This window comes from Salmo trutta, chromosome 4, assembly GCF_901001165.1.
Source record: "Salmo trutta chromosome 4, fSalTru1.1, whole genome shotgun sequence".
Classification (NCBI taxonomy): domain Eukaryota; kingdom Metazoa; phylum Chordata; class Actinopteri; order Salmoniformes; family Salmonidae; genus Salmo; species Salmo trutta.
The window spans coordinates 7,870,973-7,942,828 of NC_042960.1; the positions used below are offsets into that span (position 1 = coordinate 7,870,973).

The window sequence follows — 71,856 nt, forward strand, 5'->3', positions numbered from 1 at the left end:
GAGCTTGGTACGCACCAAGGTGACACTGGCTACGCCTGAATTGTTTGGCTTTAAAAAAAAAAAAAGTATATTTCTTTTGTTCTCTCAGCATGGTTGGGAAGGGCCCATCAGTCAACATTTCACTGTTAGCCTACACCTGTTGTTTACAAAGCATAAAATGTGATTTGATTTGAAATGGAAATCTTGGTGAGATTGTGGAGGGATCGGTTGGTTGGCCCTCCGGCCCCTGGTATAAAGTAGTACACTATACAGGGAATAGGGTGGGATTTCAGATGCAGTCACTGTCATTTTCCAGAAGGTGACCCCCTCCATGTCACTGTCCTATGGGGACTAACCGAGAGGATGGCTGAGAGATCGGTTATCTCTCAGCCATCCTCTCCAGCCTACTCAGAGGACTCATAAAGTGTAGTATATAGTAGACGAGAGGTTATAGGAGATCTGTAGACAGCAGACCTGGGTTCAAATATTATTTGAAATCTTTCAAATACTTAACTGTTGATTTGGCCTGCTTGTGGTTCTAGATGGACTGGGTTTACAGCTGTGCGACTATTAGCTCAATAACCCTCAAATAAAGAATTTGAAGTGATTTCAAATAGTATTTGAACCCAGGTCTGACTGTCACTGTGCTGTCCTGAGAGGGTTGCTGTGGTAATTGGCCATGATCGATGGGACGGGTCTCCCCCTTAGGCCTAGGCTGCACACTGAAGGAGGTGGGAGAGAGAGGGGGGGGGGGTGGAGATACTAGAGGAGAGAGATGGGGAGAATATATATGAGGGGGGAGATACTAGAGGAGAGAGAGGGTGGGAGAGAGGGGAAACATACTAGAGGAGAGAGAGGGTGGGAGATAGAGGAGGGGAGATACTAGAGGAGAGAGAGGGTGGGAGATAGAGGAGGGGAGATATTAGAGGGAGAGAGAGGGGGGAAGATAGAGGAGGGAAGATATTAGAGGGAGAGAGAGAGGGGGGGAAGATAGAGGAAGAGAGAGAGGGGGAAGATATTAGAGAGAGAGAGAGAGAGGGGGGAAGATAGAGGAAGAGAGAGAGGGGGAAGATATTACAGAGAGAGAGAGGGGGAGATAGAGGAAGAGAGAGAGGGGGAAGATATTAGAGAGAGAGAGAGAGAGAGAGAGAGAGGGGGGAAGATAGAGGAAGAGAGAGGGGGAAGATATTACAGAGAGAGGGGGGGGGAGATAGAGGAACAGAGAGAGGGGGAAGATATTAGAGAGAGAGAGAGAGAGGGGGGAAGATAGAGGAAGAGAGAGAGGGGGAAGATATTACAGAGAGAGAGAGGGGGGAGATAGAGGAAGAGAGAGAGGGGGAAGATATTAGAGAGAGAAAGGGGGGAAGATACTAGAGGAGAGAGAGGGGGAGGGGGAAGACAGAGGAAGAGTGAGAGAGATGGGAAGATATTAGAGAGAGAAAGGGGGAAGACACTAGAGAGAATGGGAGATAGGGGAAGATAGGGGGAGATACTACAGGAGGGAGAGAGGGGGTGAATAACTCGACTATTGGAGGGGTTAGCGAGGGAGGAAAGAGTGGTGGTCTGTCTGCCCTGGAGGGAGTAAAATGATGCAACAACCCGTAATCAAGAACGATTGGATTGGAGCAGTTAACTGAGCTTGTAACCACATTACCCCTGACCCTAACCCCACTACCGCCTCCCTCCTAAAGTCCCTCCACCCGCCTCCCTCGGGTGCAGGGCAGTGAGGACACAGCTACATGCAGCCCAGGGGGGCTAAGGTGTGGCGTTACAGAGATCAATCCACCACTGGTCTGGAGGTGGGTGGCATGACATCATCATTCAGTCTCTCTCTCTCCCCTAAAGGTCAACAAAGCAAGGGAGGGATGTCCCCAAGCTTCTGCTTCTTTAACAAGTGTTCAATTCAACAGCCCTGCTACAGCCACACATACTGACATTTTAACAGGCATTTAATGACGGATGAAACGTTATAATGTTCATTGAACCATTTGGTTGTATGCCTCTTAATTGCGTGCCGCGTCTCAAAGTTCTGGAAATCAGCGGCCCTTTTATTTGTTTGTCTTACCAGACCTGCTTTGAGATGGTGCTGTTATCACCTGATATTCTGTTCGACTGGACAGGGTGTCCTTACTCCATGACCGTCATTGTGTTGTAACAATAATACATTTTTCCTTCATTGAGCTAAATCTGTATCACGACCCATTTGAATAAGTCATTTCTATCTAATGAGGACCACAGCTGCCCCGCTCCTTGTCATACTCTGTACTCTGACGGTCGACCCCAAACGTACCCTAATGATCTAATTCCAACCACTGCCGGAGTGATTCTTACGTTTATTTATGTTAATCAGTCATCACCGCTTTGTTTGGGAACTGTGATCTATTTTTGCCCGCTGCTGTTACAGTACGTTCTGGTGTTTGGAGGCCAATCCAGGAAAAGAGGTGACGTCATGCTGCTATCGCTTACAATGCTCTCTCTCAACTCCCAGATGTACTCACGTGTGTGTGTGTGTGTGTGTGTGTGTGTGTGTGTGTGTGTGTGCGCGCGCGTGTCTCGTGAGAGATGACCTCATCACTGCACTCCATTAAAACAACATCTATGTAATCTAGCAGTTTTAGCTCGGGTTTTTTGCCCCATTGTGACCCCTACTACAACAGCAGATCCATATTTAGTATGACATACACTACTGTACTATATCAGTGTTGTGTTGTGTGTTTATATCAGAGATAGAATGGTGCTGGATGTACAGTAGGACATACACTACTGTACTATATCAGTGTTGTGTTGTGTGTTTATATCAGAGATAGAATGGTGCTGGATGTACAGTATGACATACACTACTGTACTATATCAGTGTTGTGTTGTGTGTTTATATCAGAGATAGAATGGTGCTGGATGTACAGTATGACATACACTACTGTACTATATCAGTGTTGTGTTGTGTGTTTATATCAGAGATAGAATGGTGCTGGATGTACAGTATGACATACACTACTGTACTATATCAGTGTTGTGTTGTGTGTTTATATCAGAGATAGAATGGTGCTGGATGTACAGTATGACATACACTACTGTACTATATCAGTGTTGTGTTGTGTGTTTATATCAGAGATAGTATGGTGCTGGATGTACAGTATGAGATGCTTTGCTTTAGGTTGTTCTGTCATCACCAGGCTATAGTTACGTCATCCATTTTCTCCACTTCCTCTATGAAAGATCCATTAACTGGTTGAGGAGAACCTTGCGCGGTACATCTTGTCACCCCTGACATCACCTCACAAGAATTTTGTGTTTAACCCTCCGTAAATGAAACCCATTACCCCATTCCCCTTATTAATGGAGCTTCTGAATGAGCGTTGTGTGCTTCCGCGTTGTGTCCTCTTCGAAGGCCTTGAAGGATGTTCTGGGGTCTTCTAATCACGTCCGTAACACCAAACGTGGATGGGTCATGAGATGTATGCCTGAAAGTGAAGGTCTATCTGAGAATTCACCGGCATGTGTCTAATAAAATACAACAACATCTCACAGTTAGGAGAGGCCCAGTGTGTCACCAACATTTATCTGTTGTAGCCCACAAACCCATGGCTTCAGGGTGGATCCTTCCCTTCTCTGTTGTAGCCCACAAACCCATGGCTTCAGGGTGGATCCTTCCCTTCTCTGTTGTAGCCCACAAACCCATCGCTTCAGGGTGGATCCTTGACTGACAGACGTGAGCTGCTGTCTGATGCTGACTATTCCATTCATCCACCAAGTGACCGTGGCAGCTGACGCTTCTCCCCAAAAGTCCCCCCCCCCCGCCAAACCCTGGGGACAGGGGCAGCCCAGACCACCCTCCATGGTGCCCTGCCTTGGGGACCTCTTCTGGGGGGGGTAGTTGGGTGGGGGTGGGGGGCAGGTGACCGGCCCCAACTGCGATTTTTAGACACAGCCGACAGTCTGCTATCTCAGTTTACATACGGCAGGTTCACAAATAGCACATTGTCCTCAGAGACAAACGGCAATCACCAGTGGACCTGTGATCAAATCAGATCAGAGGGGTGAGGAGAGAGGAGTGGCGTGTGTGTGTCCTTACAGGCTGGGGTTTGAGTCATACTGGAGAAGTGACATAGTAGGGTACTACTGATGCATTCTGTTGTTGCATACCGTGTGTGTGCACGTGTTAGCGCATGGGTGTGTGTGTCTGCCTTGTTATTTTGCAATTTAGAGAGTCATGATGACAATTGCCAATGATAGACACACAGCAATATGCTTGTTGTGGTCACTGACATGAGTGAGTGACACCTGAATGTTACAGTGTGCTACCGAGGAAGGCTTAGGGCATTGTGCTGTGCAGTGATTGGATGGAGAGAGTAATCCCTCAGCCCTTAGAGAGACAGTTTTAATATTATCACTCCCAACATTATTTCTAGAAGGACTAGTGGAAAGCCGCGTCAAGAGAGGCGCCCGTTTGAAATGCGAGCTGGCTGATACACTGCCTGCCAGAATGCCTGTCGTTACTGAAAAACCTACCAGGCCTGCCAAAGTCCTCCGGTGGGGAGGGGAGACAGCAACGTCCCCACTCGCACCGTCCGCCAGGTCTCTCTCACTCTCATCTAAACACGTCTGTCATCGTTCGTCGTAGAGCATTCCGATGCCCGTGCCAATTCATGGACGTCTATGGAACGCTGTGCTGCAATCCAACCTTCCAGTTATGCTCTTCCTCATGCCGTCTAGCCTAGAGACAGGCTGAGTTCCAATGCTTTTAAATGGGCCAATGGCACGCTGTCCTCATGACCTCTGATCTCAAACAACTAAGTGAAATCAAAGTGGCTGGCCATGCGCCCACAACATTAAGTGTATGATATTAAATGCCCACAGTCACTAACCATTGGTTCCACCTCTTATTGGTTCCCACCTATCGGGTCTAATTTTAGTCATTTTATATCAGTGGTCACTAAGGAGTGGACGGACAGGTTTAAGATGAAAACAGGTGTACCAGAATCATAAGTCTCACTATACCAGTGATGTCAATGACTTACACTACTAACCATTGGTTCCCCCCTTTGGTTACCCACCTATCATCTTATTTTAGATCAGTGGTCACTAAGGAGTGGACAGATAGGTTTAAGATTGAGTCGGGTGTAGTAGGTTATCTTAGGTCTGGGTCAGATATGCATTGAACCCTTTTTTATGGTTAGGGTTGGTCTCGGGAAGAGCTGATCCTGGATCTGTGCTTAGAAAGCAACGCCTTCCATTATTTAGTACACAGGCAGTGTGTGTTTGTGTGTGTGTGCGTGCATGCCTGTGTTTGTGTGGTAAAGAGAGATGGGAAGGTGACGACCTCTCCAATAGATCTTTTCTCTTCTCTGTCACTCCGAGGTATCCAGCTGTGTGATGACCTAACAATAGGACCTGTCATAGAACATCTCAGGAAAGACACACACACACACACACACACACACATCACTAGAAAGAATGGTGGTGAGACAGCGTATGGAAGATAAGGGGGTTGACTCTATTTCCCAGTTCTTCCCATAGTCCTGCTTTCATGAAATCTCTAATGACTAGTTTTACTATGATATTACAATGCAGATGCATTTTCCTTTTCTTGTGTCAACTGTTATTTGAAGAACAATATGATAAGGTATCTATTGACTATATGAGTAGACAAATTAGTTTAATCAAAATTAGGATGAGTCAAACATTCCATGAAAGGCCAGTGTCATACCGACTGCCATCCGCCATAATCTAGGAGTCTGTCATTCTATTCCACACCGATCTCAACAAACCATTTCTGTATGGACCTTGCTTCGTGCACAGGGGCATTGTCATGCTGAAACAGTAAAGGCCCTTCTTCAAACTGTTGCTACAAAGTTGGAAGCACAGCATGGTCTAGAATGTCATTGTATGCTGTAGCGTTAAGATTTCCCTTCACTGGATCTAAGGGGCCTAGCCAGAAGCATGAAAAACAGCCCAATACCATTATTCCTCCTCCACCAAACTTTACAGTTGGCACTATGCTTTGGGCAGGAAGCATTCTCCTTGCATCTGCCAAACCCAGATTTGTCCGTCAGACTGCCAGATGGTGAAGCGTGATTCATCACTCCAGAGAACACGTTTCCACTGCTCCAGAGTCCAATTGCGGCGAGCTTACCACTCCAGCCGACTCATTACGTGTGGTGATCTTAGGCTTGTATGTGGCTGCTCGGCCTTGGAAACCCATTTCATGAAGCTCCTGATGAAAAGTTATTGTGCTGAAGTTGCTTCCAGAGGCTGTTTGGAACTCAGTAGTGAGTGTTGCAACTGAGGACAGACGATTTTTACGTGCTACGTGCTTCAGCACTCAGTGGTCTCATTCTGTGAGCTGTGTGGCCTACCACTTCATGCTGAGTCTGTGTTGCTCCTAGATGTTTCCACTTCACAATAACAGCACTTAAAGGTTGACCGGGGCAGCTCTAGCAGAGCAGAATTTGACAAACTGACTTCCTGGAAAGGTGGCATCCTATGACGGTGCCACGTTGAAAGTCACTGAGCTCTTCAGTAAGGCCATTCTGCTGCCAGTGTTTGTCTATGGAGAGTGCATGGCTGTGTGCATGATTTTATACACCTGTCAGTAACAGGTGTGGCTGAAATAGACAAATCCACTAATTTGAAGGGGTGTCCACATACTTTTGTATATATAGTGTATATCAGCAAATGCACACATTCTTTTGCAATCAAGTAATCAAAATAACTTGTAAAGGTTCTGATTCAAATAGGTTTGATACATTGATTACTATTATCCTATGCTTACACTGATAGTCTGTCTGGCACAGAACATGTGCATTGTTTTATCTCTGTTTATCAGATATGATGGTGCCATAATGCAAATATTTGCATGAAGGGTAGCTGCCAGCTTTGCAAACAAATTAATTTACAGTATTTGGACAGTGAGTTGCAGTCTGTAAAAGTACAGCCAGAACAAGAGAGAGCAAACAGACATTGTTGCTGCTCTAAAACAGCAAAGTAATCAAATTTGCTGACAATTTTATTCTAATTCTGGGCTCCTCCGAGAGTCCTTGTCTTTCCTCCTCAACTGCTCCCAACACGCTCGCGCATCGCACTGTTTTCCCAGATTTCACTTCACATTCACGTGCAGCTTGCTCTCGCCTCACTCAGACATTCTGTCGCCAGCCCCGTGACGTAACCTGCGCTAGTAACTTCCACTTTCAGCGGTTTTCCTCCGCCGCTAGTAGTCCTGAGGAGAATCTAGTTCCACCCGCTTGTCTCTGTTTGCTGCCGGAGGCTATTCCCTCCAATTTGCCAAATAGCCATTTCAAACTTGACCGGTGAAAATTCTTGACCGGTAAAAATTCTACGAATTTAACATCATTCATCTCAAAAGGAAGATCTATTTAGCCTATTTCTCATCAATTATGCCAATGGTAATTTTACGATAATGACAGGTTCACTGTCATCATGGCATAGGCCTATTCTATTCTGTTCTATTCCAGTATGTTATATTCTATTGTAGTCTATCATGTCATATTGTAGTGTATTCTATTCTTCTTTTTGCTTCATTTTCTTACAGGCTTCCAGATGTAGGCTAGGCTATGGTGCACTATCCCACAATTGTAAACGATCAGTAATTATTATTAGCCTATGTATTGAGCCTATTTATCAATTCAGTCAATACATATAAAATGGGTTTATGTCTGCAGTCTAGTATCATCTCTTTCACACAAATCTGAGAGAGGAAATTAAACTTAATGTTCCTGTCGTCCAGCCTGCCTGCTGCCTGCCTGATACCCTAACGTCTATTTTCATGCATTAGCATGCAGTATTAATGAGATGGTTTGATGAATCGTTGCAGCTTCGTTCTCTCTGACAGTGCAACTATCAAAATGAGGGTTGATACAAACTAAGCCGTCTTTCCCCACATTTAACACAGGCCCATTGTTGTTAAGTTGTAACACAGCTGTCATTCTCCACTTTACTTTAAAACACTGTCATTAGGCCTAGGCCCTAGAGCAAGGTGTTCATTTGAGATGGGATCCTATATGAGGACATGACGGAACATGCTCTTTGTGCTTTGTGTTGTTGACACTTGCCTTAGACACTTTAGTTCTCTCGACTACATAAATAGTGCTTATCGCGCCACAATCAAAGGGGAACTAAGAACAAGCTTAGCACAGATCAGTTCAAGAGTTCAGATCAGTTCCATCAGATAACCACACCAGTGTTATCGCTCTTTCTCTCATATTTGCAAAAGATTACTGATCCAGTTCTGAGACAGAAGGTGTTTTTTTAACTTGCGATGATAATAGGCTTATATTAGGTCTACAGTAAATTGGCATATTCTGGTTATTGAATATATACTGAACAAAAATATAAACACAACATGTAAAGTGCTGATCCGATGTTTCATGAGCTAAAATAAAAGATTTCTGGGAAATGTTCCATATGCAGAAAAATATTATTTTTCTTAAATGTTGTGCACAAATTTGTTTACATCCCTGTTCGTGAGCATTTCTCATTTGCCAAGATAATTCGTCCACTTGACAGGTGTGGCATATGAATAAGTTGATTAAACAGCATGATCATTACACGACTCTAAAATGTGCAGTTTTGTCACACAACACAATGCCACAAATATCTCAAGTTTTGAGGGAGCGTGAAATTGGCATGCTGACTGCAGGAATGTCCACCAGAGCTGTTGGCAGAAAATTAAATGTTAATTTCTCTACCATAAGTCACCTCCAACGTCGTTTTAGAGAATTTGGCAGTATGTCCAACCGGCCTCACAACCGCAGACCACGTGTAACCACTCCAGCCCAGGACCTCCACATCCGGCTTCATCACCTGAGGGATCTTCTGAGACCATATATATTTCTGTCTATAATAAATCCCCTTTGTGGGGAAAAACTAATTCTGATTGCCTGGGCCTGGCTCCCAAGTGGGTGGGCCTGGGAGGGCGCCCTGCCCAGTCATGTAAAATCCATAGATTAGGGCCTAATTAATTTATTTCATTTGACTGATATCCTTATATGAACTGTAACACAGTAAAATATTTGAAATTGTTGCATGTTGTGTTTATATTTTTGTTCAGTATAATATAAGAATGTATATGTATACTGTAAGTAACTTTGAATAAAAGCGTCTTCTAAATGGCATATACTATTATACAGTATTACACCAGAATAACCTACGTTATATGCATTCATTTATAATTTATTCTATGCATTCCTTCGACAAGAAATTATCACAATCTGTATTTACAGTGTGTGAATGTGTGTGGCCATTTTGTTGAATCAGCAATACATCAATGGCAATAAATGTATCTTTAGAAAAAATGCAACTGTTCATCAAAAACAGCTGTGCCAATCCATCTGCAAGAATGTTCTGCTATCTAATCACAATGAATCAAACCCTCAAAAATGTTCACAGCTCCGTAAAATAAATATGATAACTGTACTTCTTTTCTCATTCATGCAATTTGCACATAAAAAATGCAGCACATAATTGTATCTTTTAACGACAAACATAGGATTCAGATGAGTATGTAGTCCTCTACAGGCAATCAATTTGGCGCTCCTCTAGAGTCTCCACTGCCAAAATAGCAAAAGAGCTATCCCTCTTTAAAAAAAAAAACTCCACGAAATAATACATTGTTTTATAGTTACATAATCCATTCCACAGTGCATGAAAATGTTAGATGTGTAAAAGTAGGTCTTGTTATTCATGGACCGCCCCAAACTGTATCCCGCGGCATGATACTGGCGCTCCGCGGAGGGTGCGCCGGCCCTGAGACTCCCTGACGCCAGCGCGAGTAGACCGAAGACAGGCAGCTGTATAGTATGGACGCGTTGAGAGCGAGCTTCGTAGCTGTTTATAAGGTACTGTAAACTTTATTTTTCACCCGTCAAAACATAAACAACCTTGGGGGAATGAGTATGTTCGGTTGGCTAGATCTATTGCATATAAGAAAATAGTATTTGCAACTTTTTAAAAGGGATAGAGATAGTGAAAGTGTATTTCTAGGCTTCAAACTTTTCTGTCTATCATATTTGGCAACAGAGATTGATTGACAATTAACGTTAGTAGAATGTGGGATTCATTTCATATTTGTAACATTGTATTTTCGTGTATTCTACAGTTGGAACACGTACTTGTGAACAATATGAATAGTGTGCACAATGTGTGTATTTCAATGTGTCGGTCTGCTTTGATGGTTAACCTTTGTGATGCATTGTGTTGGTATGATGTTTGATATCAGTCTGTCCATCTGTATTTGTTGTGATTAAATCTAATATGCTACTGATGTAGGCCTCTTGTACTCAGAAATAGTATCAACAATCAGATTTGTGACACACATGTTTACTTTCCATCTGTAAATGTCATGCAGATTATTTGATTTATGTTCATGCATCATGCATGTAGCAGCAAAACCAAGATGCAAAACCAAGATTTGCGATATTTAATTGGATATTAACAGTGATCTTCATCTCAACGTCAGTGTCCATTTGGAGGGAAGCTGTGTCTCATTGCTAAATGACTGGCTTTAAATAATCAACATAGGCTATCTATCTTTTCCATCGTGTGTTTGCGCGCGCGTGCACATGATTGTGTTAGTGTGCGTGTGTGTGTGTGCGTGCTGCGTGCACGTGTGTGTGTGTGTGTGTGTGTGTGTGTGTGTGTGTGTGTGTGTGTGTGTTCCATGGCTCATGGATGCAGAGCGAGCCTGTGTGTCTGTGAGACCCTGAGCAGCAGGGCCAGATCTCCTGACATCATTGAAGATGACATATCAGATTACTCAAAGGACTGGAATTTGTCCTTGTCCATGATTTAGTACAATTGTTGAATCCTGCTGCATTCTTGTCAAATTCAGGTTTGTGTTTTATTATAAAAGAACAATTTGTTTCTGTTTTTTTTTTTGCGGGGCACACTGTAGACTGACAGTTTGGCATTATTCAAACTTTTAAATAGATATTTCTATTGTGATGCAATGCCTGTGTTACATAGTTATAAAGATGTGATATTTCTGGAATGGTCTGATAACAGATAGATGTTGGGTTCGCTAAAGACAGGATAATAGAAGGAGTGAAAGGGACATGTCTACTGGATCTCTAAATCCTAGTGTTGATAGTGATATTGATCATTCATATGCAATATTATCTCAGAGAATGAGGTATTTTTCTGTGTAGTTAACACTGTAAAAATGAGTCCAGTCTTAGCGTAGACATTTAACCTAGATCTTATACAGAGGGAATGGCACATTTCTCAGTTCCTCTTCTGTTCATCTATAGGTGGACATCTCCTGTATTCAGTCTGGTACAGCACATGGTGGACTTGGAGAGACATTTTCCCCTTATAGGAATAAACAACTTAACCACATTCCAGTCTCCAGCCATAACATCATTCTCAGTTCAGACAGAGGCATCCTCAGAATAGCCCTTCTCTATATGACCGACCTATTCCATCCCAGACCCCTCATGATGTGTTGGCCTGAGGTGTCCTCCCGACCATCCCAACCACCACAAACAACGCTTACCCCAAATCCCTGGGATGGTTGGGATAGCTGATTGAAAGCCCATGTGTTGGTTACAGTGGGTGAGTTATGTCTGTGGCTAATGTGAGGTGTGGTGGATGTGTGTGTGTGCGCGCATGTGTGCGTGTGTGATAACTGACCCTAGATTTGTGTAGACCTCCTGGGTCAATGCTGTGTCTAGTCACCAAGGGCAACACCTCTCCGTCTTCCTGTCTGTCTGTCTGGTTATTTCTGTCTACTGTAGAGACTGGGGAGGTATGGTTGTTTGGGTGTTGTGGTGTCGTGGTGTTGTGGGTAGGCCTAGTTCGTGAGGGCTTGCTTGCCGAGACAAATTCTCCCGGCTGCTTTTTGGAGATTCATCGATACTCATTCATTGAATTTTGATGTCCAGTTTTGGCACTTGATGATTGTTATCTGTGTATTAATGAACACATAATACATGGAATAGATACACCTCCTCCATGGCAATGGCTCAGGCCACACAGAGTGAGAGGGAGACAGCACAACGAGGCCATACAGTCACTATTTGTGTTGGGCTACTGAGCTGACTGTTAGAGGGAACACTCTTGTGTGAAGTGGAAGGTTTACGCCGAGAGGCTAGACAGTGTGTGTATTAACGAGAATTTTCATCCCCCTTCGCTCTCCTCCCTCGTTCCTCTCTCTCTCTCTCTCTCTCTCTCTCTCTCTCTCTCCTCACTCTTTCCCCCCTCTCTCTCTTTCCCTCTCGCTCTCCCTCTTTCGTCTCTCGGTCTCTCTGTTCACTCTTTTTCTCTCTCTCAGACACACTTGCACATGCACGTACACACGAACGTACACACGAGCGAACGCACGCATACACACCCTCCTCTCCCATCCCTCTCTCCTCTATTCGTTATCTCTCTCCAGCTCTTCATCCCTCTCTCCTCTCCTCTTTACCTCTCTTCATCCCTCTCTCCTCTCCTCTTTATCTCTCTGCATCTCTTTATTCCTCTCTCCATCCACTCCTCTCTTCATAGCCAGCGACTCAATTGAGTGGGGGCTAATGGAAGCCCCGTCCAGGCCCTGCTGATAAATAATGTAACTTCTTTATAATGCCCCGTCTCTGGGGAGAGAGCAGAGAGCATCATTACTGGCTCCTCATCCTACAGCCCCGGCCCCTAAATTGATTAACAGCACTGACTGAAGCAGCTAGCGCAAAATGATCAATGGGATTGGTAGGGATTGGTGGCTAGCAGCTAACGCAGGCTTGGAATGGCACAGGTCAGGCTAACAGGCCTTGGCAATGACATGTGATCATGGGCTAACCTATTAGATCCCTCTGACTCCCATTAATTCTGCCTGGCTATGCTAACTACTCACCAACGGGTTAGCGTTAGCGGCAGTTAGCGCACTAACCCAATACAGGCTGAATGAATGGCAGGCAAGGAAGGGAGATAGATAGCTCTGCCTGGGCACTTTTATGGAGCTCTTGTGTAAATGGCGGCGTGTGTTTCAGCTTAAATGGGCAGAGGGCGGATAAGAGTGGGACCTGTCCTCTACAGATATTTGTGTGATGCTTCATTGGGCCCTACTTGTGTAAGTGAGAGGCGTAACACTGCATCCCAAATGGCATCCTATTCTCTATATATTACACAACCTATAGGGCCCATAGCACTATGTGCACTGTGTAGGGAATAGGGTGCCATTTGGGACACACACTGTGTTGGGTAAGAGAGGTTAGAGAAGGGGATGGCAGGGCTGGAAGATGTTTGGGAGGTTAATGTGATTTAGGGAAGAAAGAAAAGTGTAGGTCAGGCTTACCTTTAGGAGGGGGATCGGATATCAGATTATCACAGATCTACGGGGTCGCCTGTAGTAACCAACGACCAGTGATCAAATAATGACTTGTAGTAACCATTTATCAGATAATGTGTGATCTAGCTTGGTAGTTATTGTGTCTGATGACTAATAAGGTGATACTGAAACGTTACCCATCACATTACTTTTCGTTTCTCATTTACATTTTTACCACTCCTGTTCTCAGAACATTCTGTATAAAGCTAATATAAGTTTATCAGAGTAGCCCAAACCCTCCCCCATTCTATACAGTCCAGAGTAGGACACAACACAGGCCCCCATTCTATACAGTCCAGAGTAGGGCACAACACAGGCCCCCATTCTATACAGTCCAGAGTAGGGCACAACACCGGCCCCCATTCTATACAGTCCAGAGTAGGGCACAACACCGGCCCCCATTCTATACACTCCAGAGTAGGGCACAACACCGGCCCCCATTCTATACAGTCCAGAGTAGGGCACAACACCGGCCCCCATTCTATACAGTCCAGAGTAGGGCACAACACCGGCCCCATTCTATACAGTCCAGAGTAGGGCACAACACCGGCCCCCATTCTATTCAGTCCAGAGTAGGGCACAACACCGGCCCCATTCTATACAGTCCAGAGTAGGGCACAACACCCGCCCCCATTTTATACAGTCCAGAGTAGGGCACAACACCGGCCCCCATTCTATACAGTCCATGGTAGGGCACAACACCGGCCCCCATTTTATACAGTCCAGAGTAGGGCACAACACCGGCCCCCATTCTATACAGTCCAGAGTAGGGCACAACACCGGCACCCATTTTATACAGTCCAGAGTAGGGCACAACACCGGCCCCCATTCTATACACTCCAGAGTAGGGCACAACACCGGCCCCCATTCTATACAGTCCAGAGTAGGGCACAACACCGGCCCTCATTCTATACAGTCCAGAGTAGGGCACAACACCGGCCCCATTCTATACAGTCCAGAGTAGGGCACAACACCGGCCCCCATTCTATACAGTCCAGAGTAGGGCACAACACCGGCCCCATTCTATACAGTCCAGAGTAGGGCACAACACCGGCCCCCATTCTATACAGTCCAGAGTAGGGCACAACACCGGCCCCATTCTATACAGTCCAGAGTAGGGCACAACACCGGCCCCCATTCTATACAGTCCAGAGTAGGGCACAACACCGGCCCCATTCTATACAGTCCAGAGTAGGGCACAACACCGGCCCCCATTCTATACAGTCCAGAGTAGGGCACAACACCGTCCCCATTCTATACAGTCCAGAGTAGGGCACAACACCGTCCCCATTCTATACAGTCCAGAGTAGGGCACAACACCGGCCCCCATTCTATACAGTCCAGAGTAGGGCACAACACCGTCCCCATTCTATACAGTCCAGAGTAGGGCACAACACCGGCCCCCATTCTATACAGTCCAGAGTAGGGCACAACACCGGCCCCATTCTATACAGTCCAGAGTAGGGCACAACACCGGCCCCCATTCTATACACTCCAGAGTAGGGCACAACACCGGCCCCCATTTTATACAGTCCAGAGTAGGGCACAACACCGGCCCCCATTCTATACAGTCCATGGTAGGGCACAACACCGGCCCCCATTTTATACAGTCCAGAGTAGGGCACAACACCGGCCCCCATTCTATACAGTCCAGAGTAGGGCACAACACCGGCACCCATTTTATACAGTCCAGAGTAGGGCACAACACCGGCCCCCATTCTATACACTCCAGAGTAGGGCACAACACCGGCCCCCATTCTATACAGTCCAGAGTAGGGCACAACACCGGCCCTCATTCTATACAGTCCAGAGTAGGGCACAACACCGGCCCCATTCTATACAGTCCAGAGTAGGGCACAACACCGGCCCCCATTCTATACAGTCCAGAGTAGGGCACAACACCGGCCCCATTCTATACAGTCCAGAGTAGGGCACAACACCGGCCCCCATTCTATACAGTCCAGAGTAGGGCACAACACCGGCCCCATTCTATACAGTCCAGAGTAGGGCACAACACCGGCCCCCATTCTATACAGTCCAGAGTAGGGCACAACACCGGCCCCATTCTATACAGTCCAGAGTAGGGCACAACACCGGCCCCCATTCTATACAGTCCAGAGTAGGGCACAACACCGGCCCCATTCTATACAGTCCAGAGTAGGGCACAACACCGGCCCCCATTCTATACAGTCCAGAGTAGGGCACAACACCGGCCCCCATTCTATACAGTCCAGAGTAGGGCACAACACCGGCCCCATTCTATACAGTCCAGAGTAGGGCACAACACCGGCCCCCATTCTATTTTGACTGGTCTACAGACAACCAACCCCATATGAGCATTGTCTGTTTCAAGCGTCAATACAATCCCATTTTGACCTTTACGCTGGTCAAACTCTGATCATATATCGGTCATACATTATACATCCTCCTTGGAGATTAGTAGATTCTAATGATGGCAATTGACAGAAGAAACGTCCTGTTTTATTTTGACTGAAATAGCTAAATAAAAAGTACAGTTTTTAACTGTGAGCGAAAGTCACACCTATTCCCTTCAGATCCTCAGGTTTGGAAATACCCAAGTAAGGTCTGGACTGGAGAAATCCAGAAGATCTAATCCAAGTGTATGATGTTGTTGACAGTAGGTGATTGTGTAGAGAGGCCTGTCTGTCCAGATGTTCCTGTTGCAGTCTATCACTCTCTACTTTCCTGGAATCCTCCATCTGAATTGGATTACAAGTTGCAGCTGGTCTGGAGCATGTGGTGTGATGGGCTGTCGACTGACTGACTGTCTGACTGTCTGAGTGACTGACCAACTTACTGACTGACTAACTGTCTGACTGAGTGACTGTCTGACTATCTGACTGACTGTCTGACTGACTATCTGACTATCTGACTGACTGTCTGACAATCTGACCGATTGTCTGACTATCTGACTGACTGACTGTCTGAGTGACTGTCTGACCGACTGATTGACTGTCTGACTGTCTGACCGACTGTCTGATTGACTGTCTGACTATCTGACCGACTGTCAGACTATCTGACCGACTGTCAGACAATCTGACTGACTGTCTGACTATCTGACCGACTGACTGACTGTCTGTCTTAACGACTGTCTGACCAACTGTCTGACTGACTGTCTGACCAACTGTCTGACTATCTGACTGACTGACTGTCTGAGTGACTGACTGACTATCTGTCTGATTGTCTGACTAAATGTCTGACTGACTGTCTGTTTGACTGGCTGACTGGCTGACTGACCCATCAAAGCAGGGTTGTGTTTGAGATTGACAGACAAGAGCTGTCTTTGGTCTTGAGTTGTGTATCATTGCTTTTTCATTTTCTCTCCTTCTCCGTTCATGGAAGGGAATCTCATCCCAGAATGGCGGGAAAACCTGTAAGAGAGAGAATGGTTTATTTCAAATTCAATAAGGCCACATAGTATCAATGGCAGCTAATGCTGAATTATTTGACACAATTTACAAAAGTCATAAATATACAATAAAATCTACAACTTAAAATACATATTTTCTGGAAAAATGTGTTGGACCGCAGAGTGAAGGAAAAGTAGCCAACAAGTGCTCAGCATATGTGGGAACTCCTTCAAAACTGTTGGAAAAGCATTCCTGGTGAAGCTGGTTGAGAGAATGCCAAGAGTGTGCAAAGCTGTCATCGAGGCAAAGGGTGGCTACTTTGAAGAATCTCAAATATAACACTTTTTTGGTTGCTACATGATTCTATGTGTTATTTCATAGTTTTGATGTCTTCACTGTTATTCTACAATGTAGAAAAGAAAAACCCTTGAATGAGTAGGTGTGTCCAAACTTTTGACTGGTACTGTATATGTATACCGCACAGGAGGCTGGTAGTACCTTAATTTGGGACGACGGGCTGGTGGTAATGGAGTGAGTGGAATTAGTGGAATGGCACCATGTGTTTGATTCCATTCCACTTGCGCCGTTCCAGCTATTATTATGAGCTATTATTATGACAATGTTTTTACCATCCCTTTCCAATCATAACCCTTCCCATCCCCCTGTCCACCCATGGAGAGGTCGTCAACCCTATAGGAAATGTGCTGCTCACCATGAGAGAGAGAGAGCGAGAGAGAGAAGAAACATCTGTCCTCTCTTCTTCAGTCCTCTGAATGTTCTCCCTCTCCACCTGTGGAGAGACCTGCAGGCCTAAACTGGAAGTGATGTCGCTGCTATGCAGGCGGTGGTGATGACAGAGACAGAGAGAAAGATCCCATAGCTACAGTTGAAGCAGGAAGTTTACATACACTTAGGTTGGAGTCATTAAAACTCGTTTTTCAACCACTCCACAAATTTCTTGTTAACAAACTATAGTTTTGGCAAGTCGGTTAGGACATCTACTTTGTACATGACACAAGTAATTTTTCCAACAATTGTTTACAGACAGATTATTTCACATATAATTGTCACACCCTGACCATAGAGAGCCCTTGGTTCTCTATGGTGTTTAGGTCAGAGTGTGACTAGGGGGGTGTTCTAGTCATTCTATTTCTATGTTGGTGAGTTGTATGGTTCCCAATTAGAGGCAGCTGGTAATCGTTGCCTCTAATTGGGGATCATATTTAGGAAGCCCTTTCTCCCACCTGCTTTGTGGGATATTGTTTCAGTTAGTGCTTATGTGTACGTCACGTTCGTTGGATGTTTTGTTGTTTCACTGGGAATTAAAATGATGTGGAACTCAACTCACGCTGCGCCTTGGTCCGCTCTGTACGACGATCGTGACAGAATATCCCACCAAGCAAGGACCAAGCAGCGTGTGATGGAGGTAAAGGAGTTTTGGACCTGGGAAGAAATCATGGGAGGACACGAGACCCTTCCTTGGCGGGAGTCGCAGAGGACTCAGGAAGGACAGCGACGATGCCGGGGACCGCGGCCACAGAAACCCCAAGATTTTTTTGGGGGGGCACGAGGGGTGGTCGGCCGAGCCAAGGAGAGCCAGAGCCCGCCTGGGAGTCGATGGAGCAGTGTGAGGAGGGATATCGGAGAATGATGTTGGCGAGGAGTATGCTGCAGCGCAGGCGTGCTGAAGAGCGTGACACCAGTCCGGTGCCATCTGTGCCAGCTCCCCGCACTCGCCCTGAAGAGCCAGAGACCGTCAGGGAGGCGGTGGAGAAGTTGGGAGAGAGAGAGGAGAGAGATGTTGTGCAGGTGTGTTCTGCGCAACATTCGACCTAAAGAGCCTGTCAGCAGTCTGGTGAGTCCTGTGCCAACTCCCCGCACCCTCCCTGAAGTGCGTGTCACCAGTCCGGTGCCACCTGTGCCGGCTCCACGCACCAGGCCTCCAGTGCCCCTCCCCAGTACGGTACGTCCTGTGCCGGCTCCACGCACTCGAATCAGTCCGGTGCAGCCTGCGCCGATGCCCAGTCCAGGCACGGTGTCCAGTCCTGCTCCCTGGCAGGAGCCTTCCTCTGCGCTGGTGCCCAGGCACGGCATCCAGTCCTGCTCCATGGCAGGAGTCTTCCTCTGCGCCGGTGCCCAGTCCAGGCACGGCGTCCAGTCCCGCTCCAAGGCCGGAGTCTTCCTCTGCGCCGGTGCCCAGTCCAGGCACGGTGTCCAGTCCCGCTCCATGGCTGAAGCCTTCCTCTGCGCTGATGCCCAGTCCAGGCACGGTGTCCAGTCCTGCTCCCTGGCAGGAGCCTTCCTCTGCGCTGGTGCCCAGGTACGGCATCCAGTCCTGCTCCATGGCAGGAGTCTTCCTCTGCGCCGGTGCCCAGTCCAGGCACGGCGTCCAGTCCCGCTCCAAGGCCGGAGTCTTCCTCTGCGCCGGTGCCCAGTCCAGGCACGGTGTCCAGTCCCGCTCCATGGCTGAAGCCTTCCTCTGCGCTGATGTCCAGTCCAGGCACGGTGTCCTGTCCAGCTCCAAGGCCGGAGCCTTCCTCTGCGCCGGTGCCCAGTCCAGGCACGGCGTCCAACCCAGCTCCATGGCCGGAGCCCTCCTCTGCGCCGGTGCCTAGTCCAGGCACGGCATCCAGTCCCGCTCCAAGGCTGGAGCCTTCCTCTGCACCGGTGCCCAGTCCAGGCACGGCATCCAGTCCCACTCCAAGGCTGGAGCCTTCCTCTGCACCGATGCCCAGTCCAGGCACGGCGTTCAGCCCGGCGCCATGGCCGGATCCAGGGTCTGGGCGGGGGCTATGACCCGTACCGGAGCCGCCACCGACACTAGTCACCCCCCTACCCTCCCCATCTGGTTTCAGGTTTTGCGGCTGGAATCCGCACCTTTGGGGGGGTACTGTCACGCCCTGACCATAGAGAGCCCTTGGTTCTCTATGGTGTTTAGGTCAGAGCGTGACTAGGGGGGTGTTCTAGTCATTCTATTTCTATGTTGGTGAGTTGTATGGTTCCCAATTAGAGGCAGCTGGTAATCGTTGCCCCTAAAGCCCTTTCTCCCACCTGCATTGTGGGATATTGTTTCAGTTAGTGCCTATGTGCGCGCTTGTTACGTTCCCCAGTTTCTGTGTTGTAGTTTGTGTATTTGTGAGTGTGTTTCAGGAAAGGGCTTCCTGAAATTCTCCCCAAGCAGCTGATTGGTCAGCCCCCATTGATGATTGGAGAGATGACTCCTTCTGAAGCAATATATGCCAGTGTTCTGTTGCTCAGAAAAGAACCAGATGATTGCTGAGAGAGGAGGCTGATGACTGAGGGTTATATCATGTTGATTGTTGCTAACAGAGTTGGTATGTACTGTGTTAGATGATTGCTGAGAGAGAGAAGGCTGATGGCTATATTATATGTTGGTTGTTGCTTGTTGCTGAGAGTGAGACAGTACGTACCATAACTGCCTATGTTAGTTGTTGCTGGGAGCAGCTTAATGTTTAAGTTAATTCATTGAGCTGTATCTAAAGATATTTTCTTTACAGTTATTTACATATGTAATTGTATTAGAATTTGTGTGTTGGAGATTGAGAACTACATACATACTTTGTTGTATTGGTTAGTATTGAATTACGCTTTTGACTGCAAGTTCCAGAATGCCTTGCGACAGGAAGTAGAGAGAACGCGCCAGTTGTCAAGTGACAAGTGATTATCCTGTCTTTCGCTAGCAACTTTTATTGTTTGTAGAATCTAAAGTTGTTAAATGTAACGTGAACAAGTATTATTACTAAAAGAAGCTTTCATCTCAAACCCGACGTCCCGAGTCATTACTTTGAAGATAGTTATTCTATATGGTATGTTCTGTGTTAGTTTGTTTCCCAGTCAGAGCTTATTTGATATCCTGTGTTTCTCAGTTTTTTTTTGTGAAATAGTTTGTATTATTGTGTTTCATTGGTTCCCAGGGGGGAAGGGGAAGGCACCTAGGGAGTGCTTAGGCAAGAGGCCCGCGGGCATACATATACCCGTAGTAGTTTACTGTCTATGCACACTAGGTAAGACCTGGGCGGACCATCCCCTGTATTTTGGTTAGTGCACCAGGTGGTGCTAGATAGGTAAGTAGTGGGTAGGCAGGTAAGGTAGGAGGGGGCTTTGATATTTACTTTCTTTGCTTTGGTTCCGTCCAGCCCCTTTTCCCCAAAATTACTGTGCGATGGAATAAACTCCCTGTAAACGGTAATTCTCTGCCTTTTGTCATCCTTACTCACACCTACAGTCCCATACCTCTTTCACACCACGGAGAGTTGAGTTGTAGCAGGGTGTTGCGTTCCCTCTTCCTAGAGGTGTGCGTAACAGTGCTGTACTTCACGTTCGTTGGATGTTTTTTTGTTTCACTGAAATAAAATTGTGGAACTCAACTCACGCTGCGCCTTGGTTCACTCTGTACAACGATCGTGACAATAATTCACTGTATCACAATTCCAGTGGGTCAGAAGTTTACATGCATTAAGTTGACTGTGCCTTTGTCACGTCCTGGCCAGTATAAGGGTTAATTAGTATTGTAGTTTGGTCAGGACGTGGCAGAGGGTATTTGTTTTATGTGGTTCAGGGTGGGTGATTGTTCTGTGTTGAGCCTTAGGCTTTGCCAGACTGTTTTGTTGTTCGTGGTTTTGTTTTTTTGTTATTTTTGTATGTTCATTTTGGAGTTTAATAAATGTTCAAAATGAACAACCGCATGCCTGCTGCGTTTTGGTCCTCCTTCACCGACGACAACCGTGACAGCCTTTAAACAGCTTGGAAAATTCCAGAAAATTATGTCATGGTTATAGAAGCTTTGATAGGCTAATTGACATAATTTGAGTCAATTGGAAGTGTACCTACGCATATATTTCAAGGCCTACCTTCAAACTCAGTGCCTCTTTGCTTGACATCATGGGAAAATCGAAAGAAATCAGCCAAGACCTCAGAAAAAGAATTGTAGACCTCCACAAGTCTGGTTCATCCTTGGGAGCAATTTCCAAATGCCTGAAGGTATCACGTTCATCTGTACAAAAATAGTATGCAAGTATAAACACCATGGGTGTCACGAGTATGTGTAGGAACGGACCAAGGCGCAGCGTGCCTATCGTTCCACATCTTTATTATATAGTGAAACTTAGCCAAACAATAACCTATAAGCAAACCGTGACAAGAGGTGCAACATGCACTAACTCAAAATAATCTCCCACAAACACAGGTGGGAAAAACAACTACTTAAATATGATCCCCAATTAGAAACAATGATGACCAGCTGCCTCTAATCGGGAATCATACAAAAACCCCAACATAGAAAAAAATAAACTAGATAAACCCCCCCAGTCACACCCTGACCTACTCTACCATAGAAAATAAGAGCACTCAATGGTCAGGACGTGACAATGGGACCACGCAGCCGTCATACCGCTAAGGAAGGAGACGCGTTCTGTCTCTTAGAGATGAGCGTACTTTGGTGCGAAAAGTGCAAATCAATCCCAGAACAACAGCAAAGGACCTAGTGAAGATGCTGGAGGAAACGGGTACAAAAGTATCTATATCCACAGTAAAACGAGTTCCATATCGACAACCTGAAATGCCGCTCGGCAAGGAAAAAGCCACTGCTCCAAAACTGCCATAAAAAAGCCAGACTACGGTTTGCAACTGCACATGGGGACAAAAATCGTACTTTTTGGAGAAATGTCCTCTGGTCTGATGAAACAAAAATAGAACTGTTTTGCCATAAAGACCATAGTTATGTTTGGAGGAAAAAGGGGGATGCTTGCAAGCCGAAGAACACCATCCCAGGGGTGGCAGCATCATGTTGTGGGGGTGCTTTGCTGCAGGTGGGACTGGTGCACTTCACAAAATAGATGGCATCATGAAGCAGGACAATTATGTGGATATATTGAAGCAACATCTCAAGACATCAGTCAGGAAGTTAAAGCTTGGTTGCAAATGGGTCTTCCAAATGGACAATGACCCCAAGCATACGTCCAAAGTTGTGACAAAATGGCTTAAGGACAACAAAGTCAAGGTATTGGAGTGGCCATCACAAAGCCCTAACCTCAATCCTATAGACAATTTGTGGGCAGAACTGAAAAGTGTGTGTGAGCAAACCTGACTCAGTTACACCAGCTCTGTCAGGAGGAATAGGCCAAAATTCACGCAACTTATTGTGAGAAGCTTGTGGAAGGCTACCTGAAATGTTTGACCCAAGTTAAACAATTTAAAGGCAATGCTACCAAATACTAATTGAGTGTATGTAAGCTTCTGACCCACTGGGAATGTGATTAAAGAAATAAAAGCTGAAATAAATCATTCTCTCTACTATTATTCTGACATTTCACATTCTTAAAATAAAGTGGTGGTCCTAACTGACCTAAGACAGGGAATTTTTACTAGGATTAAATGTCAGGAATTGGAAAAACTGAGTTTAAATGTATTTGGCTAAGGTGTATGTAAACTTCTGACTTCAACTGTACTTCCTCCCATATGGCTGAAACACAATGCTGCTCCAATGTGGTGTCATGGGTGTGGGCCTGGCCCTGGTCAGCAGCAGGCCAGACAGAGGATATCTGCCCTCAAACCCAGGTTTCCCTTGATGTAGCTTTTCTCTCTCTCTCTCTCCATCTCTCTCGCTCACACACACACTCTCACACACACACATACAACAAAACACATACCTTCGCATACACACCTCTCCCCTCCCCTTACACCGCTTTTTAAATTAGCAAATGTGTTTGGGCGGCTAGGCTAAATATAGGAGGCGCTTTCAGCTTCCCTGTCAGCGTGGTTAGCAATAGCATGACTCCAATGGCACCCCGCCAGACACACACACACATACACACACCCAGCTGTTGTAAACAGCACCTGTTCTCACAGAACCATCACTGCCAGTTAGTCTGTAGTAGTAGAATTAGTACTAGTAGTAGCAGTAGTAGTAATGGTGGTAGTAGTAGCCGTAGTAGCAGCAGTAATAGTTATAGCAGAAGTAGTAATAGTAGCAGTAGTAGTAGTGGTAATAGTAACAGCAGCAGTAGTAATAATAGAGGTAGTAGTAGTAGCAGTGGTATTAGTAATAGTTGTAGTAGTAGTAGCAGTGGTATTAGTATTAATAGTAGCAGTAGTAGTAGCAGCAGTAGTAGTTGTAGCAGCAGCAGTAGTGGTAGTAGCAGCAGTATTAATAGCAGTAGTAGCAGTAATAGTAGTAATAGCAGCAGCAGCAGTAATCGTAGTAGCAGTAGTAGTAGTAATTGTAGTAGTAATAATAGTAGTATTAGTAGCAGTAGGATTAGTAGGAGTAGTAGTAGTAGTAGTAGCAGCAGGAGTAGTAGTAGCAATAATAGTATTAGTAGTAGTAGTAGCAGTATTAGTAGCAGTAGTAATAGTAGCAGTAGTAGTAGTAGCAGCAGTAATAGTAATAGTAGTAATAGTAGCAGTAATAGTAGCAGCAGTAGTAATAGTAGTAGTAGTAGTAGCAGTAGTAGTAGCAGTAGTAGTAGCAGTAGTAGTAGTAGCAGCAGTAATAGTAATAGTAGTAATAGTAGCAGTAATAGTAGCAGCAGTAGTAATAGTAGTAGTAGTAGTAGCAGTAGTAGTAGTAGTAGTAGTAGCAGCAGTAGTAGTGGTAATAGTAGCAGCAGCAGTAGTGGTAGCAGTAGCATTGGTATTAGTATTAATAGTAGTAATAGTAGTAGTAGTAGAAGTAGCAGCAGCAGTATTAATAGCAGTAGTAGATGTAGTAGCAGCAGTAATTGTAGTAGTAATAGTAGTAGCAGTAATAGTTTTTTTCCTGCTTCCGGTCACAACTTGCAGACTTGTTTACGCTGTTGTGCGTTTTTGTTGCCGTTTTCACTTTGCTACCTGACGGTTTTTACTTTTTCATTACCGTATATTTTTACTTTTTCCCTCACTCAACTTTTTTTTTCATTCAACTTTCCTACCCCGGAGGTTTTATCTGGACATGGTTCGTCAGGACTTCAAACAGCCGAAGCTAAGTAACATTAACATGATGCCTTCTAATTGCAGTCGTTGTACTCATAATATACAGGAGAACGATCGCCTTACGGCAAGGATAGCTGTGCTGCAAGCCCAGCTTCAGACGCAATCGTTAGGCAAGGGCAATTTCAGTGTAGGAAAGGATGAAACAGCGTCTGTGCCACCAGCAAGTACAGATAGTAACGTTAGTATAAACCCCCTCGCACGGTCCCCGCAGCCGGACATCTTTCTCATGGCTTCTGGAGGGAAACGCTGTAGGAATGCTCAACCGGTGTCGCTTATTCAGCCGACAGAAACTTTCAACCGGTTCTCCCCGTTAAGCGAGTCGGAGTCGGAGGCCGAGACTTCTCTGGTCTCTGCTCCTCCCGCTGTGGGGTCTGAGACGCCGACGGCTCCCACCATTAGCTCTGACAAATTGAAAACCCTAGTCATTGGCGACTCCATTACCCGCAGTATTAGACTTAAAACTAATCATCCAGCGATCATACACTGTTTACCAGGGGGCAGGGCTACCGACGTTAAGGCTAATCTAAAGACGGTGCTGGCTAAAGCTAAAACTGGCGAGTGTAGAGAGTATAGAGATATTGTTATCCACGTCGGCACCAACGATGTTAGGATGAAACAGTCAGAGGTCACCAAGCGCAATATAGCTTCAGCGTGTAAATCAGCTAGAAAGATGTGTCGGCATCGAGTAATTGTCTCTGGCCCCCTCCCAGTTAGGGGGAGTGATGAGCTCTACAGCAGAGTCTCACAACTCAATCGCTGGATGAAAACTGTTTTCTGCCCCTCCCAAAAGATAGAATTTGTAGATAACTGGCCCTCTTTCTGGGATTCACCCACAAACAGGACCAAGCCTGGCCTGCTGAGGAGTGACGGACTCCATCCTAGCTGGAGGGGTGCTCTCATCTTATCTACGAACATAGACAGGGCTCTAACTCCTCTAGCTCCACAATGAAATAGGGTGCAGGCCAGGCAACAGGCTGTTAGCCAGCCTGCCAGCTTAGTGGAGTCTGCCACTAGCACAGTTAGCGTAGTCAGCTCAGCTTTCCCCATTGAGACCGTGTCTGTGCCTCGATCTTGGTTGGGCAAAATTAAAAATGGCGGTGTTCGCTTCAGTAATCTTACTAGTATAAAGACCTCCTCCATTCCTGCCATTATTGAAAGAGATTGTGATACTTCACATCTCAAAATTGGGTTACTTAATGTTAGATCCCTCACTTCCAAGGCAGTTATAGTCAATGAACTAATCACTGATCATAATCTTGATGTGATTGGCCTGACTGAAACATGGCTTAAGCCTGATGAATTTACTGTGTTAAATGAGGCCTCACCCCCTGGTTACACTAGTGACCAAACCCCCCGTGCATCCGGCAAAGGCGGAGGTGTTGCTAACATTTACGATAGCAAATTTCAATTTACAAAAAAAAAAACAATGACGTTTTCGTCTTTTGAGCTTCTAGTCATGAAATCTATGCAGCCTACTCAATCACTTTTTATAGCTACTGTTTACAGGCCTCCTGGGCCATATGCAGTGTTCCTTACTGAGTTCCCTGAATTCCTATCGGATCTTGTAGTCATAGCAGATAATATTCTAATTTTTGGTGACTTTAACATTCACATGGAAAAGTCCACAGACCCACTCCAAAAGGCTTTCGGAGCCATCATCGACTCAGTGGGTTTTGTCCAACATGTTTCTGGACCTACTCACTGCCACAGTCATACTCTGGACCTAGTTTTGTCCCATGGAATAAATGTTGTGGATCTTAATGTTTTTCCTCATAATCCTGGATTATCGGACCACCATTTTATTGCGTTTACAATTGCAACAAATAATCTGCTCAGACCCCAACCAAGGAAGATTAAAAGTCGTGCTATAAATTCTCAGACAACCCAAAGATTCCTTGATGCCCTTCCAGACTCCCTCTGCCTACCCAAGGACGTCAGAGGACAAGAATCAGTTAACCACCTAACCGAGGAACTCAATTCAACCTTGCGCAATACCCTAGATGCAGTTGCACCCCTAAAAATTAAAAACATCTGTCATAAGAAACTAGCTCCCTGGTATACAGAAAATACACGAGCTCTGAAGCAAGCTTCCAGAAAATTGGAACGGAAATGGCGCCACACTAAACTGGAAGTCTTCCGACTAGCTTGGAAAGACAGTACCGTGCAGTATCGAAGAGCCCTCACTGCTGCACGATCATCCTATTTTTCCAACTTAATTGAGGAAAATAAGAACAATCCGAAATTTCTTTTTGACACTGTCGCAAAGCTAACTAAAAAGCAGCATTCGCAAATGGAGGATGGCTTTCACTTCAGCAGTAATACATTTATGAACTTTTTTGAGGAAAAGATCATGATCATTAGAAAGCAAATTACGGACTCCTCTTTAAATCTGGGTATTCCTCCAGGGCTTCATTGTCCAGAGTCTGCACAACTCTGCCAGGACCTTGGCTCAAGGGAGATACTAAAGTGTTTTAGTACTATATCTCTTGACACAATGATGAAAATAATCATGGCCTCCAAACCCTCAAGCTGCATACTGGACCCTATTCCAACTAAACTACTGAAAGAGCTGCTTCCTGTGCTTGGCCCTCCTATGTTGAACATAATAAACGGCTCTCTATCCACCGGATGTGTACCAAGCTCACTAAAAGTGGCAGTAATAAAGCCTCTCTTGAAAAAGCCGAATCTTGACCCAGAAATTATAAAAAACTATCGGCCTATATCGAATCTTCCATTCCTCTCAAAAATTTTAGAAAAAGTTGTTGCGCAGCAACTCACTGCCTTCCTGAAGACAAACAATGTATACGAAACGCTTCAGTCTGGTTTTAGACCCCATCATAGCACTGAGACTGCACTTGTGAAGGTGGTAAATGACCTTTTAATGACGTCAGACCGAGGCTCTGCATCTGTCCTCATGCTCCTAGATCTTAGTGCCGCTTTTGATACCATCGATCACCACATTCTTTTGGAGAGATTGGAAACCCAAATTGGTCTACATGGACAAGTTCTGGCCTGGTTTAGATCTTATCTGTCGGAAAGATATCAGTTTGTCTCTGTGAATGGTTCGTCCTCTGACAAATCAACTGTAAATTTCGGTGTTCCTCAAGGTTCCGTTCTAGGACCACTATTGTTTTCACTATATATTTTACCTCTTGGGGATGTCATTCGAAAACATAATGTTAAATTTCACTGCTATGCGGACGACACACAGCTGTACATTTCAATGAAACATGGTGAAGCCCCAAAATTGCTCTCGCTAGAAGCCTGTGTTTCAGACATAAGGAAGTGGATGGCTGCAAATTTTCTACTTTTAAACTCGGACAAAACAGAGATGCTTGTCCTAGGTCCCAAGAAACAAAGAGATCTTCTGTTGAATCTGACAATTAATCTGGATGGTTGTACAGTCGTCTCAAATAAAACTGTGAAGGACCTCGGCGTTACTCTGGACCCTGATCTCTCTTTTGAAGAACATATCAAGACTGCTTCAAGGACAGCTTTTTTCCATCTACGTAACATTGCAAAAATCAGAAACTTTCTGTCCAAAAATGACGCAGAAAAATTAATCCATGCTTTTGTTACTTCTAGGCTCGACTACTGCAATGCTCTACTTTCCGGCTACCCGGATAAAGCACTAAACAAACTTCAGTTAGTGCTAAATACGGCTGCTAGAATCCTGACTAGAACCAAAAAATTTGATCATATTACTCCAGTGCTAGCTTCCCTACACTGGCTTCCTGTTAAGGCAAGGGCTGATTTCAAGGTTTTACTGCTAACCTACAAAGCATTACATGGGCTTGCTCCTACCTATCTTTCCGATTTGGTCCTGCCGTACATACCTACACGTACGCTACGGTCACAAGACGCAGGCCTCCTAATTGTCCCTAGAATTTCTAAGCAAACGGCTGGAGGTAGGGCTTTCTCCTATAGAGCTCCATTTTTATGGAATGGTCTGCCTACCCATGTGAGAGACGCAGACTCAGTCTCAACCTTTAAGTCTTTACTGAAGACTTATCTCTTCAGTAGGTCCTATGATTAAGTATAGTCTGGCCCAGGAGTGTGAAGGTGAACGGAAAGGCTGGAGCAACGAACCGCCCTTGCTGTCTCTGCCTTGTCGGTTCCCCTCTTCCCACTGGGATTCTCTGCCTCTAACCCTTTTACAGGGGCTGAGTCACTGACTTACTGGTGTTCTTCCATGCCGTCCATGGGAGGGGTGCGTCACTTGAGTAGGTTGAGCCACTGACGTGGTCTTCCTGTCTGGGTTGGCGCCCCCCCCTTGGGTTGTGCCGTGGCGGACATCTTTGTGGGCTATACTCGGCCTTGTCTTCGGACGGTAAGTTGGTGGTTGTAGATATCCCTCTAGTGGTGTGGGGGCTGTGCTTTGGCAAAGTGGGTGGGGTTATATCCGGCCTGTTTGGCCCTGTCCGGGGGTATCATCGGATGGGGCCACAGTGTCTTCTGATCCCTCCTGTCTCAGCCTCCAGTATTTATGCTGCAGTAGTTTATGTGTCGGGGGGCTAGGGTCAGTCTGTTACATCTGGAGTATTCTCTTGTCTTATCCGGTGTCCTGTGTGAATGTAAATATGCTCTCTCTAATTCTCTTTCTTTCTTTCTCTCGGAGGACCTGAGCCCTAGGACTACCTGGCATGATGACTCCTTGCTGTCCCCAGTCCACCTGGCCATGCTGCTGCTCCAGTTTCAACTGTTCTGCCTGCGGCTACGGAACCCTGACCTGTTCACCGGACGTGCTTGTTGCACCCTCGACAATTACTATGATTATTATTATTTGACCATGCTGGTCATTTACGAACATTTTAACATCTTGACTATGTTCTGTTATAATATCCACCCGGCACAGCCAGAAGAGGACTGGCCACCCCTCATAGCCTGGTTCCTCTCTAGGTTTCTTCCTAGGTTTTTGGCCTTTCTCAGGAGTTTTTCCTAGGGAGTTTTTCCCAGCCACCGTGCTTCTTTCAGCATTGCTTGCTGTTTGGGGTTTTAGGCTGGGTTTCTGTACAGCACTTTGAGATTTCAGCTGATGTACGAAGGGCTATATAAATAAATTTGATTTGATTTGATTTGATTTGAATAGTAGCAGCAGCAGTAGTAATAATAGTAGTAGTAATAGTAGCAGCAGTAGTAATAGTAGTAATAGTAGCAGAAGCAGTAGTAGTAGTAGTAGTAGTAGTAGTAGCAGTAATAATAGTAGTAGCAATAGTAGCAGCATCAGTAGTAGTAGTAGTAATAGTAGTAGCATTAGAAGTATTAGTAGTAGCAGTGGTGGTAGTAGTAGTAGTAGGAATAGTAGCAGTACCTGACTCGGTGGGTATAAAAATATGATACTTGTGTATTTTTGTCGTGGTGAATAGATACAGTATATAACATTTACAATGAAATGAATGCACAATAAAGCAGAGATTTATGTGGGTACCTGAAAAGTGGGTAGGCTATACTATCCTCAACCAAAATGCTACTTGCTTCCATCACTGGTGATATCTTCAAAAGGGATATGAACTATTGTGTCCCTGGTCTCTTATTTCCCCTCCAGAAGGAGAGAGTGGGCTTGTTTCTCCTGGTGAATTGGTGTCAGGGGACCTCAGTGAATGGGGCACATTTGTCCTGCATTTCCTCTTTTATTGGCCTGGATGTCGCTAGCTGATTCCTGCACTTAAAGCTGTTTGTTGCTGAGTGTTTTATAGAACATTCTTTTGATAATATAAAAACCCAGTGTAGTCAATAAAGTTCTGTTTCCTTTCAAGTGCTGCCAAATCCTACCTCAACAATTCTGCTTTGTTGGTCTAATTTAATTTATGTTTTATGTGTATTTTCTTATTCAACTAAATCATTTGGATAATGAATGATATTGGATAATGCAGATAATTCCATGATCTAATGTCCTTTCTAGCATACTTCCAAGAATGCATGCCCAATACATGACTTAATTCTACTTAGTTTGCTAGTGTTGATATTGAAACAGAGGTCTCTCTGAGTGACATTTGAGAGTGGTTATGTGACGGTAACAGGGCCGTGTGTACAGGAAGTTATCTGGAGAATGGCTGCTGACTGTAGTGGGACGGTGTTCATTGTAACCCCACTGCTGTCAATTCCCAGAAGTCATAACACAGTGACATCATTGGACCTCTCTCCTCGCACGGCCAATGTCGTTCTGCCAATAGAGAGAATCACTCCGTTTCCTTTGGAGGGTCGCTAGTTGCTTTCCAGGCAAGATTAGTGGGAACACTGACATCTCTTCCTTCAACTGTCCACTTGAAGGGATTCTGTTGAACTCTGTCTGTGTTAGAAGTGTTATGGATTTCGTTAGCATTGGTTTAATCTCCTCCATCTGCCTCCTAGGTGTCCTGTTCAGAAGTTCTGTCCTGAAGCTTTGAAGACCGAGGACTACCCAGCCATCTCAGTGGCACCTAAAAAAATACAACAGCAGCTTTTAACCTCCAACTTTTTTCCTCACCAAGTGGACTATCTCTCCATTGTAAAACCCAACCCCGCACACTCACGTGTAGCGTCCCGACAACGCCACGGTCGCAAGAGGCGACAGACACGAACGTCACCATGAACGTCACCTCCCTGTTCTCCTTCACCAGCCCGGCCGTCAAGCGCCTCCTCGGCTGGAAACAAGGAGACGAAGAGGAAAAATGGGCGGAGAAAGCCGTGGACGCGCTGGTGAAGAAACTGAAGAAGAAGAAGGGAGCAATGGAGGAGTTGGAGAGGGCTCTGAGCTGCCCGGGTCAGCCCAGTAACTGTGTCACCATCCCTCGCTCCCTGGATGGAAGACTCCAGGTGTCCCACAGGAAGGGCTTACCCCATGTTATCTACTGTAGGGTGTGGAGGTGGCCCGACCTGCAGTCTCATCATGAGCTCAAGGCTCTGGAGTGCTGTGAGTACCCGTTTGGCTCCAAGCAGAAGGATGTCTGCATCAACCCGTACCACTACAAGAGAGTGGATAGTCCAGGTGAGTGGGGTGAGGGTGGGGGGGTATTATAGCGTTAGAGGGTTTATGGTGTGCTGAAAAGTCAACGTAAAATTAACATCAAGGATGATATGCTTTTTAATTACGTTTTGTGTAAATATATCAAATGTTTCTCCACTAGATCTTTCCAGCCTAATTCCCCATTTACTTCACGTTTGATTTATGACCCCTTTCGAAATGTGTTTATGTGATAGTTCCTACATTTCCTATGATCCTTCACATCACTCTTGAACATGAAACATTAATGGTGAACCATACACATAACCCATAACACTCCCACCCCAGCAGCCAGTTCCTCCCCTATCAACAGACGTATGTTATCTCGTCTCTGCTCGTGGCTTTCCCCTTCCCATGGTTTCTCCCTTTCCCCCTTTCATATCCTCCCCGTGTCAGCCAGGTGTTCTAATCTGTCTGAACTGAGACTCGGGAGAAACAAAACACCACCACAGACTATAGATATGCCTCAGAAATCTCAGCTGTGTGTGCTTGCGTGCGTGTACTGTATTTATGCATGTGTGTGCGTGTGCCTATACGTATGCACGTGTGTGTGTGCACGTGTGTATGTGTGTGGGTGTATGTGTGTGGGTGTATGTGAAACCGAAAGATATTTGTTTCCCTAATGGACAGGGGACATCAAATGTCCTCTTTTGTCTGTCTGCTAAGCAGAAGATGAGGCCCAGCTGACTAGACAGAAACAGCTGTCCACAGGGTGCTACAGGACGGGGGGCGAGTGTGTGTGTTTGTGTGTGTGTGTAGCAGGAAATTCCAGCCGGGGTAGAATGAGGGCTTTGTTTTTGGCATGCTCTGTGCGGCCGGTCGGGCCCGGGGAACACACACACACACACACACACACACACACACACACACACACACGTGGTGTTTCTCTGAGGAAGAAGGGGACAGGAAGCCACACACAATGGGAGGGAGGAGCGGATGCCCGCCTCACACACTTGTTTTAACAACTGGGCTGCAGCACCTGTCCGTCCACACCTCCCCCCATCACACACACACAGACACACACACACACACACACAGACAGAGCTAGTCCCAAAGCAGTAACACCAGGATAGAACAGATAACATGAAACGCCCTGACACTAGTTTTATATAGAACAATAGCCAGGGTTCAGACTCGACCTTGGGATTTGGTTATGCAATAGTATTCAATAGGAGATTTTTTTTACGTTCAAACTAAATTTGTCAACAGAATATGCTGTAATTAGAATTTAAAACACAACTTTTGACCAGTAATCTTTCTCATTGTAGCATTTTATTGGGAAAGGGGGATACATAGTCAGTTGCACAACCGAAATGTGTCTTTCGCATTTAACCCAATCAGAGAGGTGTGGGGGGCTGCCTTAATTGGCGCCTGGGGAGCAGTTGTTGTTGGGGTTTAACTAACTGCCTTACTCAACCAGCGACTTTTCAGATTACTAGCCCAACGCTCCTAACCGCTGGGCTACCTGCCTCCATTGACAAAACTCTTAGTTTCAGCATTATTTAATGATATATTGATTACCTATTGGTGGATATTGGTGGAACAGATCTCTAGTGGTTTATATCTGATCTCATACCTCTGAATGGTCCTCACATCACCATCCAGCCACTATCATATTTTCCTCCATGTGATAGATTCTTCATAAATGGACTCACTCACCTCAGAGATGTTTTCTCTGAACAGGATGTCTGGTACAGAAGCCAAATACTGCTGGCTAAACCAACACGCTGCAAGCTGCAATTCCAAAAATGCAGGGCCATCTGCAAATGTGCACAGTGAATAGAGAGAGGGAGGAGGGAAAGAGAGAGAGGGAGAAAGACAGAGAAAGAGAGAGGCATTTTATGATGCTGTAATTAAAGAACTCTGTCCATCCTGGCTGTGTGTGTGTGTGTGTGTGTGTGTGTGTGTGTGTGTGTGTGTGTGTGTGTGTGTGTGTGTGTGTGTGTGTGTGTGTTTTAACTGGACTCATGGGGCTTAGGGACACAAAGAGAGGGCTAACCCCCCTACCCTCGCTACCCACAATACCCTTGCTAGCAGGGTCAGCCTTTGCATCATAGCAGGTATTCAACTAAAAAGGCTCTGTACATCTCAATGAAACTAAATGGGGAATAATAATAATAGGTCTGCTGAGAGTTGTAAAGGCTAGAATATTTAATGATTGGAATATTGATTATAGAGCAGAGTGTATTTGGATGTGCCTTTCATTTGAAACGGAAACTGGCCTCACCTATTATGAATGTGTTATATAGTGTCTATCTATGCAATGGTGCAACAGACCCGGCAGCCATTTTGTGCCGAATCGGGCCATAACTTACCATTCAAAGCAGTATAGAGATACAGAAACTGCTCCTGTAACTAACCTTGGGTTGTGTTCATTAGAGTACACAACAGAAAACATATAACAGCAGAAAATAAAATGTATTTGTTATTGGGCAAGTCCAGGTTGTCTCTTCATGTTTTTGTCTGTTTTCTTCGGTTTCATGACAACTGAACATGACCCTGATGTCCTTTCTCCTTCCCCTCTCTCAGTGCTGCCCCCGGTGTTGGTCCCGCGGAATAGCGAGTTCAATGCCAAACACAGCATGCTACCACGCTTCCGCAACCCTCTGCACCAGAACGAGCCCCACATGCCCCAGAACGCCACCTTCCCAGAGTCCTTCTCCCAGGCAAACACCCAGATGAACTTCCCCCAGACACAGACACACTCCCCTGGGGGGAACAGCTACCCTGGCTCCCCTGGTAGTGGCAGCAGTGCAACCTTCCCCCACTCCCCCACCAGCTCTGACCCAGGCAGCCCATTTCAGATGCCAGGTGAGCCGCCAGGTCAGATGCCAGGTACAATTCACTAATAACTTTTATAACGGTTAGTGTGGTAACAATGTATTGAATTATGGCATCACCCTCTTGGGTATCTACACTGAGTGTACAAAACATTATGAACACCTTCCTAATATTGAGTTGCACACCCTTTCCCTCAGAACAGCCTCAATTGGTCGGGGCATGGACTCTACAAGGTGTCAAAAGCGTTCCACAGGGATGCTGGCCCATGTTGACTCCAATGCTTCCCACAGTTGTGTCAAGTTGGCTGGATGTCCTTTGGGTGGTGGGTCATTCTTGATACACACGGGAAACTGTTGAGCTTGAAAAACCCAGCAGCGTTGCAGTTCTTGACACACTCAAACCGGTTCGACCTGGCACCTACTACCATAACCCGTTCAAAGGCACTTCAATATTTTGTCTTTCACCTTCCGAGGGTGAACGGCACACATACACAATCCATGGCTCAAGGCTTAAATATCCCTTATTAACCTGTCTCCTCCCCTTCATCTACACTGATTTAAGTGGATTTAACAAGTGACATCAATAAGGGATCATAGATTTCACCTGGATTCACGTGGTCAGTCTGTCATGGAAAGAGCAGGTGTTCATAATGTTTTGGACACTCAGTGTATATGTGTGTGCTAGGCAAATGGCTGATCTAATATAAACAATGGAATAGGCTAAGTAGCAATAGACTTACTGTAGGTGATGACAGTAAGTAAAGGACGTAGGACAGGAATATTCAGGTAGCTGTACTGTGTAGGTCAGCGTTTCCCAAACTCGGTCCTCGGGACCCCAAGGGGGGCATGTTTTAGTTTTTGCCCTAGCACTACACAGCTTATTCAAATGATCAAAGCCTGTTGGTTATTTGAAATCAGCTGTGTAGTGTTAGGGCAAAACCCTAAACGTGCACCCCTTGGGGTCCCGAGAACTTTGGGAAACCCTGGTGTAGGTGAAGGTGTTTTTGTCAGCATGTTGGACTAAACCAAAGGCTCTAAAACAGATAAAGCTGGTAAGTCAATGTTCAGCATAGAGTGACAGTTGGAAGACTTCTTTCTCTCTGGTTTAAACCTCCTCTCACCCCTCTTCCTGCCCTCCTCCAGAGACCCCCCCTCCAGCCTACTTGCCCCCAGAGGAGCGGATGACTCAGGACTGCCCCCAGCCCATGGACACCAACCTGATGGTCCCCGCGTTGCCCCTGGAGATCAGCAACAGGCCAGGTAATCAGCTGTGACATCACCCACTTAGAGCTGTCAACACGCCACCAGCTCGTACTACAGGTGCAAGGGGTTTTCTGGGTTCAAGTACGTAACCATGACACACTCTGCTTTTTATTTGTCGTGGTGAATCAAACTCAGTTTTAATAGGCTATGGAGTTGAAAATAACACTTGAAAAGTAGTCGTGGTTGTTGGGGTTTGTGGTAGTGTTCATTAAAGTTCTCATGCATGTTGTAAAGCTAGTAAGAAAAACGGATGTAGGTGTTTTATCCCTCTGTTAAAATACGGGGTGATTCATGTGATGACCTTCAAAATTGCACATCATGAGTTGGAAAAGATTAGCTAGAAAACAATTTCCTTCATATATTCAATTAAAAGAGAATTAAAGGGGAATTTTATACGATCATTAATGCAGGGTAAATGGGAAAATAACATGAATGCGTATCCATGTTCAGAAAAGCAGAGTATCTCACACCATTTTGAGGCATTAGGTTTTAGATTTTAGTATGATGGACACAAAAGCGTCAGTCTATACATGCAACCCAGAGGAAAGATCAGAGAGTCTGCCAATTAAATCTGGTCTCAGAGCAGTTTTTACGAGGCCTTTAAAAGCTTCTGGCTGACATCATCTCTGCCGGTGGTAATTAACTGAAAGCTCGTTAAGAACTTGTTAAGTATTGGCCTCACTAATTACATCCAACTTTTATATCTGAAACACTTGTTTCAAATAAAAAACCCTTGTTGAAAACCCTTGTTTGCTACCACCTAGCTCAACTGTGGTTCAGTCAATCGTTAGTTGCTGTGGAGATCTGGCATTCCTACACATCACACATCTGAACAGCCAGTGCATACGCAAAAGCCACGTACGCCACCAGTCGTGCAGGTTATTTACATGGCAAAAGATAATGTGTCAAAGGGGTTTGATTTTTGAAGTCGAAGCAATTTGGAAGTGTCTACAGTACAAAGTCTGTGGATGCTTTCAACAGCCAAGGTATTGGGCAGAATTGTACAAACTGTTTACGCTAGCTAAAACCAGTATTGCAATCTCCTTACCGATCTCCCTATATAATTGTTATGCATCCAGTCACGGTAGTATCCCCACCCACACAGATGGATTTTGCAGTGGGTGTGGAGAAATACTCCCTGGAAGTGGTGATTGGGGAATTTTCTGTCCTTCCCCAAGCTGCATCCTGTGTAGTGTTCTAGAGGTCCGGCCCGTTTCCATTGTGGGCCGGGCCGATGGTTCTAGAAAAAGCATAAACTAAATACACCTGATGGCCGCTACTCTCAGCAGAGGAAGTTAGGGAGGAGTATGCTGCTTGGATAAACTCTCCCTCCCTCCCTTGGAGAGAGGGGGCCAGCTGGCATAACGCTCACCCAAGATACCGGGCAGAGAGAGACGGCACCAGGCGGGCACCGGCTTGGTCTATTGACTGACTGCTTGACTCAATAAATACTGATCCCAGACCGGACTAGACTGCCCGCAGTCAGTGGACAGTATTTGATCAAGACTGGCCCTGTCCAGACTGACCACAGTCAGTGGACAGTATTTGATCAAGACTGGCCCTGTCCAGACTGACCACAGTCAGTGGACAGTATTTGATCAAGACTGGCCCTGTCCAGACTGACCACAGTCAGTAGACAGTATTTGATCAAGACTGGCCCTGTCCAGACTGACCACAGTCAGTAGACAGTATTTGATCAAGACTGGCCCTGTCCAGACTGACCACAGTCAGTCTACTGGGGTTGGATGGATTTGTCAGCATTGATTTTCAGTTTCCGTTGTACGCAAACGTGACCTATAGCTCTCTGTGTGTACTCAGACTTAACTTCACATACCACACATTTCATACATCTTTCCCACGTTTTGTCATCAACATACAAATCACCATTTTTTTTCTCTAATCCTAGTAAAGGAAGAAGGCGATGAAAGATGAACATCTGCTATATCAGACTGCAGCTCAAAGTCAACCTAGACAGACAGACTTTAACTTTATCAGAACAGAAGGCTTGATGCTCATGGGCCACTCCAGTCAATCTGCACGTGCGTGGGTGTGTGCTTAAATGTCTCACTGTGTGTGTGTGTGTGTGTCTGATCATACACACATCTCACCCTTTCTGTGTGTGTTTGACACCCTTTACAGATGTTCAGCCGGTGGCCTACGAGGAGGACAAACACTGGTGTTTCTTAGTGTACGACAAGCTGAACAACCTCCCACTCTCCTCTCCTCCCTTTCTCCTCCCTTTCTCCTAGATGTTCAGCCGGTGGCCTACGAGGAACCTAAACACTGGTGCTCTATAGTGTACTATGAGTTGAACAACCGGGTGGGCGAGGCGTTCCAGGCCAACTCTACCAGCGTCCTGGTCGACGGCTTCACCGACCCGTCCAACAACCGCAACCGTTTCTGCCTGGGCCTCCTCTCCAACGTCAACCGCAACTCGACCATAGAGAACACCCGGCGACACATTGGCAAAGGTGAAAATGGCCATGGATGGGAACACTCTTATATTGCCTTATATTATCCCAAATATAAGGCCATGGACACACTGTCCACAGGACTGGTTCAATTGTTAGTGTCCGTGTTTATTTTGTTATTTATTTATTTCACCTTTATTTAACCAGGTAGGCCAGTTGAGAACAAGTTCTCATTTACAACTGCGACCTGGCCAAGATAAAGCAAAGCAGTGCAACAAAAAAACAACACAGAGTTACCCATAGGATAAACAAAAGTACAGTCAATAACACAATAGAAAAATCTATATACAGTGTGTGCAAATGGAGTAAGGAGGTAAGGCAATAAATAGGCCAATAGTAGCGAAGTAATTACAATTTAGCAAATTAACACTGGAGTGATAGATGTGCAGATGATGATGTGCAAGTAGACATACTGGTGTGCAAAAAAAAGTAAATAAAAACAATATGGGGATGAGGTAGGTAGTTGGGTGGGCTATTTACAGATGGGCTATGTACAGCTGCAGCGATCTGTAAGCTGCTCAGATACAGTGTGTTATGGGCTGTGGCTAAATAGGAGTGGTGCTGTCCAATCAGCATTTTAATGGATCAATTAAGAATCCAAGCAAGTTGCCAAAGGCAAGAATATTCTATTCCATTCTAATCTACTGTACTCTACTCTACTCCATTCTAGTCCCATGTAACCCTCTCTTCCCCTCTCCCCAGGAGTCCACCTGTACTATGTGGGTGGTGAAGTGTATGCTGAATGTCTGAGTGACAGCAGCATCTTCGTCCAGAGTCGGAACTGTAACTACCACCATGGCTTCCACCCCACCACCGTCTGTAAGATCCCCAGCGGCTGCAGCCTCAAGATCTTTAACAACCAGGAGTTTGCTGAGCTGCTGGCCCAGTCCGTCAACCACGGGTTTGAGGCTGTCTACGAGCTGACCAAGATGTGCACCATCCGCATGAGCTTCGTCAAGGTAACCGTCGTATACATGCATCCCATAATATAGAGAATATAATGTTAAATGGTTCAGAATGAATGATGGGGTCATGAGATGTAGATGAGAAAATTCAAAGAATAAAGGAAATACGATTGAAAGATCCAAGATGATAATACCTGTCCCTAAAGAGAATATCGCTCTTCCTCTTGCTCTCCCAGGGCTGGGGTGCAGAGTACCACCGCCAGGACGTGACCAGCACCCCCTGCTGGATTGAGATCCACCTGCACGGTCCTCTGCAGTGGCTGGACAAGGTGCTCACCCAGATGGGCTCCCCCCACAACCCCATCTCCTCCGTGTCCTAGACGAAACTGTCCCCAGGCCCCAGGGCTGTCCAAACCCTGCATTTAGGTTCCAGTGGAGGGGTGGGATGGGTGGGTTTCAGGGTGGGGGTCAATTCTAATTAAAATCAGTCAATTCAGGAAGTAAACTGGAATTTTAAGAGAATCTAAATTAAAATAGGAAATTCAGTTTATTTACTGTATTGACTGAATTGAAATGGAATTGACCCCAACCCTGGTGGGTTTGTACTTGAAGGATTATGTCTGAATTTGGGCACATTGCAGACTGGGATGTGTGGGGGGGTGAGATAGAAGCATCTGGAAGATACTTGATCTTTGTGACCAACTGTAAAAATTATCAATCAGACTCATCATTATAAACTAATCATCAATTCAGCATTACGCAAAGTATCCTCATATGGGGCCCATATTCAGAAAGAGTCTGAACGAGGATCAGTTTGGCCTTTTAGATCATAATGAATACATTTATATGTACTGGTGGAACCTGAACATAGATCAGCACTCTAATACGTGAATATGGGTCCCTGATCTTGTTCCGGTAGTTTTTCCTCTTTCTTTTCCCTTCCCCCGTTCTTTGGGTTAACATTGGAAACCCATACAGCCAGTTTCATGTGTTGCTACAACGATAATAAATGTGTACAGAATTGGAAGTATTGGAAGATAACTAATATGGATGAAAAAATGTAGAAATATTATGTTTCTTATGAACATATTTAGAACGTATGAAGATACTGAGGTCAGTAAATACAAATGTCTCCCCCAGAACCCTAAAAATGTTGTTATTTTTTTGGCTCTGGCAAATAAAAAGAGTTGAAGAAAAAGACCCCTACATAAAATCCCTTTAGATTATTTACAAACCCTGTCATGATGAGAAATCAGGAGGGCATCAGTGGGAGCGGGGCGGGAGAGTGAGGTGGGCATTGTGGGATTGTGCTTACAGGACATAAGATTGAAAAAATTGTACATAAATAAATATTGCTCTTCTTGTGTTACACCCGTGTTACAACTGAATTAAACGATTTTAATCGTGTTTTAGGCATACTCAACATTAGAGCAAAGTGCTGTGCAGTCGGTTTTGCAAAGCGTAGTTTGGTTTAGTGTAGCAAATCACCGTTTGGCTTGTTTAGGTAGTGACTGAAGAATGACACTAAACAGAGACGGGCACAAGCGTATGATAGTTCAGTTTGACCCTAGCTGTGCATGGTAAGCAAAAAAAGAGTCACATAGAGCCCCACAGTGGAGGTGTCATAATACCCATAAAACCTAGGTCAAACAGGGAAATGGTTCCAATCATTTTAGAAACACAAAATAGGGGCTGTGGTTTGTGTAGACTTACCCTGGCGTGACGTTTTTGATAACCATGTAAATCTCTCTTGGACAAGGTGACTTTTATCAGTATATTACGCTATTTACTCTCAGATTTGAAAATGCTAATTAACATCAAAGTAGACATCATGCAAAACTACAAATACCTTCAAGCTCCTGCACTTCATCGCTAGCTGACACCTTTGCTAACAGGTATTGTGTCAATTTAGAACTTGCACAAGACAGTTAACAGAATTGTTCATTTAAAGAAATGTAACCAATTTATTAATTACTGCATTTAGCAAACATTAGATAGTTAATCCAGAGATTCTTACCTTTGCCTCGATTCGTCAGTCTCATCCAGATCATCATGAAATTTGTAGTTCTTTATGATAGCCACATTAGCAGCTAATTAGCATTTCAGTTTTGGGTGGTAAATACAGGCGAATATATTAATAAGTCACCTTGTCCTAGAGAAGTTATCAAAACGGCACGCCAGGGTAAGCCTTCATGAAACACAGCCCTCATTTGAAGTGTTTCTAAAATCCCCTATGGGAAAAATTAATGGTGGAAAACGATTGGAACCATTTCTCTGTTTGACCGCTAGGGTTTATGGATATTATGACACATTCTGTGGTAATCTATTGAGGATATCTCTTCTGTTACATTCTCTGATGGCATCGACTCAGCAAAACTTACAAGACAACTAATAAAACAATGTCATCCTTCAGAACTTGTTGACGTGAAAAAAAATGTATGAGTTTCACTGGTGAGTAAGTTACTGATGGCCCTAATACATGATTTGATCATTTTATAAAAATGCAGACTGTTTTTGTCTTCCAATTATTTTAGGCTTAGAAAACCCCATCTGCTATTACAAGTTGTATTGATTTTTGTATTTTTTTCGAATATGTTCTCTTGTTGTTTCTTGTTATCTGCACTTTCACGGATTGTTGCCTCTTCTCTTTGTTTTTTTGTTTCGTTTTTTCTTTGTGCTGTTTTTGCTGAGTAGTACTCCCAGAAAGCAGTTTTATTCCATGAATATCAAGTCTCTACTGGAAGATTCAATAAATAAAGTTGTTTCATTACCTGTGGCCTTATATTGTTTTCATTTTTAAGAATAAAATAACGTTAATGTCCACGGATATCAACACGTGTAATGTTGGTATCATAAGCTGCATAAAAGTTTAAAGTTGACGCTCAAGAAAGAGGCACGCAGAGGCCAAATTGAACTCTCCCGCGTCGCTGTGCGCCTCAGATTTTGTAACAAATGCGGAGGGCTCTGTATAGCTCCGCATTTACATGATTGGTTAATGGTAAGTGGGGGCGAGAGGTCCTGCATAAACACAAACTCACTTCCTTGACAACTTCCTTCACAACTGCTCTGCGCTGCTTGGTGAAGCCTAAGAAGTAGGAATGCCCTGACTTCTGCAGAGGCTGTATCACCATAAATGCTGCACGGCCAATGCAGACGTCCTAATGGCCGTGTAGCGCCTTTAAGCACACAGAAGAATACACCATGATGATATTTAACCTCAAATAACATAAATCACAAAATAATTCATATTTAGTCAAGAATGCATATTTTGCAGGTATGATTCTTCCTTTGAAGGGTGAGTTCTCATATGAGTGTGGATAGAGGAGTGGTGTGACCAGATATAGAACAGTGGAGGCTGGTGGGAGGATCTATAGGAGGACGGGCTCAAATTGTACTGGCTGGAATGAAATGAATGGAACGAATCAAACACATCAAACAGCTCCTCCCACCAGCCTCCTCTGATATAGACTGAGGTCCTGGTATTGGAAGCACACCTGTTGCAAGGCCCTTAGGTGTAAAAACCTTCGGATCACCCTTGGGGAGTTGGGACATGAAAACAACACATTTTCAATTGACACAGTCATAAGACTCATGAACAGGTAATTAAATGGCTACCCAGACTATTTGCATTGTGTGCCCCCCCAACCCCTCTTTTTACATTGCTGCTACTCTCTGTTTATCATATAAGCATAGTCACTTTAACTATACATTCATATACATACTACCTCAATTGGGCCGACCAACCAGTGCTCCCGCACATTGGCTAACCGGGCTATCTGCATTGTGTCCCGCCACCCACCACCCGCCAACCTCTCTTTTACGCTACTGCTACTCTCTGTTCATCATATATGCATAGTCACTTTAACCATATCTACATGTACATACTACCTCAATCAGCCTGACTAACCGGTGTCTGTATGTAGCCTCGCTACTTTTATAGCCTCGCTACTGTATATAGCCTGTCTTTTTACTGTTGTTTTATTTCTTTACTTACCTATTGTTCACCTAACACCTTTTTTTGCACTATTGGTTAGAGCCTGTAAGTAAGCATTTCACTGTAAGGTCTACACCTGTTGTATTCGGCACACGTGACAAATAAACTTTGATTTGATTTGAATACGTGTACCTGTGTGAAATAGGACATGAACTGTATAAGTACCCACACAAATATTACAACTCAAGACACTAACATGAAATTGTATGGCCACAATGGCTGAAAATGGAAAAATCTATTCAGCCATACATGCAAAATTGTGCAAGAGTCATACATCCCTAGATAAATGCCTTCTAAAATGATTCCTTTGAATTTCGATTTGAGTGAATTGTGAAGACAAGAGCTCAACCACGACTAACTGCTACCACCACGTGGCCTTGAGTCGTACTACTTTTCTAGAAAGGGGCGGTGTTCAACGTCACAGGAAGTAGGAAGTGAACGAAGCAAAATAATTAAAATACCCACTGGGTTTCACTAGATAGCACAGCCACGAAGTCAAAATATGTATGAAAATTAAAAATGTGCTTTTTGGTCTTAATTTAAGGTTATGTCTAGGCATAAGGTTAGCAGTGTGGTTAAGGTTAGGGCTAATGTTAGGTTTAATATTACATTTTAAGAAGATCAATTGTAGAAATGGGCGGAGTTTTGACTTTGTGACTGTGGTAGCTAGTGACGACCAAAACACTGGTAGGTCAACGTGTGGTTGCTTTTGAGTATCAAATGACAGAATTATCCTTATTTTCTTTATTCCAAAAATTAATACTCAGTTATGAAAGTGTTTGGAGCAATAGTAGAGGACAACAGCAAAGACGAGCGAAGCAGATTTATGTACAAATAGCTAGCTATCAAGGTGAGTTCTCCATTGTATGTACACGTTTTGTAATTGTTCAGCTATATGGCTACTTGTCAGTGAGTTACCGGTGTATGCAATGTATGTATTAATATGTCCATTCGTTTCTACTGGCAGAATTTGCTTCTGAATGTCACAACCTCAGTCTAAATAGCCCAAAGTGAGTGTCATAGAACAATCAGCATCAGTTTTGTTTTGGTTCTGTCTTGTTGAATGAACTGAAATGTGTCACAAACCTCTATTGAATGCCTGTTGTCTAACGTTACATCATTATCAGACTCTCTCCCCTAGAAAAGGGACCAGTGCCAGACAATTATGGGACCCTCAGTACTCTTTCCGCTTCTCCACCGCCTGTCCTCCCCCTTACGAACTGTCACCCCAACATGGGGCCGATGCTTCCTCCGCCGGCTACCCCCACCATCCTGCACTCGTGCCCCTTGCACCACCTCATTCCCTGGGCTTAACTCCCAACACATCCGCGGTATGTGTGTGGAATCCACCCTCAGCCACATCAAGGAGCTGAGTCCACCAGAGCAGAGGCTGTTGAATAAGCTGTATGAAGGACTGATCTCGGGTCAGCGGGCCAGTCTGGCTGAGTCCATTACCCTGGTGGAGACCCAGCACCCCAGGAAGAAAGAGCTGGCCCAGGTCCTGCTGCAGAGAGTACTGGCCTACAGGAAGGAGCAGGAGAAACAGAACGGAGGGAAACCCCTGGCCTTCAGAGTGGGTTAGTATGTGGATTTGTTATGTTCAACATTGTTGTGTCTATGCCCAGTACACAGAATGCACACAGACCTAATAATATGTGACAATTTCAACTAGTGGCTAGCAGAGTCCTTAGAGTTGGACCGCTTGAATTGGTGGCTGCAATGTGGGCTTTTTATTGCAGATTTTTGTACTCATACACTTGAGGTAGCTAAGTCTAAAATACCATATGAAGAAGAGTGTGGGCTTGGTGTACGTGCATGTTTGTTGTCTGTGAGGTGACGTCTGTCTGTAGGTCTGTCTGGCCCACCCGGAGCTGGGAAGTCCACCTTCATTGAGGTGGTGGGGAAGATGCTCACAGGACAAGGACATAAAGTCTCTGTTCTGGCTGTCGACCCTTCATCATGCACTACAGGAGGTATGTTTCCACACCATTCTACATATTCATCGCTGTGTTTGTGCGTGGTATTTCATCAGTGTTGTGGGGTATATGTATTGGTTTAAATGGGTCTGTTAGAATGCCTCGTAATGCCAGACAGACTCTTGCACCCTAATATATGGGATTTTGTGAACATTGACATAACTATTCCTCCTTGTTCAATGTTGTTAAACATAATTTCCTCACCACAGGAGGTTGGTGGCACCTTAATTGGGGAGGACGAGCCCGTGTTAATGACTGGAGCAGAATCAGTGGAATGGTATCAAACACATTGTTTCCAGGTGTTTGATTCCATTTGCTCTGTTCTGGACATTTTATTACGAGCCGTTCTCCCCTCAGCAGCCTCCTGTGTTCCTCACATATATCTTCTTCAAGCTAGGCAAAGGATTATTATTAAATATTGATAGCTATACTGATATACTACCACTTGTATACTTTATGTTGGCGTTATGCATAAATCCTCCCCCTCTCCCCAGGGTCTCTGATGGGTGATAAGACTCGTATGACTGAGCTCTCCAGAGACATGAGTGCTTTCATCAGACCCTCCCCCACCTCTGGAACACTGGGAGGAGTCACCCGGACCACCAATGAGGCCATAGTACTGTGTGAGGGGGGCGGATACGACATCGTTCTGGTAGAGACTGTAGGTGAGGAACTCTAACGGTTGAGTTGACTGTTTTAAAAGCCTCGGAAGGGACAAATCTTCACCTGGGACAGGCCACCTGCACAGTTTTTATTGAACTAGATTTAATCTCATTGTGATTCATGCTTTGCATCTTCCACATTACATGGTTTCTAAAGTCTAAATGGCATAAAGGATAAAATGATGAAATTACAGAACATAGCTCATAGTTTCTTAATAAAATTCCTAAGGTAGCTAGCATTTCATAAATACTTAGTTTCATTGTGTGTTGTGTCCTCAGGTGTAGGCCAGTCAGAGTTTGCTGTGGCTGACATGGTGGACATGTTTGTGTTGCTGATCCCACCAGCAGGGGGCGATGAACTACAGGTCAGACAGGCTGCACCTCCATCACCATCACACTCCCCTGTTCCAATGCCATTAAAGAACCTGTGGAAATCTTGTGATATCTACAGACATTTTTGATCATTTAAATGAATAATATATCCATTGATTCTTGATGAATATAAATGTCTCATGAGCTTAGTTCAACTGGCTTTAAAGTACATCCCTGATTCCTCATGCCTTTCATATTTGGAAAATAATTTTCTTTCCACCCTGTTGTCTTCACTTATCCTGTCTTAGGGTGCACTTAAATATTCAAACAGGATCACAGACTGTCGCACTGTCCATCAATCAGCTTAGACGTATAGACATAAGATTTACATCCAATTTCCCCTCTGGAGATCAATAAAGTTGATTCAAAGCACATCGTGTTGGTCACATACACGTATTTAGCAGATGTTATTTCTATCAAAGTGTGGACACACCTACTCATTACATTTTTAAATGTTTTTTTCTTTATTTTTATTATTTTCTACATTGTAGAATAATAGTGAAGACATCAAAACAAATGAAATAACACATTGAATCATGTAGTAACCAACAGTGTTAAACAAAACTAAATATATTTGAGATCCTTCAAAGTCGCCATCCTTTGCCTTGATGACAGCTTTGAGCACTTGGCATTCTCTCAACGAGCTTCACCTGGAATGCTTTTCTAACAGTCTTGAAGGAGCTCCCACATATGCTGAGCACTTGTTGGCTGCTTTTCCTTCATTCTGCGGTCCAACTCATCCCAAACCATCTCAATTGGGTTGAGGTCAGGTGATTGTGGAGGCCAGGTCATCTGATGCAGCACTCCATCACTCTCCTTGGTCAAATAGCCCTTACACCGATAGGAGGTGTGTTTGGGTCATTGTCCTGTTGCACAAACCAGGTGGGATGGCGTATCGCTGCAGAATGCTGTGGTAGCCATGCTGGTTAAGTGTGCCTTGAATTCTAAATAAATCACTCAGTGTCACCAGCAAAGCATCATCACACCAACTCCTCCATGCTTCACGGTGGGAACTATACATGCGGAAATCATCCCTTCACCTGCTCTGCGTCTCACAAAGACATGGCGGTTGGAACCAAAAATCTCAAATTTGAATTCATCAGACCAAAGACAGATTTCCACCGGTCTAATGTCCATTGCTCGCGTTACTGTCTTTTAAGCAAGTCTCTTCTTATTGGCGTACTTTAGTAGTGGTTTCTTTGCAGCAATTCAACCATGAAGTTGATGTTGAGATGTGTGTGTTACTTGAACTCTGTGAAGCATTTATTTGGGCTGCAATTTATGAACTTGTCCTCTGCAGCAGAGGTAATTCTGGGTCTTCCTTTACTGTGGCGGTCCTCATGAGAGCCACTTTCATCATAGCGCTTGATGGTTTTTGCGACTGAACTTGGAGAAACGTTCAAAGTTCTTGAAATTTTCCAGATTGACTGACCTTCATGTCTTAAAGTAATGATGGACTGTCGTTTCTCATATTATGGCAAGCTGTTCTTGCCATAATATGGACTTGGTCTTTTACCAAATAGGGCTATCTTCTGTATACCACCCCTACCTTGTCACAACACAACTGATTTGGCTCAAACGCATTAAGAAGGAAAGAAATTCCACAAATTAACTTTTAACAAGGCACACCTGTTAATTGAAATGCATTCCAGGTGACTACCTCATGAAGCTGGTTGAGAGAATGCCAAGAGTGTGCAAAGCTGTCATCAATGCAAAGGGTGCCTACTTTGAAGAATCTCATATACACTACCATTCAAAAGTTTGGGGTCACTTAGAAATGTCCTTGTTTTTGAAAGAAAAGCAATTATTTTTGTCCATTAATGTAACATCAAATTGATCCGAAATACAGTGTAGACATTGTTAATGTTGTAAATGACTATTGTAGCTGGAAACGGCAGATTTTTAATGTAATATCTACATAGGCGTGCAGAGGCCCATTATCAGCAACCATCACTCCTGTGTTCCAATGGCACGTTGTGTTAGCTAATCCAAGTTTATCATTTTAAAAGGAAGCAATAAAACTGGCCTTCTTTAGACTAGTTGAGTATCTGGAGCATCAGCATTTGTGGGTTGAATTACAGGCTCAAAATAGCCAGAAACAACTTTCATCTGAAACTCGTCAGTCTATTCTTGTTCTGAGAAATGAAGGCTATCCCATGCGAGAAATTGCCAAGAAACTGAAGATCTCGTACAAAGCTGTGTACTACTCCCTTCACAGAACAGCGCAAACTGGCTCTATCCAGAATAGAAAGAGGAGTGGGAGGCCCCGGTGCACAACTGAGCAAGAGTGTAGACACTAAGTACACTAAGTACATTAGTGTCTAGTTTAAGAAACAGACGCCTCACAAGTCCTCAACTAGCAGCTTAATTAAATAGTACCCGCAAAACACCAGTCTCAACATCAACAGTGAAGAGGCGACTCCGGGATGCTGGCCTTCTAGGTAGAGTTGCAAAGAAATAGCCATATCTCAGACTGGCCAATAAAAAGAAAAGATTAAGATGGGCAAAAGAACACAGACACTGGACAGAGGAACTCTGCCTAGAAGGCCAGCATCCCGGAGTCGCCTCTTCACTGTTGATGTTGAGACTGGTGTTTTGCGGGTACTATTTAATGATGTTGCTAGTTGTGGACTTGTGAGGCGTCTGAAATGGGTAAAACGGTATGCAAACATTATTAAAGTGACCAGTGTTCCATGACTATGTACATAGGGCAAGCAGCCTCTAAGGTGCAGGGTTGAGTAACCGGGTGGTAGCCTTCTAGGGACATTTTGTAAAGTTCAGGACACCGTACTGAATCTGAATCTGTGTGTGTCTTCTCCATTGCCAGGGCATTAAGCGAGGCATCATAGAGAAGGCTGACCTGGTGGTGGTCACTAAAGCAGACGGAGACCTGTTAGTTCCAGCCAGGAGAATCCAGACAGAGTATACCAGCGCTCTGAAACTGCTCAGGAAGAAATCAAAGTCCTGGAACCCTAAGGTGGGTTGTATTGGGTTGAATGTATTTTGTCTGAGTGGTAGTGCGAAGGGGTTAAACTTTTATATATAAAAGTGCTTGAAATAGCTGCTCAGGAAGAAGTCCAAGACCTGGAATGTGGTTAGTGCTGGGTTATGTGGGTTTGTGCTCATACTTTCATACGCACAGAATTAAGAAATACAAACAGATAATGAGAAATAAATGCATACTTACAAAAATGCATGTGACAAAAAAATGAAAACATGAAAAAATGCATATTTCCTCAAACTCCAGGTAACTGGGGGTTGGAACCTGATATTCTTCTTCATATCCTCTATTGGAGAGCTGTGTTACATTTCCCCTGAAAATCCTTTTTTACCGCCCTTAACTCTCCACGCGCACACATCACCAGAGCCGACAGGCCGTCCCACTGCACAGCGAGGTCAGCTGACCCGGGGAGGGGGATAATGTGATGTCATCATCAGGGCACTCTAGTCTGTCGCAGTGTTCCCGGGGCAGGGAGGGGGGGCTCTCTGCATGTCTCCCCGCCCTGGGCCGAGCGTTGTGGTGTTGTCTCTTGGTCTCAGATCGACCGTGTGCGGCATCTGCCCACTTGGCACCCTGCCAAAGTCCCCTACCGCCACCCACCCACCCTTCTCCCTCCATCCCCCTCTTCCTCCCCACTCTGAATAGAGAGCTGCTGTGTCATGTATTTTCCTGATTAGCAGCCCACCCACTCAGATGAAAGACTCCCAGACCTGTCTCGCTCTCTGGTTCTCTCTCTCTCTCTCTTCTTTCTCCAATTTTCTGTCTCTCTCGCTCTCTCTCTCTTTCACTCTCTGTTTCTCTCTCTCTCTCTCTCTCTCTCTCTCTCTCTCTTTCACTCTCTGTTTCTCTCTCTCTCTCTCTTTCACTCTCTGTTTCTCTCTCTCTCTCTCTCTTTCACTCTCTGTTTCTCTCTCTCTCTCTCTCTTTCACTCTCTGTTTCTCTCTCTCTCTCTCTCTTTCACTCTCTGTTTCTCTCTCTCCCTCTCTCTTTCACTCTCTCTCTCTCTCTCTCCCTCTCTCTCTCTCTCTCTCTCTCTCTGTTTCTCTCTCTCTCTCTCTTTCACTCTCTCTCTCTCTCGCTCGCTCGCTCGCTCGCTCGCTCGCTCGCTCCGTGGCCCTGTTCCTCTTTCCACTAGTACCAGAGTCAGCAACACTGACTTCAGGACAGGAGATATCCACCACAGGGATTTTAATGGGTCTCCACATGATTCCTCCTCTGCCATATCTCAATATTAGGTTCAGGGGAGGGTACTTTGGAAGGCTCCCTTCTAGCAGATTAATCATTTTGACTGTAGCTTTGTAAGACATTTCTACAGTATTTCCCCATGTCAGAAACACATTTCTATTGGCACACTTGAATTGTGAATAGACCAATTTAGAAATGACTAGATAGAATACAGCTTGATAGTGTATTGTACCATTGAGATATGACTTCACACAGTTCCCTTTTTGTAGTGCCGTCACTCTCATTCAAGCACTGGTCAATACTGAGTTGTTTAGTCCTTAAATCACTGGTGTTGTCTGAACAGGCCTGAGGTGAATATGGGAATACAGAGACCCCACTGGGTGTGTGATATCTGTGGTGTGTCACTGTGTCTGCATGGGCATATGGGGGGATTGAGTACCAACTACATGGTGGTCCACACGTGTGTGTGTTCACATACAGTACCAGTCAAAAGTTTGGACACACCTACTCATTCCAGTTGTTTTCTTTATTTGTACTATTTTCTACATTGTAGAATAATAGTGAAGACATCAAAACTATGAAATAACACATTGAATCATGTAGTAACCAAAAACGTGTTAAACAAATCAAAATATATTTGAGATTTGAGATTCTTCAAAGTAGCCACCCTTTCCCTTGATGACAGCTTTGCAAATGCTTGGCATTCTCTCAACCAGCTTCATGAGGTAGTCACCTGGAATGCATTTCAATTTACATGTGTGCCTTGTTAAAAGTTAATTTGTGGAATTTCTTTCCTTCTTAATGCGTTTGAGCCCATCATTGTGTTGTGATAAGGTAGGGGTGGTATACAGAAGATAGCCCTATTTGGTAAAAGACCAAGTCCATATTATGGCAAGAACAGCTCAAATAAGCAAAGAGAAACTAGAGTCCATCATTACTTTAAGACATGAAGGTCAGTCAATCTGGAAAATGTCTAGAACTTTGAAAGTTTCTTCAAGTGCAGTTGCAAAAACCATCAAGCGCTATGATGAAACTGGCTCTCATGAGGACGGTCACAGGAAAGGAAGACCCAGAGTTACCTTTGCTGCAGAGGATAAGTTCATTAAAGTTAACTGCACCTCAGATTGCAGCCCAAATAAATGCTTCACACTGTTCAAGTAAGACATCTCAACATCAACTGTTCAGAGGAGACTGCGTGAATCAGGCCTTCATGGTCGAATTGCTGCAAATAAACCACTACTAAAGGACACCAATAATAAGAAGAGACTTGCTTGGGCCAAGAAACACGAGCAATGGACATTAGACCAGTGAAAATCTGTCATTTGGTCTGATGAGTTCAAATTTGAGATGTTTGGTTCCAACCGCTGTGTCTTTATGAGACGCAGAGTAGTTGAATGGATGATCTCCACATGTGTGGTTCCCACCGTGAAGCATGGAGGAGGAGGTGTGATGGTGTGGGGGTGCTTTGCTGGTGACACTGTGATGAGATTTATTTAGAATTCAAGGTACACTTAACCAGCATGGCTACCACAGCATTCTGCAGTGATACGCCATCCCATCTGGTTTGCGCTTAGTGGGACTATCATTTGTTTTTCAACAGGACAATGACCCAAAACACGTCCAGACTGTGTAAGAGCTTTTTGACCAAGAAGGAGAGTGATGGAGTGCTGCATGGAGTGATGGAGACCTGGCCTCCACAATCACCTGACCTCAACCCAATTGAGATGGTTTGGGATGAGTTGGACCGCAGAGTGAAGGTAAAGCAGCCAACAAGCGCTCGGCATATGTGGGAACTACTTCAAGACTGTTGGAAAAGCATTCCAGGTGAAGCTCGTTGAGAGAATGCCAAGAGTACAAAGCTGTCATCAAGACAAAGGGTGGCTACTTTGAAGAATCTAAAATATATTTTGATTTGTTTACTATTTTGGTTACTACATGATTCCATATGTGTTATTTCATAGTTTTGATGTCTTTACTATTATTCTACAATGTAGAAAATAGTAAAAATAAAGAAAAACCCTTGAATGAGTAGGTGTGTACTGTATGTGAGAGTGTGTGTGTGTGGGGGGGGGCTTGTATTACTATCCTTGTGGGTACTGGAAATCCCCAAAGTCCCCACAATGATAGTAAAACAAGGAAAATTCTCCCTGTGGGGCCATTTCCCACATCCCCACTTGGACAAAGGCTATTTTAAGCTTAGCGGTTAAGGTTAGGGAAAATTAGGATTTTCCATTGAAATACATTTTAGGTCCCCACAAGGATAGCGGAACATGCTGTGTGTGTGTGTGTGTGTGTGTGTGTGTGTGTGTGTGTGGTTCTCCCCACCAGGTAGTGCGTGTGTCATCCCAGACAGGCGAGGGTGTACCAGAGCTGTGGGGTAAGATGGAGGCGTTCCGTTCAGCCACCCTGTCCAGCGGGGACTTCCAGGACAGACGTAGGGCCCAGCACAAGGTGTGGATGTGGAGCCTGATCCAGGAGAATGTCCTGAGGCACTTCCAGGAACACCCTGCCGTCAGGGGGGAGCTACCCCAGCTAGAGGACAGGGTCACCAGGGGAGCTATATCACCAGGCCTGGCGGCTGATCTGTTACTGAAGGCCTTCACCTCTTCTTCATCATCCTCCTCCTCACAGTGACCTAACTGAAGTGGAGATCTAATACCAACAGCATTATCCATATACTGTAATATTGATTACTCTTCTTGACTTCTCAGATCACTGCTCTGTAAGGACGATTGATTGGTGATGAGAGAAGGGAAGGAATTCTAGGTCTTGGTCCCCCTCCCAATACCACACACAACACACTGCCTTCAAATTGAAACACTGACCTACTTTCTCATACAAGAGACTTGACATTGCAGTTTATCGGTTTATACTTGAAGAGTATCAATGGATGCAGTTTTATAGATTTTTCATAATCAATGAGTTGAATAAATTATGAAATGAATTAGATAGTTGTGGCCGTTTTCTGTTGCTGAAATGTTTGTGTGGGGACGTAGCTGCTGAACCAGGGCTAGGAAGCTTTGTGTGGAGACGTAGCTGCTGAACCAGGGCTAGGAAGCTTTGTGTGGGGACGTAGCTGCTGAACCAGGGCTAGGAAGCTTTGTGGGGGGGACCTAGCTACTGAACCAAGGAAGCTTCTGAACATGACAACTTTTAATACAAGCGTCATATTATTCCCGTTGTCCTGGTAAAGTTATACAGTTAATCCAGCCAAAATTACCACGTTTTTTCAATGTTGCCTCTTGACCACCAGATGTCCCCCTAACTTCACAACCTCATCTAATCCATAATGACTGGCCTGAGAGCCAGCCTCCACCCCTCCACCGCTCCTCCACTCAGGATGTGCTGGGTGACAGGTCACAGAGAGGCTGCAAGACACCAGATCCTTCTTCCCTGGAGCTCAGAGGACACCATGGTAATCCTTCACATCCATCCTGCATGCCAGTCAGAGCCTGGCTTCTAGCAGATACTAGGCTACCTACCTACCGCTGGGCAGAGGAATGATCAAAGAGACAATAGTATTATCATAAAGCGTCCATTACACAAGCCCAGGGCGCAGTAGACATCAACTCTGTAAATTAAAAAATAATAATAATAAACAGTGGGATTTGCCCTCATTGTACAGCGCCAGTGTAAAGTATGTAAAGGACAGTCTGTACATAGTGGGGAGAAAACTGCTTCTATGCTGCAGTCCATAGCCACAAACCTTTTGTTGTTGTTAGGAAAGAATCCCTAGATTCTTAGTCAAATCCGTCCCAGTCCCCCCCGATTATTCCATCCACTTCGGTCTTTCCTTGATCGTTTACATCTGTCTGTTCCGGAGGAGTGAGCCCCAGCCTCCAGAGTATCTCTGTTCGCAGGTTGGCGGTCGTTTGCTCCTGTCTGCGCCTGGAGGATGACTGCCCCCTGAATGCAGATGGATTCATTAGGCTTGAGTAACACCCTTCATCACGCTGTCTCTCTCTCTCACACACACACACACACACACACACACACACACACACACACACACACACTGTACCGCTCTAGGGAACAGTCAGTTCTAGCTTAATCTCTGGACACACACACACACACACAGCGTACACTAGGCTTGAGTGTAAACACCCTGATGCGGTTTCTCAGTGGAAAGATTAACTCAAATGCTGTCATATCATGTTCAACGTTCAGCCATTTTAGCCCAAACACAGACCAGTCCACATGTGTTTACCATTTAGAGACATTTCTTTAATGTAAGCACAGGACATGGACACGGTCTTTGATGGGGTCGGACGGGGATTTTCCATTTCTCGAGACTTGGATTGATGTTTTTTCTGTCCGTCAGAGCGGCGGTCCATCCCCACATTTTCATCCGACACACAAGCGTCCCTTTATTTGAAATGGTGTTTAATTGCAGTCCAAACCCAGCTCCACTAGACAACATCTGCAAATGATGACTAATTACATAACAATGGAATCATTATGAATGGTTAGCACTATAGAGCGTTGTCGTAGCGACATGACAGTCACATTCCGATGTGTGTTGTTTCTATGAATAAAGACAACCAAGTCTTATTGTTAGAAATGGTAGTGTAGGAATTGTTGTGGTGACAGAGCTATGCAGTCTGTTGCTGGTGTACAGAACCATGTCTTAGAATGATGAATGGTTAGTATAAAGCATTGTCGTGGTAACTTGTCGTGTGTAGCACCAGACAGAGGCCTAGGGCTCTATTCAATCCGTATCGCGGATATTCATCACTAAAGCCCAATTTGAAATTGAAAGGTAATGTTCCCAAGTTGGCGGAGACGGTAAACGCTACATATGTCGGCTCAACCGTAAATTACCTTTCCATTTCTATCTGGAAATCTGCAATGCTTCAGTGATAAGGATTGAAAATAACCCCGAGGTGGTGGTTGTTTTGTTGTGGGTTCTGCTGGTGTTGTATTTGGGCATGTTGTCTGCTCTGATCAGAGAGAGTGGGATGCGTGACACTGAATGAAATGTCACCTGGGCCCTCCCACCACGCTAACACTGGGCTCTTTCTCTGTGTGTGTGTGTGTGTGTAGTGTGGCCGCTGGTCATGGTCTGCCGATCCACAAAGCCTCTCCCTCCCTGCTGTGTTGGCTCTCTTCGTCTCCCCACAGTCCCCCCTACACACACACACACACACACACACACACACACACACACACACACACACACACACACACACACACACACACACACACACACACACACACACACCATCCCCACCTCCCTCTTTCATACACACAAACCCTCCACACACACCCACCTCCCTCACACACACTGCCCTCCTCCTTCCATGACACACACACACTCCTCCCGCCCGGGTCGCTCCGATTCGGCTGGCTGCTCTGCCGTCTCTCTCAAGTGACAGATGAGTGTGTGTGAAGCATTTCATTCAGGCTCACAGCTCAGTTTCAAGACTGCTGCAAAACGATCCAAGGACCCACAGTCACTAGTAGGGATGGAGTGGACTGGAGAGAGCTGTGTGTGTGTGTGTGTGTGTGTGTGTGTGTGTGGATTTGTGATTTTTGTTGTTTGTGTGCTCACCCTCTAAGCAACCGCCTCATTACACCATAGCATCTCTCTCTGCTCTAGCAGTAGAACCCTAGTGGCTGGGGGACATGTTATATTATAAGGAGTGTAGGATGGAACGTAGGGTTAATCTATCTATAGGGTGTCTTCATATGGACGATGAGGTACTGATTGGCTAGTTTTTATGGCGTCTCACTACCAGTTTCAGTGGGGTCTAGTCATTCTACTGAACCTAGTAGGCAGATCATGGTGGTAGAGTGGGGTCTAGTCATTCTATTAAACCTAGTAGGCAGATCATGGTGGTAGAGTGGGGTCTAGTCATTCTATTAAACCTAGTAGGCAGATCATGGTGGTAGAGTGGGGTCTAGTCATTCTATTAAACCTAGTAGGCAGATCATGGTGGTAGAATGGGGTCTAGTCATTCTATTAAACCTAGTAGGCAGATCATGGTGGTAGAGTGGGGTCTAGTCATTCTAATGAATATAGTAGGCAGATCATGGTGGTAGAGTGGGGTCTAGTCATTCTATTAAACCTAGAAGGTAGATCATGGTGGTAGAGTAGGGTCTAGTCATTCTACAGAACCTAGTAGGCAGATCATGGTGGTAAATAGTATGACGGGGCCTCTCAGGTGGTCAGCTAGTGTGAGTCTCCCCCTTTATTAAAGCACCTGAGGAAAACTCATTCTCATCCACACACTAATGTTCTCTTCCTCTCTTTCACACACAGACCTGTGTTTGCTGTGTGTAATTTGCTCGCCCGCCTGCCTGCTGCCTATGGGCCTGTGGACGATGATCTATATATGGAGAGGGAGAGAGAGAAGGAGCCTTCCTTGGCGCCCAGTAATTGGACTTTAGAAGCCGATTGGGGGAACTTTGGTTGACCTCTGGTAATGGATTTGAGTGAATAATTATTTGTAGTTATGGTTGGAAGATGATATCGGAGGGAGCGGGAGAGAAGGATGAATTCCACTGTGTGAGTCACCACTGCTGCAAAAGAGAGAGATGGAGAGAGAGACGTTGCTGGGAAGCACTCAATTAATGAAATCCAGCTGCTTAGGCTCCCCGCGCACACTGCCTGATCAAAAAAAAGAAAATGCCCTGGCTAGTCTGGTCAGGAAAAAGGGTTCTCTCACGCTGCCCCTTTCCAGCCAAAACTACAAACTACCGACCCATCACCCACCTCCATTGCGTTGTTAAAATCTTAAAATCCGCTCCCACTCCAGACTCCAGGTAAAACACATGATAGCGAGGGTCCATTATTTTTAAAAATATCGGTGGTGGTGGTGCTTAGCGTTTGCGCGTGCGTGTTAGCTTATTTTAGCATAGCCAGCAGCCGCCATGACAATATAACCTAATGAAAGCGATTCTCAAGATGGCAGCCAGTGCCAGTCTGCGCCACCTCAGGACACAGAAGGCAATCACTCTTAATCCACAGTCTAATTGGCCTGGCTGTGCCTCCTCTGGGCCCAAGTGAATTCAGCTGTTCGATTACTGCGGGCCAATAATCGGTCTCTGCTACTCTGACAATGTCTGGAATAACATCTGAGCGACTGAGATGTCTTGTTTAAACAAAAGGAGGTCCGACGAGACCCGGCAGACAAAGGTGGATGGACGTCTTGGACCCGGTCTCCTCCCTCTGGTGTGTATCTGTTAGCACTCGGTGTTCTCTGGCAGAGACAGAGACATCAACCCAGGCAGAGAGGTCCTGGCTTGGCAACTCTCTGCCTCCCCTCTGCATCTCCCCCTCCCCTCTGCCTCTCCCCTCTTTTCTCTCTCCCCCCTCTCTGCCTCTCCCCTCCCATCTCTTCTCTCTCTGCCTCAGCTCTCTGCCTTGAGAGGCTGTGTCCTAGATCAGTGATATGTAGGGTGAAAATTAAGCTACTAGCTCTCCCTTATTATCTCTGGCTATAGTCTCTCACTAGCCCTCATCCCCCTCTCCTCTCTATACCCCTCTCTCTATCTCTACCTGTCCCTCACTCCCCCTCTCTCTTCCTATCTCTCACTCCTGGCCCTTCTCTCTCCTCTCAATTCAATTCAAGGGGCTTTATTGGCATGGGAAACATATGTTAACATTGCCAAAGCAAGTGAAGTAGATAATATACAAAAGTGAATATCCCCTGTTCTCTCTCTCTCTCCACCCGTCCATCTCTCCTGGTCCTGCTGCCCTCTTGCCAGTCTCTATTATCAGTGTCTTTCCAGTGGTCTCTCCAGGCTGGGCAACCAGTGGTCTCTCCAGGCTGGGCAACCAGTGGTCTCTCCAGGCTGGGCAACCAGGGGTCTCTCCAGGCTGGGCAACCAGGGGTCTCTCCAGGCTGGGCAACCAGGGGTCTCTCCAGGCTGGGCAACCAGGGGTCTCTCCAGGCTGGGCAACCAGGGGTCTCTCCAGGCTGGGCAACCAGGGGTCTCTCCAGGCTGGGCAACCAGGGGTCTCTCCAGGCTGGGCAACCAGGGGTCTCTCCAGGCTGGGCTCCAGACAGACCATGTTTTGACAGGCAGTGCTGCACTACACTCCTTCACTCCTCTCTGGCTGCATACGGAGGTCAGCCTGTCACACCTGTCCACAGCTACACACTCTCTCTCTCTCTCTGCTGTGTAGGGAAAACTACCAGACAGCTCCCTGCACGCCACAATCCCAGACTGCGCTAAATTGATTCATGTAGAGAAGCAGAAGAAGAACGGTACAATCTTGTATTTTATTCCACTGTACTTTGAGCCCAGTGTCTTTTATGATGGAGGAATTAATGCTACAGCACTTAAAGCCTTGGCAACCAGTAAAAAGTGTTCTAGTCCGCGTCCCAAATGGCACCCTATTCCCTACATAGTGTACTACTTTTGACCAGGGGCTCTGGATCAAAAGTAGTGCACTATATAGGGAATGTGGTGCCATTTGGGACGCAATCTAGTTTTTACTTTCTGGAGCGGAGGTTTATATTGGATAGTTGCTGTTAACTACCGATAGACTGCACTCTGCCTTGTCCTCTCCTTGGCCATATGTTAATGACCACTCAGTGCTGCTGCCCTGAGGTAACCCTGCCCGCTGCTGGACTGGGTCAGCCAAGCACCAGCCCCTCCAAACGACTAGGCTACCACTCAAACCTGGTTAAAATAACTGCACACGCTTGTTTTCCTGGATTTTTGATTAACATAATCTGAAAATTGGCCTATATGAAATGCTAAAAGAAATATTTGTATTCCTAAAAATGCACCTTTTTAATATGCGATATAAAGGGGTGTGTTTTGATTTGGTTCACTAGTGGCCGGTAATGGATACAGCCCGTTCTCCACCCTGCCCTAAGCCTACCAGGGTTGTATTCATCAGAGTATACCGTATCAAAACGTTTTACAACAGAAAATAGAAACTAATGCTTCCTATTGGACATGGTTCAACTGGTCCATCCCTGTTTCAGTCCATTTTTACTCCGTTTGATGCCTAATGAACACGACCCTGTTCTGCCCACTGCGGTAACAAGATGGCAGCTGAGCTCTGCTCCCTGGTAGTTGATCACTGGCCGTTTTACTGCCCTGGCATGTTCCTGGCTCCTCTCTCTGCTCCGGGGGCAAAGCGGACACGGCCCACAGTAAAAGGCCTGTGAGGCGGGCAGGAAGCTGTGGCTGGCGAAGCTGGCTTCATCACGTCACGGTGACATGTCAGGGAGCCGTGCCAGGGCAGTGGGCACCGCCGTGACTCATTGTTCCCGCCACTTCCCGCTCTCCCCGGACAAGTTGCGTGGGAGCAGGTAGAGCGGGCGACGGGGCGAGTTAGCGCCTGGTGGCAGATGGGCAGGGTAACCGGTGCCAGCCACACTGGACCACTGGTCTGGCAACTGGACACAGACGGACTGGACAGCCGGACGTGGCGTTTTTCTGGCACGAGGATATGGGCCAGGTGTCTCCCTCCAGCAGCAAGCTGTGTGTGTGTCAGAGAGAAGGAGAGGAATGTGCTAGTATGCATCATTTAACATGACCACCTAAATGAATCCATGCTAGCAGTGTGTGTGTTTATGAGAGAGGGAGAGAGATTGCCCCATTTTATACTGAAAACCGAAGCCAACTTTACTGTACAGGCAGGACATTAATCTTAGGGAAACAAAATAAATCAAAATTGGTTTAGAAAAGAGCTGTCAGTCTAATTGTTGTGATAACCATTCATGTGGTACTCTCAGGGCGTCTGTTGAAAGTCAGTGCCATGGAATGCATGCTCATCGACATCCAAACATACTATGGCCCTGAGAACTGACTGAGAGAGAGCTCTTGTGTGGTGGAGGAAGGTCTCCCGAAAGGATGGCCTTTTCAGATCGTACATGCCCTACTTGTATTATTCTGCCTCGATTTCATGTTGGACTGCAGTGAGAAACGAATGAGATTTGAGTTTTGAAGTCCAGCCATTCCTGCTATTGACCTCTTTTATGTTTCCAATAGAAGTGATTATCGTTGTTTCTCGCAATTAGCCTAAATCACACCCAAAAGCAGAATGCAGGCTTCTTACTGAAATGAAAGAGCATGGCTGGCATTTGCAGATTACAGAAATCCCTCTAAAAATCCGTATTTATCTGTTAAACAACAGGGGTGATATTGAGAATGGAAAGAGCCCAGTTTGAAAAAATGACTTTGCCCTTCAGCTTGTGTGTCCCTCCACCAATGAGGGTTAAATGACTCTCTGGGCACCTTGGCAACCATCGCTGTGCTGCTCCTGAGTCTCTACCTACATCTGGACTGGCTGAACTCAAGACTGTAGAGCTCTCTGCCTATCTGTCTGTTTTGGTAAAGAAACGGATGTGTTATCTGACATTGGTACATGATATTTTCAGAACAAATGCTGGTATAATCATGTTCTGTTACTGTAGTCATGGTGATATGTGACGTGTGTGTGTGTGTGTGTGTGTGTGTGTGTGTGTAATTGAGAATCTTATTAACCAAGATATGTAAACCTTTGAGGCAACGACAGTACAGTATGAAGATAGGCAGAAACTGCTTCTCCAATAGAAATCCCAGATATGAGGTTGTTTTTGATGAAAATGAACACGTCAGTTTGTCACTTTCACAAGGTTGGAGTAATAACATGCTTGACTAGAGCAGGGGTAATAACTGACCAATGCAGGGTTGACGCTTCAGGCTTTCCCAAACTTGGTCCTGGGGACCCCCCTGGGTGCATGTTTTGGTTTTTGCCCTAGCACTACACAGCTGATTCAAATGATCAAAGCTTGATGATTAGTTGGTTATTTGAATCAGCTGTGTAGTGCTAGGGCAGAAACAAAAACGTGCGCCCACGGGGGGCACCAGGACCGAGTTTGGGAAACCCTGGACTAGGGGAGGTCTGAGGAGGAGGGTTGATACTTGACTAGGGGAGGTCTGAGGAGGAATGAGGAAGTTCCTAATATGTATTCCGCACAGTAAGCTTGTATTCAGGTTGACGTTTCCAACCGGGCACAGACGTCAATTCAACGTCTATTTCACGTTAGTTCAACATCATTTCATTGACGTGATGTGGAAACAACGTTGATTCACCCAGTGTTATTGTCCTGAGTCTTGCCTGGAGGCAGAACTTTGATAGCCAAAATTGGATTTATTGTAAAAATACATGAAAAGTGCTTTTTTGTCTTAATTTAAGGTTAGGGTTTGGCATTAGGGTTAGCAGTGTGGTTAAGGTTAGGTTTATATTGTGGCTGTGCCAGCTAGTGACCACTTTGCATAACTGCCTCCAGAACAACGCTAACTTGCCTTGTAAGCTACTGTATAATGATCCGGATGGTGGACATGAAATACTAATTGATGATATCTCCACACTCCACAGCAGTCTTATATGATATACAAATCATTTATTCCAAGATGGGAATACATGATGTCCGACTTGTCCAAAAACGTGTTTTATCGTGTAGTAGTAGCCACGTACAACGACTAGACCAGACATCTGGATGGATGCGATCCAAGTTAATTTGTTTGACCCGCTCTCCTCTTAAATGAGAATTGATGGTAGGATTCCCAATGTCTTGATTGGAAGACAAACGAGTATGGGGCGGTCCCGTAATTGATTGAAGACCGCAATTTGATTAGGCTAATTGAAATGCATTGTAGAAATCGTTAGATGCTCAAGTACATAGAATCATTTAAAACCCTACTAACCAGGCAGTGATCAGGTCTCAACACCACAAATAGGAAGGATTCTATTAAAGATGGTGGTTTCTGTTTCTAAACATGTCTGTTCAACGCAGTAGTGGTACGTGGGTAAAATCACTGGGGAAGCCAATCCAGAAGAAAAAGCCACATTACAACCTGTGTGTTGTGATAATTGTGTTGTTTGCTTCAACATCATCTAATCATCTATGCTTAGTCTAATACAATGACAACTAAAAGATACCAAAAACAATTAAGCTAAATATGTGGTTGTTCGTGGTTCTGATTTGTGCGTGTTGGTGCAAGTAGAAAAACAACATTCTGTCAATGACGTATGCTCTCAATGCGATTTCACAGCAGAGACGACAAATCCAAACGGGCTTCCCATTACACTTTTTTTTGGTGTGCCAAGACCATTCACAGTTGAGCTCACTCAGTTTATCTCAATTTGGCTATTATTTGATGCTTTTTTTTAATCAAGGGAGGCCAAATGCTCGCTGGCTTCCCATGCATTCAACGCTATGGGCGGCATGATGTCATACTCTTCTGGACCAGACAGCATCAGATAGATGGGCGCTGTTTCGCTTGCTCGAATGCTTTCTCCGGTTAGATACATTCAGCCTCTTGCGAATTGAAAGACAATTATTGAAACATTATTTTGTGTTTGTTACTTAGAAATGTTTTGGGAAAGACTGGCTTCCCTTAGCATCCATGAATACACACCACTGGTTCAATGTCACATTGGATATTGTGGTGGATTTGAAAACAAGAATGATACCCTTGTGTTTCTCTGTGTGGTTTCCTCAGTAAACAACCACTGTACCTGGTTTTACTGTATTTCCAAACCAAGAATAAAGTACAACTGTCTCCAGATCAGTTTTTCACCTGGTCAGCCGGAGCAGATCGTTGTGGGTGAGACTGGGGTCAGTGTTACACCTCATTACTTCACCAGGGGAATGAGGAGCAGGATTAGCTCGTCTCTGACCTTGGATCTTAAAAAGAAGCCAGACGCACAAAAACCTGCCAGCCTCAGATCTCTACAGACCTGAATCATTGAAATCATTGCTGGTCTTGTAATAGACAGAAATGGTGAGGAATATAAATATAAAGCAATAATAGATCTAAAGATAGAATAGAGTAGAATGGCATAATTAAAAGAGATACATTTTAGATTGCATTTGATGGCAAATGATTGATGCTGGCAAGATGCTGTAAATTACCATATTTTAAGACTGTGCACATACTATCATGTTCTAAATGTCAACAAAAGCAAAACAGAAGAGGATGCCAGTATCACTGAGCGTGATGTCCAATAGGAACATGAAAAGACCTATTCATGCCATTGTGTTATGACCGAAGAGCTCATATCCATAGAAACCAAGTAACCTATGGCTGGTCAGTGTCCCGTAGTGCCATGGTAACAGTCTAGCCCTGACAACAGTCGTGAGATTTACTGGGTCTCCATTTCAGATGACTCTTCCTAGCTAAGTGGTATGACCCCCCCCATCTGTTTCACCAAGTTACATGCCTTCCTTGTCCAATCAAAATCACCCAGCTTATGTTTGGGGTTGTGTAGTGAGGCAGTGTGGCTATACGATCCATCCCTCTATAATGTTCCGGGGCTGCCCCAAGTCTGGATACGCCGGAGCCCGGTGGCTTATCGGTAATTCCTCTTCCTCGGTGGCGATGGTACCCCCTGTGGAGCTTCCTGAATCAGATTGTCGCGGACCCTCCTCCCCCTGCCGAGCGATGTCTCACCCCTGCGATTAGGAGCTCACACCACATGGGGTGGGTGGCTAGTGATGGTGACGTCTGGCCCTGGTTGGTGGGATTGGCTGCAGAAGGAGAAGCAAGTAAATGCATGTCCTCTCTGTTGCCTATCCTGGACGGACAAATGAGTGATGCGCCACAGGAGACTGCAGGGCTCCCACATGGAACCCTATTCTCTATAAAGTGCACTACTTTAGACCAGGATCCATAGAGCTCTGGTCAAAAGTAGTGCACTTGGGACCTAGCCCAGACTACAGATCATCCCTCTATCCCTTTTTTATTTGGCTAGATCCCAGCTCTTGATTGGATAAGATGTGTTTTTCTCACCTGAGGTGGAAGCTGTCCAGTCGTAATAGAACAATGTGATTATCAACGAATGGATAAGGTTGTAGCACATTGGATTTCATTGAACTCGATCTGAAAATACATTAACTTTATAAAATAAGTTTGGTTTGGAAACTAGTCATTTCTGAAAAGTTGCATTAGTGCTGGTATACCCCATGCTAAATCAATTCTGGAGTCAGTTTCCCCCTTATTTTTCTCTACACCAACTCTCTCCTAGTACCACAGCCTCTCTGTTGCAGGCCTTCTCTTTGTCTCTCTGGTTACGTACAAAATGGCAACCCTATCTCCTTTATAGTGCACACTACTTTTGACCAAAGCCATATGGACCCTGGTCAAAAGTAGTGCACTATATAGGGAATAGGGTGCCATTTTGGACACAGCCCGTTTGCCCCCCTCAGTTTGTTTTCTCTATGGAGGGGAGAGAGGATCTGTCTTTATTTAGCTCTGCCTCAGCTCCTTCTCCTTCACATGCTAAGACCTCAAACCCACCATGGACAGACAGTGGTGAAGAGAGGGAGCCTGGGAAGTATTGATGCTTCAGGGCAGACATGAGAGTAGAGGGAGGAGAGAAAGAGGGGGAATAAGAGGGAGGTGGAGAGAGATGGAGGGAGAGCGAGATGGAGGGAGAGAAAAGGAGGGTAGGGGAGGGGTGAGAGAAGAGGGTAGGGGAGGAAGTGAGCGGTAGAAATAAAGGGGATGAAGAGCGAGAAGAGTGGAGGGAGAGAAAGAGGTAGATTAGAGGGGTACAGTGAGAAAGAAAAAGGGTAGATAGAGAGAATCACCGTACTAGAGAAAGAGGAAAAGAGGGAGAAGTGGAAAGACAGAGATAGGCAGGCCGCTGGGAGGCAGCTCCCTCCTGCCGACACACACTTCTGTCTAAGCAGCTTTCCACTCAGGGCGGGGTCAGCCCAGGTCACAGTGGGATTACACTTTTGGCAAACAAGAGGGAGCTCCTCTCGCTCTCCCTCTCTGTCTCTTTCCCTCTCTTTCTCTCTCCCTCTGCCTGAAAAGCTGCGCTGCTGCGACTCCCCCGTGACTCGAACCAGCTGTAATAAAGCCAAGGCAGCCTGAACCTACAAACAAAAAGCTAACACGCTATCGATCGGTGCCGGCCAACTTTTGCGAGGTGGTGTCGAAAGGTCTTCGCTGTGCAGACAGCTTGAGCCCAGGGGTGGAGGGATATTATTATAAATATATATACACCTTTTTTTGTGAGGAAGGAGAAATTCTCAATTTTGGACAATAGCATTGTATAGTAATTAAGGTGCTATAGGCATGAGCTAAATATGAATGGAAGTCAATCTTTAAACGTCTATATACCCTCAAATCAATACATGTCCTGCCGTGTGTGTCTCCACTAGTGTGTATGTAAGTCATGTGCCCGCGCGAGTGTCTCCATCTCCACTTCCTAATCAACACTTCCACTCATAGGGAGGTCAGCTGAGCAGGCCCCTAGTGACCCTGGCACTGCTTTGAACTTAATTAAGCAGCTTTAAACACACTGGAGAGAAGACTCATTAATACCACGCTATGGCAAACGGCCAGACCAGATCGAGACGCCAACATTTGAACTACATAGAGAAGTTTCAGACTTGAACACGGGTGAACTCTGTAAAGGTTAAGATCCAGGGCAGTGAGATGACCATTTGATCAAGCATCGCCGGAGCTCCATACTTTACTCTGAGCAACACTGAAATCCTGTGGATGAGGTACTGTATATACAGATCATTGGCTCATATGAACAGATAACATTACTGCATAATACACACTGACTTTCAACTGAAATAGTGCATGTCATATAAACAGCCATATGTAACTGTCAATACTTAAGGGGTGAGAGAGGGGGGGAGATCTCTCACCCCTTCAAAGTATTGGCTGTTTATATGATATGCACTATTTCAGTTTGAATTAGACATGTCTTTAATTGTTTATTTCCCTTTTGTTTATTATCTACGTCATGTAAACATGTTTCCCATGCCAATAAAGCCATTGAATTGAGAGGGGGAAAGAGAGAAGGGGATAGACAGAGAGAGAGGGGAAAGAGAGAAGGGGGATAGACAGAGGGAGGGGAAAGAGAGAAGGGGGATAGACAGAGAGAGAGGGGAAAGAGAGAAGGGGGATAGACAGAGGGAGGGGAAAGAGAGAAGGGGATAGACAGAGAGGGAGGGGAAAGAGAGAAGGGGGATAGACAGAGGGAGGGGAAAGAGAGAAGGGGGATAGACAGAGAGAGAGGGGAAAGAGAGAAGGGGGATAGACAGAGGGAGGGGAAAGAGAGAAGGGGATAGACAGAGAGAGAGGGGAAAGAGAGAAGGGGATAGACAGAGAGAGAGGGGAAAGAGAGAAGGGGGATAGACAGAGAGAGAGGGGAAAGAGAGAAGGGGGATAGACAGAGGGAGAGGGGAAAGAGAGAAGGGGGATAGACAGAGAGAGAGGGGAAAGAGAGAAGGGGATAGACAGAGGGAGGGGAAAGAGAGAAGGGGATAGACAGAGAGGGAGGGGAAAGAGAGAAGGGGGATAGACAGAGAGGGAGGGGAAAGAGAGAAGGGGGATAGACAGAGAGAGGGGGGAAAGAGAGAAGGGGGGAAAGAGAGAAGGGGGATAGACAGAGAGAGAGGGGGAAAGAGAGAAGGGGGATAGACAGAGAGAGAGGGGAAAGAGAGAAGGGGGATAGACAGAGGGAGGGGAAAGAGAGAAGGGGATAGACAGAGAGGGAGGGGAAAGAGAGAAGGGGGATAGACAGAGGGAGGGGAAAGAGAGAAGGGGGATAGACAGAGAGAGGGGGGAAAGAGAGAAGGGGGAAAGAGAGAAGGGGGATAGACAGAGAGAGGGGAAAGAGAGAAGGGGATAGACAGAGAGAGAGGGGAAAGAGAGAAGGGGATAGACAGAGAGAGAGGGGAAAGAGAGAAGGGGGATAGACAGAGAGAGGGGAAGAGAGAGAAGGGGATAGACAGAGGGAGAGGGGGAAGAGAGAAGGGGGATAGACAGAGAGGGAGGGGAAAGAGAAGGGGGATAGACAGAGAGGGAGGGGAGAAAGAGAGAAGGGGGATAGACAGAGAGAGGGGAAAGAGAGAGGGGATAGACAGAGAGGAGAGGGGAAAGAGAGAAGGGGGATAGACAGAGGGAGGGGAAAGAGAGAAGGGGGATAGACAGAGAGAGAGGGGAAAGAGAGAAGGGGATAGACAGAGAGAGAGGGGAAAGAGAGAAGGGGGATAGACAGGGAGAGAGGGGAAAGAGAGAAGGGGGATAGACAGAGAGAGGGGAAAGAGAGAAGGGGGATAGACAGAGAGAGAGGGGAAAGAGAGAAGGGGGATAGACAGAGAGAGAGGGGAAAGAGAGAAGGGGGATAGACAGAGAGAGGGGAAAGAGAGAAGGGGATAGACAGAGAGAGGGGAAAGAGAGAAGGGGGATAGACAGGGAGAGAGGGGAAAGAGAGAAGGGGATAGACAGAGAGAGGGGGAAAGAGAAGAAGGGGGATAGACAGAGGACGAGAGGGGAAAGAGAGAAGGGGGATAGACAGAGAGAGGGGAAAGAGAGAAGGGATAGACAGAGAGAGAGGGGAAAGAGAGAAGGGGATAGACAGAGAGAGAGGGGAAAGAGAGAAGGGGGGATAGACAGAGAGAGGGGAAAGAGAGAAGGGGGATAGACAGAGGGAGAGGGGGAAAGAGAGAAGGGGGATAGACAGAGGGAGGGGAAAGAGAGAAGGGGGATAGACAGGGGAGGGGGAAAGAGAGAAGGGGGATAGACAGAGAGAGAGGGGGAAAGAGAGAAGGGGGATAGACAGAGAGGGAGGGGAAAGAGAGAAGGGGGATAGACAGAGAGGGAGGGGAAAGAGAGAAGGGGGATAGACAGAGAGAGAGGGGAAAGAGAGAAGGGGGAAGACAGAGGGAGGGGAAGAGAGAAGGGGGATAGACAGAGAGAGAGAGGGGAAAGAGAGAAGGGGGATAGACAGAGAGAGAGGGGAAAGAGAGAAGGGGATAGACAGAGAGAGAGGGGAAAGAGAGAAGGGGGATAGACAGAGAGAGAGGGGAAAGAGAGAAGGGGGATAGACAGAGAGAGAGAGGGGAAAGAGAGAAGGGGGATAGACAGAGAGAGAGGGGAAAGAGAGAAGGGGATAGACAGAGAGAGAGAGGGGAAAGAGAGAAGGGGGATAGACAGAGAGGAGAGAGGGAAAGAGAGAAGGGGGATAGACAGAGGGAGGGGAAAGAGAGAAGGGGATAGACAGAGAGAGAGGGGAAAGAGAGAAGGGGGATAGACAGAGAGAGAGGGGAAAGAGAGAAGGGGATAGACAGAGGAGAGGGGAAGAGAGAAGGGGGATAGACAGAGAGAGAGGGGAAAGAGAGAAGGGGGATAGACAGAGAGAGAGGGGAAAGAGAGAAGGGGGCTAGACAGAGAGAGAGAGGGGAAGAGAGAAGGGGGATAGACAGAGAGAGAGGGGAAAGAGAGAAGGGGATAGACAGAGAGAGGGGAAAGAGAGAAGGGGATAGACAGAGAGAGAGGGGGAAAGAGAGAAGGGGGATAGACAGAGAGGGAGGGGAAAGAGAGAAGGGGGATAGACAGAGGGAGGGGAAAGAGAGAAGGGGGATAGACAGAGAGGGAGGGGAAAGAGAGAAGGGGGATAGACAGAGAGGGAGGGGAAGAGAGAAGGGGATAGACAGAGGGAGAGAGTGTGTGTTTGGGATACTGACTGTTGGCCTGTTAAAGGAGAACTTTAGACCAAGGTGTTCTATAGCTCGGGGCCTAACGGTGATAAATGAGTCCCTTAATTTCTGCAAACACTTTATCTCTGCTTCATCTGTTTTCATTAGGCTGGCCCCAACCTCTGGCTGGGTGAGAACGTGCTGCTGCTGTCTGCTGCCTCCATTACAGCACTGTGGACACGCCCCAAATTGCACCCTATTCCCTATGTAGCGCACTACTTTTGACCAGGGCCGCAGGGCAGGTTGGTTGTTTAGCAACAAAACCGAGGCGTGCGCAACTATGGGGCCAAACAGACGGGGTTGGCTTAGATTGTTGACAACATGTAAACTATACTTAGTCTCTAATGTTTATTGAAATCATAAATAATAAATATATTTTCACAATGAGCACTTGTCTCTCAAATACATTGTTACTGTTGTTGGCTAGCTAGCTAGCTAATTTTAGCCATATTAGCATATATGTGACATGAGTCAAAACACCTCAAAACAAGACATGGTATCAAGAACAGTTGAAATGAGCCAATTGCAATTCACTACATGGCAGCTTCTTGTTATCACAACAACTCACAGCCTTCTGCCCCATTGAAGCGCGTGCATCGTTTTCGTCATCGTCAGTTAACCCTGTCAGGCCCTGGTCAAAAGTAGTTCACTTTATAGGGAACAGGGGTCAAAAGTAGTGCACCATATGGGGAATAAGGTGCCATTTCAGACACAGCCTATGAAACGTATAGAGAGCTGCGTCGCATCAGAAAGAGTCCTAGGCCATCTCTCATAAGGCCTGAGTGTTGGCCGGTTAGATTGCTTTGAGGTATTCCATAACTCGATTTTTGGGATGATCGATTGCTGCTCTTTTCTTTACCGGTGTAAACGTCTCCACCCGTGTAGCAGCTATACCTGGAGAGAGGCAGTTTCAACTATATACAATCAAGACAACATGACATTGAAAATCACATTATAGAATCGAAAGAAAAACCAGACCTGAGGTGGAATATCTGTTGTAAGCTTTACTTTCAAATCCTGTTACATTTAGATCTGGCAACTTTTGAACATAAAATAATGCCAAAACAAAGAAAAAACGAATACAAAACCAAAAAGTACAAATGATCTATTTACCAGTTATTGTCACAACAACCCTGTACAGCCTTAACAATGACCTAATCAAAAAGCTTTATACAGCACATACCAATTTTTACTGAGTGCCAAAAAGATGAACAAAAACACACAAAAAAGAAGATAGTTGAGTCTCGTCGAGTCATAAAATAGAGAGAGAGATGTCATGCATACTCCGAAGTGCTCAGAAAGGTAGTCAACCGACATATTAAAAAAAATGTAAAATTAAACAAAAAAAAAAAAAAAAAAAATTGCCTTCTGCTGCTTCTTTACAATTAGGCAAAAAATAATAAGCAAACGATAAGTGCTTAAAAATACTGGTTTGGAAAGGACAGAGAAGCGATCCCTGTCGGCCTTTTCTTCTCCTTAGACACACCACCCAGACCAAGGGGCCGTTTTATAAGAAGAAAGAACTGCAGCCATTCTCGATTACATAACGATTATGCGGTAGCTATATATATATATATATATATAAAAAAAGGCATACAGTCAGTCGTAAAAAGTCGGGCACATTCTTTTTTTGTTCCTCTTATTTTTTGTTTTTAGATTTGGACCCTGAAAATCAGTTTGACTCATTCTCAGTGGTCTCAGGCGGTTCCCTTCCACCAAGTGGCACTAGAGTATTACATATTAGAGGATAGATAAGGAGCTGGAGCTGACCTAGGAGTGTGTGTGTCAGGGGTGGGGGCTCCTTGTACTCCTATAACGTAGCAGCGACCAGCGGACAGCATGCTGAACATTGCTATGTTGTCAAAGGGAACTAAAAGAAAACCAACCACGGGGGAGAGATTTAACTGTTACACCCCTCCGTTACCAGGAAGTGACGGATTTAATCCTAGCATCACAACCTCGTTTTTAAGTTTCATTTGGTCTTAACAATGCATTGTTCTCTCAATTTTTTTGTTGTCATTACAAAGAAATAAAAAAAATACAATCACAAGAAAATGAAAAGTACAAGAAACAAGGAAAACAATTAAGGTAAAAAAAAAAATCCCTTTACAAATAAGAAACCATTTTGGCTTAAAGACCACTTGGGAATGCGAGCACGGTCAATTAAATGGGTAATGCTTTTGAATAAAAAAAAAAGAAATGCCTTTATTATGCTGCCTGGTCTCATGTACACTCTCCATGTTGAGCATCTCCATCTGTACAGATAAATACATTTTTCATGTTCAAAAAGTGCAGCACTGTGCAAAATTAGCTTTAACAATTTAGCCTGGGTCCTTTGGGTCTCCCAGCGTAATATAGTTCAACCTCCACTGTCTAATTCATGCAATTTGTGTTCATCTGCGCTCTGCAATTTTACAGAGGTAAAAACCCTCCGCACTAAACCAGAAAATGTCTACACAACAAAAATCAGGAAATCCCGGTTTTGATTCAGATCGTTCACAGCAAACATCTTAAAAAGGTAATAAGTCTGTTTCCGGTGATATCCTATCGGACCGACAGCTCAAACGTTTGCACTATAACAATATGAACTAGCTAAGTGCTTTTGGTTTTGAAATGGGACTAAGCTAAATGCAATTACAACTGAGAGATGGAGCGAAGGGGGAATAGAAAGCAGTACCATGTCTTCTCACTGAGATAGAAGCTACACCACCAAAACCAAACCAATGGCTGCTTCCTCGTCAACAACATTGGACCTATCGGAGCCTTCATCAAAATGGCTTCATAATAGCGATGCACGTTAGTAGAAAACGCTCATCGTCCTACGTTTAAAAGGCTCAGTAAAAAAGAGAGAGAGAGAGGGAGAAAAACGAATGAACAACCTAAAAAGACACAGAAGGCCACCGACCTACAAAAACCAACCCCTTGCTTTCTGTCATATAGGCAACGGTACCCAACAGTTCCTGCCTGCAACTACACCGCACATCTGTATCACGTTCGCATCGCGTACATCAACAAAGGAAAATACATTCATTCAAGTCATTTTGGAACAGTTTCTTTCTATTTTTTTCTTTTACACAAAATTACAAAAGAGCTCCAAAAAGCACCATTGAATCGGCCTGTGGTGACCGGAGCTGTTGGGGGTTTCAACA

The 71,856-nt window shown here is 45.3% G+C and overlaps 2 protein-coding genes across 5 annotated transcripts; both read left to right on the forward strand.

The window, feature by feature from the left end:
* The first annotated feature begins 9,742 nt into the window (after nt 1-9,742).
* Nucleotides 9,743-40,427, forward strand: LOC115191790 (mothers against decapentaplegic homolog 1). 2 transcript variants are annotated; one of them, XM_029749713.1, is made up of 7 exons: nt 9,743-9,833; nt 31,009-31,624; nt 34,169-34,474; nt 35,563-35,679; nt 37,932-38,153; nt 38,856-39,112; nt 39,295-40,427. In XM_029749713.1, exons 2-7 carry the CDS (start codon nt 31,225-31,227, stop codon nt 39,436-39,438), a joined length of 1,446 nt encoding a protein of 481 aa, XP_029605573.1. In that variant the 5' UTR covers nt 9,743-9,833; nt 31,009-31,224; the 3' UTR covers nt 39,439-40,427. The 2 variants fall into 2 exon arrangements, with proteins under 2 accessions (XP_029605573.1, XP_029605574.1); XM_029749714.1 differs by having other exon boundaries at nt 34,169-34,450.
* A 3,165-nt stretch (nt 40,428-43,592) lies between these two features.
* mmaa (metabolism of cobalamin associated A) lies at nt 43,593-53,196 on the forward strand. Of its 3 annotated transcripts, XM_029749716.1 has the most exons (8): nt 43,594-43,902; nt 44,020-44,062; nt 44,180-44,629; nt 44,903-45,025; nt 45,523-45,693; nt 45,970-46,055; nt 48,890-49,039; nt 52,578-53,196. In XM_029749716.1, exons 3-8 carry the CDS (start codon nt 44,218-44,220, stop codon nt 52,881-52,883), a joined length of 1,248 nt encoding a protein of 415 aa, XP_029605576.1. In that variant the 5' UTR covers nt 43,594-43,902; nt 44,020-44,062; nt 44,180-44,217; the 3' UTR covers nt 52,884-53,196. The 3 variants fall into 3 exon arrangements, with proteins under 3 accessions (XP_029605578.1, XP_029605576.1, XP_029605575.1); XM_029749718.1 differs by lacking the exon at nt 44,020-44,062 and having other exon boundaries at nt 43,593-43,902; nt 44,194-44,629; XM_029749715.1 differs by lacking the exon at nt 44,020-44,062 and having other exon boundaries at nt 43,595-43,902.
* The last annotated feature ends 18,660 nt before the right edge of the window (nt 53,197-71,856 follow it).

Coding starts and splice junctions, on each gene's coding strand:
- LOC115191790 (XM_029749713.1), top strand. CDS start 31,225: ATGAACGTCACCTCCCTGTTCTCCTTCACCAGCCCGGCCGTCAAGCGC. Junction 34,475..35,562: donor GCCGCCAGGTCAGATGCCAG/GTACAATTCACT, acceptor GCCCTCCTCCAG/AGACCCCCCCTCCAGCCTAC. Junction 35,680..37,931: donor GGAGATCAGCAACAGGCCAG/GTAATCAGCTGT, acceptor CCTTTCTCCTAG/ATGTTCAGCCGGTGGCCTAC.
- mmaa (XM_029749718.1), top strand. CDS start 44,218: ATGGGACCCTCAGTACTCTTTCCGCTTCTCCACCGCCTGTCCTCCCCC. Junction 44,630..44,902: donor ACCCCTGGCCTTCAGAGTGG/GTTAGTATGTGG, acceptor GTCTGTCTGTAG/GTCTGTCTGGCCCACCCGGA. Junction 49,040..52,577: donor CAAAGTCCTGGAACCCTAAG/GTGGGTTGTATT, acceptor TCTCCCCACCAG/GTAGTGCGTGTGTCATCCCA.